Source organism: Schistocerca cancellata, chromosome 2, assembly GCF_023864275.1.
Source record: "Schistocerca cancellata isolate TAMUIC-IGC-003103 chromosome 2, iqSchCanc2.1, whole genome shotgun sequence".
NCBI classification, from domain to species: Eukaryota; Metazoa; Arthropoda; class Insecta; order Orthoptera; family Acrididae; genus Schistocerca; species Schistocerca cancellata.
In genome coordinates, this window is record NC_064627.1 from 180,042,673 (window position 1) to 180,114,761 (window position 72,089).

The window sequence follows — 72,089 nt, forward strand, 5'->3', positions numbered from 1 at the left end:
TATGTGAACTTATCTTCCTGGTTGTAGTGTCAATTAATACTGTATATGAACACATTACATTCCTTAACTCAACTTTCACAATGTCAGCACGGTTATTACATGTCTTAGGAAAAAATTTATATCTCCAAAAGAATTGAAGTTATTGATTTGAAATTTTAGCAATATTGTTGTGTTATCCATAGAATTTGGTACACCAAGTTTGGAAATGATCGATTGATATTTAATAGTACCTCTCAGATTCATGTACAGTATTTGTAAACAGAATGTGTAACGTACTGCACGCAGCGCAAGTCAAGTCCACCGCTCGCCACACCCAGTAGCCAGCCTCAGAAACAAAATCTGCCCTCCTCCCGGCTCCAAGGCTAGCCACGCTTTCAATGCAACATGACAACTCGTAATAGTTTGTTACGTTACAGGCTGAAGGATGTTTTATTAAGCGCGGTAAACACATGCAGCCCTGCCTGTAGTATTTACACTACTGGTCATTAAAATTGCTACACCAAGAAGAAATGCAGATGATAAACGGGTATTCATTGGACAAATATATTATACTAGAACTGCCATCTGATTACATTTTCACGCAGTTTGGGTGCATAGATCCTGAGAAATTAGTACCCAGAACAACCACCTCTGGCTGTAATAACGGCCATGATACGCCTGGGCATTGAGTCAAACAGAGCTTGGATCGCGTGTACAGGTACAAGTGCCCATTCAGCTCCAACGCGATACCTGAGTAGTGACTGGCGTATTGTGACGAGCCAGTTGCCCGGCCACCATTGACCAGACGTTTTCAATTGGTAGGAGATATAGAGAATGTGCTGGCCAGCGCAGCAGTCGAACATTTTCTGTATCCAGAAAGTCCCGTGCAGGACCTGCAACATGCGGTCGTGCATTATCCTGCTGAAATGTAGGGTTTCGCAGGGAAATGTAACGTCCACTGTTCAAAGTGCCGTCAATGCGAACAAGAGGTGACCGAGACGTGTAACCAATGGCACCCCATACCATCACGCCGGGTGATACGCCAGTATGGCGCTGACGAATACACGCTTCCAATGTGCGTTCACCGCGATGTCGCCAAGCACGGATGCTACCATCATGACGCTCTAAACAAAACCTGGATTCATCCAAAAAAATGACGTTTCGCCTTTCGTGCACCCAGTTTCGTCGTTTAGTACACCATCGCAGGCGCTCCTGCCTGTCATGCAGCGTCAAGGCTTACTGCAGCCATGGTCTCCGAGGTGATAGTTCATGCTGCTGCAAACGTCGTCGAACTGTTCGTGCAGATGGTTGTTGTCTTGCTAACGTCCCCATCTGTTGACTCAGGGATCGAGACGTGGCTGCACGATCCGTTACAGCCATGCAGATAAGATGCCTGTCATCTTTACTGCTAGTGATACGAGGCCGTTGGGATCCAGCACGGTGTTCCGTATTACCCTCCTGAACCCACCGATTCCACATTCTGCTAACAGTCATTGGATCTCGACCAACGCGAGGAGCAATGTCGCCATACGATAAACCGCAATCGCGATAGGCTACAATCCGACCTTTATCAAAGTCGGAAGCGTGTTGGTACGCATTTCTCCTCCTTACACGAGTCATCACAACAACGTTTCACCAGGCAACGCCGGTCAACTGCTGTTTGTGTATGAGAAATTGGTTGGAAACTTTCCTCATGTCAGCACGTTGTAGGTGTCGCCACCGCTGCCAACCTTGTGTGAATGCTCTGAAAAGCTAATGATTTGCACATCACAGGATATTCTTCCTGTCGGTTAAACTTCGCGTCTGTAGCACGTCATCTTCGTGGTGTAGCAATTTTAATGCCCAGTAGTGTACTTCTACGTAAGACAGGTGCGAATGAGGGTAGAGACTGGTCCATATCTCAACTGAGCCGTGGTCAGCTCGAATCGATCTTTTAACATCGAAGATATATGCTTAGAGTCTGATACGATGTTCCTCGCTCACCGCGTCAGTGCAGTAAGGTTATCGAAAGAAATTACAGCGCCTGCTGCACTGGCTCAAGGGAGAGTATGCGATCGTCCACCCTTGAGCTCTGAGAGACAGGACGCGAGTCTGTCGACACGACAACGCATGGATGGCCAGCGCTCGCCCAGTGTGGGGCAGTACTTTGGCTGAGAAATTCTGCAAAGAAAATTTTTCTGGTAAATGCCCCGCTGAGGGTCTTAGACTCAATCCTTTCGCTTGTATAAGAGCGCTGCAAATGAGAAGCATGGAACAGCACGACAGCCATTGCTTCTCGTGAGGATTTCTGTTTAAAGCTCATATCGGTGTTGGCCGGTGATTCCTAATTAACTCCTGGTCGTGCTTGCATTATCATGACCTCACTACTGGTATTAGCTTTTGTTGATCTGCTGCGCGTGTCTCTGAGCTGTTCAGATTAGTGGTTAACTTAAAGCAAACTTAAGCTATGTGTGTGGAATTTAAACTCACATTCATACTGAAAAGGGCTGCGATCCGTTGAAGTAAGATTTAATTTTGTCCTAGCCTGACATTTGTGCTTGATTGTTTTTACTGGTTCTAACGTTCAAGTTAAAGTGTCGTCGGAGGTTATCTTGATGTATTCAATTGCTATTTTACAGCGACCTATTCGCTGTGTGTGTATAATCTGAATTTTGGGGAGCTGTAGTTCCAAGAACCGTAGATGTCACTGTTCATCACTATCTAGTTGCTGTTTCCTTTAACTGAGAGTCAGCGGTTGATGCGGTACCGGCGAGAAGCACCTTACATTCTATTCTGGAAAGGCTGATTCTGCCTTCAAGTGTTGGTTTTCCTTTCAAAATTAATAAAGACAACAGAATTTTGGTGTAGTAAAACATGTATCTAACTTTGTCAGATTTTAAATCAGTGGGGGTTAAGTTTGTTCCTTTTTTATACTGGTTGAATTAACCTAGAGATCAAGATTTGTTTTGAAATTTTGCCGTATGTACGCTGTTTAATGGAATTTGCTGCTTCAGAGTTGTTGTAACAAAATTTCACTTAAAATTAAACCCTCACATTGCATCAGGTTATCCTGGATGTGTTTCAATTTTAGTAGTGTTAAAATGGCAAATTTCCTTGTAATACGTCTGTTGGTGAAAATAAACTTTTTGTGACTCTTAAAGATTTTATTCTTGGTGCCCAACCTTATCAGTTCCAAGCAAACTTTCGTTTTGCATTGCGTGCCATAAATAATTAAAAGGGTTCATCAACCTCTATTCGTTTCTGGACGTATCATTACCGGAACTTGCTACTGGTTTTGACCAATAATACCTTCTATTGGAGTAGGTGACACATATTTGGGATGGCCTCTGTTACTGTCGCACGCGTTATGATTACATCCTTCATGCGTTAATAATTACTAGTAACTATTGATTGGCGACTCCATGGAGTGGTGTGTGCACAACGACCATATATGTTAAATTAAAAGGAAGGTCAGTGTTGGTCATAATACTGATGTTTTATTGATAGCAGAATCGATTTTCGATCACACAGTGATCATCTTCAGTGCTGTACACATTAAACAGACACTGGTATCAAGTTATAAATAACCACAACTGAGAAGCGATAACAATAACTCAAATAGTTGATCCAAATCACATTTTGTTATCTAAAATAATTTGTTTACAAATGCTTCATTATGTATCGAAATTTGTACTACAATCTTTTTCAGCGACCTGTAAACTGGAGTAGCAATCTTGATTTTTACAAATCAACACAATAATTGACACATCCACTTCAGTAATGTAACGCTTAATCTTTCGCACCTGATGTGTTTCGAAATCTTCTAATTGAACGCACAGCCTTGCTTTTAATTTACGTGAGAGACGCTTTGTTCTGAAACAGTACCAGCTGTTTATCAACGTACCTATGTGGAGCAGCGTGGCGCTGGTGGGTTGAAAAGCTCCACCTTCAAATTCTTTTAATTGCCTGACCCACTCGCAGCCTCTAAAAATAAAAGATCGTGCGCAGCTCTGTATTTACAGCGGCTATTTTTTCTGCTAATTTTCTTGAGTGCATGCTGTTGCACCCTACTGTTGCTTGCTTCAGCACCTCACCGCAAAATTCTGTTCGCCCTCTAGAAAGATCACGCAACTACTTTTCAAAAAAACTTTACCATTTTTTCCTCTGAGTTCGTGGAAGGCTATGTATCTAAATACATAGAGCATTTCCACTTAAAATGTCTTGTCAAGAAACAATATCCATTGATAAAGGTACTTACGCTGCTGCTAACCCTCAAGTAGCTTAACACTATTATTGCCAAAATTTAGCTTAGAAACCAGAAAGTCCCTGCAACAGCTGTCTTTATACTGTAAAGCAGCACGCGTTTCAGCAATGTATTCTCTTTCTCAAACGCTCTGACATGTTTAAGTGTATAAAAATTGTATTTACATACAGAAAGTTTAACGGCAGCTCGGCATAGGTCTCAACTTTCAGCTTTCTGGTTTCCTTGAGCCAAATACAGACGCGATACTACTCTCTGCATGGTGGGGCGAAAGATATTTATCTGGACACTTTTAGATTGTGCAGAATACTGGTAAACGAATCTCCACTGGCGAGAAAGAGAGTTAGGCCCCAGAGCAATATTCTTGAATGGGATTCTGAAATTTGTTGCCGTTGAACGCACAGGATTTTGAAATACTTGCACATACTGTTGAGGGGCGCATTCCGAAATATGACGAGAATTTTTGACTGCCAATTTATGCTTCCTTTACATTAACAACCGCAGTTCTCACTCTTAATTCACGGTAAATTTTTATAACAGCGGGCAGAGAGTTATTCACCTTCGAAGTATTCTGTTAAAGATGAACTACAACGAAAAGATAATCACCTTATCATATGACGTGAGCCTTGCAATTTGAAATAGTCAAATATTTTTAGTCAGCAGTTGCCCTGCAATCGTTTGAGAACAGTTTAATAGTGAAAATCTATACGAATCCAAAATATTTGGTATTTTATTTTTGTGCTTCAAGTAAAACATTTTCCGAAAGCCTACTTCAGCAACCTTTCTTCGTTTACGTTCAGTACATTCTGTCAGCAACGTAGCAGATGACTCAACTTCCAGCTTGCTGTTTCCATCAATTCTAAGCACCATGTGGATATGATTCTTTGCTTTGCACGGCGAAAAGAGTCTGCCATTAAGATTCTATGACAAATAATTGTAACAATGAGACCGAACAGTGGATCACAGTGCATACTAAGGTTCACAAGAGGTACGCTGTAACATGACGTACACATGTGCATCGTGCGTGGTCTTTTTTTTATGCTACTTCTGCCATCCTCCGACGTGTAATGAATCACACATATACATCCATGATAGACAAACAATATTTACATTGGTTGTAAAGATATTACTTACATACAATGTGCTTCCATCACTGCCATGAGATGTCACTTCCAACGTCAATTCCGTATGGAACACGCAATATTCATGCGTCTACAGAACTTTCCTGCCGTGCTCAGCGTACATCGCGTAAGTTATATCACTGAAAGTGATAATATTCATTTACTTAACGTTGTCATCCAAATTTTATGCGTGCCCCACAAACAAAATGCTCTACCCTAGTCACATCGTCTGCCTATTGATACTTAATGCTATCAGAGCGAATCCGGACCGGGTCACCTGCGTATTATGAATTAAAATCCCACATTACGGTTTCCGTCTGCACGTTTTGTCTAATATAAGTTTTGTTCAGGTTTTGATACGGCTTTCGCTATTGTTGTTGTTGTGGTCTTCAGTCCTGAGACTGGTTTGATGCAGCTTTCCATGCTTCTCTATCCTGTGCAAGCTTCTTCATCTCCCAGTACCTACTGCAACCTACATCCTTCTGAATATGCTCAGTGTATTCACCTCTTGGCCTCCCTATACGATTTTTGCCCTCCACGCTGCCCTCCAATGCTAAATTTGTGATCCCTTGATGCCTCAGAACTTGTTCTACTAACCGTTCCCTCCTTTTTGTCAAGTTGTGCCACAAACCCCTCTTCTCCCCAATTCTATTCATTACTTCCTCATTAGTTATGTGATCTACACATCTAATCTTCAGCATTCTTCTGCAGCACCAAATTCCGAAAGCTTCTATTCTCTTCTTGTCTAAACTATTTATCGTCCATGTTTCACTTCCATACGTGGCTACAATCCATACAAATACTTTCAGAAACGACTTCCTGACACTTAAATCTATACTCGATGCTAATAAATTTCTCTTCTTCAGAAACGCTTTCCTTGCCATTGGCAGTCTACATTTTATATCCTCTCTACTTCGACCGTCATCAGTTATTTTGCTCCCCAAAGAACAAAACTCCTTTACTACTTTCAGTGTCTCATTTCCTAATCTAATTCCCTCAGCATCACCCGACTTAATTCGACTGCATTCCATTATCCTCGTTTTGTTGATGTTCATCTTATATCCTCCTTTCAAGACACTGTCCATTCCGTTCAGCTGCTATTCCAGGTCCTTTGCTGTCTCTGACAGAATTACAATGTCATCGGTGAACCTCAAAGTTTTTATTTCTTCTCCATGGATTTTAATACCTACTCCGAATTTTTCTTTTGTTTCCTTTATTGCTTGCTCAATATACAGATTGAATAACATCGGGGAGAGGCTACAATCCTGTCTCACTCCCTTCCGAACCACTGCTTCGCTCCCTGTATTTTACACCTGCCACCTTCAGAATTTGAAAGAGAGTATTCCAGTCAACATTGTCAAAAGATTTCTCTACATCTACAGATGCTAGAAACGTAGGTTTGCCTTTCCTTAATCTTTCTTCTAAGATAAGTCGTGAGGTCAGTATTGCCTCACATGTTCCAATATTTCTACGGAATCCAAACTGATCTTCCCCGAGGTCGGCTTCTACCAGTTTTTCCATTCGTCTGTAAAGAATTCGTGTTAGTATTTTGCAGCTGTGAGTTATTAAACTAATAGTTCGGTAATTTTCACATCTGTCAATACCTGCTTTCTTTGGGATTGGAATTATTACATTGTTCTTGAAGTCTGAGGGTATTTCGCCTGTCTCATACATCTTGCTCACCAGATGGTAGAGTTTTGTCAGGACCGGCTCTCCCAAGGCCGTCAGTAGTTCTAATTAAATGTTGTCTACTCCCGGGGCCTTGTTTCGACTCAGGTCTTTCAGTACTCTGTCAAACTCTTCACGCAGTATCAAATCTCCCATTTCATCTTCATCTACATCCTCTTCCATTTCCATAAAATTGTCCTCAAGTACATCGGCCTTGGGTAGACCCTCTATATACTCCTTCCACCTTTCTGCTTTCCCTTCCTTGCTTAGAACTGGGTTTCCATCTGAGCTCTTGATATTCATACATGTGGTTCTCTTTTCTCCAAAGGTCTCTTTCATTTTCCTGTAGGCAGTATCTATCTTACCCCTAGTGAGATAAGCCTCTACATCCTTACATTTGTCCTCTAGCCATCCCTGCTTAGCCATTTTGCACTTCATGTCGATCTCATTTTTGAGACGTTTGCATTCCTTTTTGCCTGCTACATTTACTGCATTTTTATATTTTCTCCTTTCATCAATCAAATTCAATATTTCTTCTGTTACCCAAGGATTTCTACTAGCCCTCGTCTTTTTACCTACTTGATCCTCTGCTGGCTTCACTACTTCATCCCTCAGAGCTACCCATTCTTCTTCTACTGTCTTTCTTTCCCCCATTCCTGTCAATTGTTCCCTTATGCTCTCCCTGAAACTCTGTACAACCTCTGGTTTAGTCAGTTTATCCAGGTCCCATCTCCTTAAATTCCCAACTTTTTGCAGTTTCTTCAGTTTTAATCTACATTTCATAACCAATAGATTGTGGTCAGGGTCCACATCCGCCCCTGGAAATGTCTTACAATTTAAAACCTGGTCTCTAAATCTCTGGCTTACCATTATATAATCTATCTGAAACCTGTCAGTATGTCCAGGCTTCTTCCACTTATACAACCTTCTTTTATGATTCTTGAACGAAGTATTAGCTATGATTAAGTTGTTCTCTGCGCGAAATTCTACCAGACGGCTTCCTCTTTCATTTCTTAGCCCCAATCCATATTCACCCACTATGTTTCCTTCTCTCCCTTTTCCTACTCTCCGATTCCAGTCACCCATGACTATTAAATTTTCGTCTCCCTTCACAACCTGAATAATTTCTTTTATCTCATCATACATTTCATCAATTTCTTCATCATCTGCAGAGCTAGTTGGCATATAAACTTGGACTATTGTAGTAGGCGTGGGCTTCGTGTCTATCTTGGCCACAATAATGCGTTCACTATGCTGTTTGTAGTAGCTTACCCGCACTCCTGTTTTTTATTCATTATTAAACCTACTCCTGCAGAGGAGGCTGTACCTGTTGGAAAAATCTGTAATCAACGGCCGCAACTACAGAGAAAAGCGGAGCTTGTTTGGATGTGGACCACGCCTGTTCGTTTAGTAGAAAAACTTGTGCTTAGAAACCGGAAAGTGGCGGGATGTAATACCACTTGAATCACAGATATTTTCAGTTGGCATTTTAACGTAGCATTCAACTCTCAGTGATGTGGTGATTCGCCCGCCAGAAACAACACGTGGTTCAGCTTCCAACTTAACCTATAGAAACCGTTTCCCGAAAGGTTTGTTCTTCGTCTTTGTACACTGTTGTGCAAAACTTAGGGACAAAAGAAACTTTCGCAGGATCTGCCACTACCAAGTAACACAGTTCGATGAAACTTGGACTATGCAAGAACGAACTGTTGCAATATTGCACAAAAGGTAACTGAAAGAGATACGTAATGACACGAGCAAAGATGACACTTTCATTCAAAAGGCAGTAATTGAAATTGGTGTGATTTATGGTGGTCCCCTGGACTTCACAGAAAGTAGGATACGGTTCTTAATAGATCACCACAGACGGCAGCGCATGCCGTGCCACAAGATTGGTAAGAAGTCCTTGTGGTGGTGCGTTCCATTCCTCCACCACCGCGATTTACAACTGCCGGACAGTCGTTGATGGATGTGGACGTGCTTCAATACGTCTTTCCAGCGCATTCCACCCATCCCGATGGGATTTAAGTCGGGGGAACGGGCAGACCACTTCACTCGCCGAATATCCTCTCGTTCCATTCTTGGAACCTGCACTGCTGGATGCAGTCCCGCACTGGCATCCATGAAAATAAACTGAGGACCAGAGGCACCCATGAAACGACGCACATTGGGAAGGAGTAAAGTGTCACAGCAGAGGTTGTCGGTCAGTGTACCGTGTTCAAAGATTTGGAAGTCAGTACGTCCATGCAGCATTATGCCTCCCCACATCAACATACTTGGATTACCAGTATGTTAAGCAATGTTCCTAGGTGGTCTTCGTGTTCCCACCTCTTGCTATATGACAGTGCGTCCATCATCGTAGAACGTGATCGTTTTGACGGTTCAGCTGCTATGGTGTGGGGAGGCATAATGATGCATGGCCGTACTGGGCTACGAGGTATTGTCACCGGTCTCCCTACTCCTCCTACATGTGCGTCTCTTCAGAGGTGCACTAGGCTCTGACTTCATTTTTATGGACGGCAGTGCTCGACCACATCGAACTGCGCAAGTTCAGGAGCTGGGAACGAGTATATATTAGATGAATGGCGGGCCTGCCCATTCTCCCGACATAAACCCAAACCCCATCGTGCATGTGTGCGATGCGTTAGGGTGACGGAAGGCAGCACGTCCACATGCGCCGTTATTTCGGCAGTTGTCAACAATTCTGGTGCATTAATGGAAAGCCCTACCACAAGAACACCTTACCAACCTTATGGCCAGCATGGGAAGACGTTGTAGAACATATATTGCGTCCATGGTGATCGCACATCCTGTTAAGAACCATAGCCCACCTTTAGTAATGTCCATGCGACCATTATGAATCCCGGTGACTTCTGTGCAAGCATCTTTTTGGATAAAAGTGTTATTTCTGTCCGTCCAACTGCGTATTTCCTTCTGCTACCTTCTCTATTGAACTCTAGCAGTTCTTACTATGTATCGTTCAAAGTTCATTTAGCTATATGATTTGGCAGTGGCACATCATGTAATGTTACTTTCGTCTTCAATATTTACACACCACTCTGTATTATAAATTAAAAACCATCACTGCATTGTTCTGTCTGATTTGAAGGTAAATCTAGAGAACTCCTGTAGAGACTTCGGTGTGATGTTCACTAATAGACAGACAGTCACGAAGAACGTTTGTGTATATAATTTATTATCTTTACGACAACAAGTTGGCTGACAAGTCGGCCAAGTGAAGCGGGGGTGGATCGCTAGTTTACTACAAACGAAAACTTTATGTTAAGACATGTTTGTATTTCGGTCCAATAACGTGCTCTATAACGAATTTTGTGCTTGGAAACTCGGTGAAAGTCGGAGAAGTCGTGAGTAACAGCAAACAATAGGATTCTACTTTTTGTCACTAATGAATACTTTGGGAAATGTTATAGAATGCGTCTCGCTGGAAAACATAAATAGAGAATTTGACGCATAGTTTCCTATACACACATATCGTTGCAAAAATTGTTACGACATACTGAGTGCCTTTTTAACTCGGAAATTTCAGATGCATCACTTCCGCATTAAGTGACTGATCATCCTCCGTAAGACAGCAAGTTGAAAGCCTTGTTTTTGTTGATTAATTGGGAAAACCTGACTGAAATGTTTATACATCGCTCTTAGCGGTAAACTGGGCTGAGATAGTATTCACATAAGTTCGCAGACAAGAAGAAGAATGCCGTTAAAAACATTGCTTCAACAGCACTTGTCGATGGTCCATGTATCTTTCATGGTTGCAAAATTAATTTCAGCATAGATAATAATGATACATTTGCACAAGGGAATGGATGGCTTACTGTAGCCATTGTGCGTGGTGGTACTGGTGTTCCAAGTGTTCCTGGTCTCGAAAGTTTCGTCGACAGAGACATCATCGCCTACCGGACTTACCATATTGTAGAATTAGATAATAGAGATTTTGGTAAATCCTCATACATGTCCACCTCTGCCCTATCCTTGTACACACGTAGTAAAAGAAAAATAAATGTAAACGAGTCTGTTTTTGTTTGGATTAAAGGTAAAGGAGTATGTGAATACATTAAATTTGTTGCGATACGGCTATTAACTTTGCCACTTGTCACTTACATGTTTTTTATATTAAACGCAAGACGAGACAGGTAAAAATATCATTTTGGGAATTTTTCTTTTACTTGCTTCTCAGACTAATCACACAATACACACATTTGCTTTTTGAGCTGTCTTAGTAACCAAAAATGAAAAGTTATTCCAAATCTAGGAATACCATCAATCTTTGACATTACATCTGGATATCGAGGGTGCGTAATATTCAACAGTGCAAAGTGACGTGGGTTAAACGTTCTAGTAAACAGGAGCCCGCAGATGACCCATTTGATTGATAGTTTCTAGTGTGTCGCTACGAGCTGTCACTGACTGCCGTATAAAATATTGTCGAACCTAGCACAAATAAATCTGAAATGTAAATTTTTAGATTAAGTCACCAAACATTAGGTTAAAATTACACCTGTGGCCCCTCGGTAGGAGAACGTAGTAAACGCCTGATGGGAGCATACCTTGCTTCAGATGTAAGACGACACCTAAAGCGCCAGTACGGTCCAAGTTGCATAGGTTAAGCAGGACGTAAACCTTGGTCTCCAAAGTCGCCTGATCTCACACTCTTCTGGATATTTCTGACTGCTGTCATCTCAGAAACGGAGTTTACCGTACTCCGGTAGATACGGTTAAAAAACTGGAGAAGCTAAAGGTTCGGGGATGTTTAGAACAATCCGTAACTCATTACAGAGACGATCGCAGCATTGCAAACGGCAATAAGACACGTGGAACGCCTCCTTTAGAAGACTGAGTGTACTTTCAACGGTGACACAGAACAGGCTGAAGCACTTTTGTATTACCTGTTAATGTTGACTGTGGGTAAAAGTAAATCAGCACATTATTGAAAAATTTACTTATGAAACAACTATGTATTAACCAGAACACTACAGCTAGTTCCAAAATGGTCTTTACAATTTTGATAACGTCTCGGGATAGGTAGAGAGGTGCGGTTTGCGGCATGGTATTCACACACACCTAAATTTCGTTGTTTTCTTTTTCTTCTTCTTCTTCTTCTTCTTCTTCTTCTTCTTTTGCTGTTTAGTTATCGACGAAAGTAGGCCAAGAGACTGCTATGCCACCATTATTCGGCCATTAACATTCAGTAACTCTGATATACGATTTAAGCTTAATGAAGTGAGGTATAAATATCTATCGCCCTTGCCCAGTTGTACTCCATGCCCAGTAGGATTAAAACTAGTTGCCGCCAAAAGCGGCAGCTATGTGTACTAAATTTTCCCCCTCTGTACCTCAAAATAACAAACAAATTTAATAGTATTCTTTCTAGCAGAATACACTCACAGCATAAGCATAATTACTTTATTCGCTCTACTGTCCGCAAGCAATTTTAATTTCAAGCGGAGTATATGAGCGGGTAGGTGTTCATCTGAGACATAATATCAGATGATTAGTTTATTATCTGGAACTTCTGAGTTCTTTCAGAAAGACTATATGATTTTAGTGGTATCAGGCTGAAGCAAGAGCCTAGGTGTTCAAAAAATATGAATGAAACAATCTGAACTGTATCTTACACTGAGGTGAGAAAAAGTCGTGGGACAGCGATATGCACCAATGCAGTTGGCAGTAGTATCGCGTACACAAGATATAAATGGACAGTGCACTGGCGGAGCTCTCATTAATACTCGGGTGATTCATGTGAAAAGGTTCCCGACGTTATTTTGGCCGTACGACGGCAATTAACACACTACGAACGCGGAATGGTAGTTGGTACTAGACGCACGGGACATTACAATTCGCCGGCCTTTGGTGGCCGAGCGGTTCTAGGCGCTTCAGTCTGGAACCGCGCGACCGCTACGGTCGCAGGTTCGAATCCTGCCTCGGGCATGGATATGTGTGATGTCCTTAGGTTCGTTAGATTTAAGTAGTTCTAAGTTCTAGGGGACTGATGACCTCAGATGTTAAGTCCCATAGTGCTCAGAGCCATTTGAACCATTACAATTAGGAAATAGTTAGGGAATTCAATATTGCGAGATCCACAGTCTCAAGATTGTGTCGATAATACCAAACTACCACCACAGACATGCAGTGGCGGATGGCTTCCCTTAACGACCGAGAGCAGAGGCGTCAGTGCTAACAGACAAGCAACACTGCGTGAATTAACCCCAGAAATTAATGTGGGACGTACGACGAATGCATCAGTTACGACCGTGCGGCGAAACTTGGCATTAATGGGCTACGGAAGCAGACTCCCGACGTGAGTGGCTTTGCTGTCAGCACGGGATTGCCTGCAGCGCCTCTCCTGGACTCGTGACCATCTAAGTTGTACCCTAGACTTCTAGAAAACCGAGGGCTGGTCAGATGAATCCCGATTTCAGTTGGTAAGGGTTGATAGTAGGGATCGAGTGTGGCGCAGACCCCATGAAGCCATGGACCCAAGTTGTCAATGAGATAGTGGTGGCTCCGTAATGGTCTGGACCGTGTGTATGTGGATTGGACTGGGTGCGCTAGTCCAGCTGAACCGATCTTTGATTTCCACGGTTGTGTTAAGGAGGCTTGGAGACTATTTGCAACCTTTCATGGACTTCATGCATGTTCTCAAACAACGACAGTTTTTTGACGACGCTGCGCCTTGTAACAGAGCCACAGTTTTTCGTGATTGATTTGAAGAGCAATCTGGACCGTTCGAGAGAATGATTTGGTCACCCACATCGCCCGACATGAATTCCATCGAACGTTTAAGGGACTTAATCCAGGGGTCAGCTCGTTCACAAAATCCTGCAGTGGCAACACTTTCGCAATTATGGACGGCTATAGAGGCAGCGTGGCTGAGTTTCTACAGGGACTTCCGACAACTTTTTTAGTCCATGCCATGTCGAGATGCTGCACCATGCAGGGCAAAAATGGGTCCGATACGATATTGGGAGTTATCCCACGACTTTCTTCACACCAGTGTTGTTTTTTGGGCTAAATCTTTATTTTTCAAATGTTTCAATGTGTTACAAACTGACAAGACTATACTTTTGGCAAGGACATGGCACTACATTATGGATTTAAGAATTGTTGCAAAAGCGTGCAGGTACGTTTGCAGAGTGTTTAAAACGACAAAATGCTTCTTTATTTTCGAAATAAATCAAACACTACAACTGATCTCTTTTTATATATATCTATTTTTTTAGAGTGTAGTCACATCAAATCAGAAATTGCCGAGGAAATTAGGCCAGCAAATGAGACACTGCAGGTAGTGTTTTATTATTTGGGTAGCAGAATAATTTACGATGTCTGAAGTAACAGCGATATAAAATGCCGACTGACAATAGAAAAAAAAAAAAATTGAAAAAGGTAAATACTTTGACATCGAATATAAATTTAAATGTTGCGAAGTCTTTTATGCAAGTATTTTTCTGGAGTGTAACGTTGTTCAGAAGTGAAACGACTCATCGTGCGAAGAAACCAAGGTATCGTTTGCTGGACTCAACCTGAGGTGTTCGGAAGTCGTCAGTCTGGTAAACGAGTGAAGTGTGGGGTTCAAGACTTGTAGAGGAAAACCATGGCTTCGCTGCAGTAAGCAGTTTCAAATGGGTGTAGGTCGCAGTAGTTGCGCAGAGATAGGGAGGCCTGTCGAGCCGATCAACTATCGGACCAGATGTGCGACTGGGGTCAAAATTTCCTTGCAGAATTAAAAGTAACACCAGTACTACGGAGCATGGGAGAAGAATATCAGTGCATGACGGTTTCGCAGATCTCTTGTGGGTGAGTTAGTAGGGAGTGAGATCGTCGTACCAAATGCCCCACTCTCAAACCTCGGTGATGACGAATTGTTTTAATTGTGTACGCGTTGAACCTTTATATGGAAGAACAATTGCAGGCCGCTATGGTCGAGCGGCTCTAGGCGCTTCAGTCTGGAACCTCCCGACCGATACGGTCGCAGGTTCGAATCCTGCCTCGGGTATGAATGTGTGTGATGTCCTTAGGTTAGTTAGGTTTAAGTAGTTCTAAGTTCTAGGGGACTGATGACCTCAGATGGTAAGTCCCATAGTGCTCAGAGCCATTTGAACCATTTTTTTATGAAGAACATTTTCCTGACATGTAAAAGGACTTTTCTGCGTTTGTAGCAATGTTCTTTTGGCAGTCTGCAGTCGTTATTTGAAAATAGCGAATAGAGTACATTTGTATAGATAAGTTTGGTGTTCTGTCCGACATTGCGACAGAACAGACAGCACTTGTGATGAAGCAGCTGGTGCATTCGTAGTGGCTAGCACACTGGACTCTCATTCAGGAGGACGACGGTTCAACCCCGTGTCCGGCCATCCTGATTTAGGTTATCCGTGATTTCCCTAAATCGCCCAAGGCACATGTCGGGATGGTTCCTTCGAAAGGGGACGGCCGACTTCCTTTCCTAATCCGATGAGACCGATGACCTCACTGTCTGGTCTCCTCCCCCAAAACAACCCAACCAACCCATTTGTAGTTTCACAGAATAAACATAAACAATCGGAACAGTAGGATAAAGAAAAAATTGCATCACACGTACGGAAGCATTAATAGTCACATACAGCACTTTGACGCATAATGTAGAAAAAACAAATTACCATCGTGGTGGTTTGAATCCAGGACCATTATTACGATGATCTTACACTGTATCAACTTAACCACGAACCTATGCGTATTAGTTATTCACAGTTATCTTTTCCTGTGTTCCATAGTTCTGGTGTTACTTTTAATTGACGTTTACGCCCGTTCTGCTCAAGAACAGTAAGAAATAAATCTAAATTTTTGTTGATACTCTGTCGATATACAACTTTTGGTATTGATCGGACTGTCTGACATCTCGAGGTTTGAGTCTAAGAAGTACGCCTCGAAGACCACCGAAGACTTGGCGAAACTTCGATGGAGTGATGAACACAAGTTTAATATCCTTTCCTCAGTTGGCAGATAGTATGTTCGAGGGCCGAGAAACAAGAGGAATGACAGTACCATGATGTGGGGCTGTTTCTCACGAAGTGTTGCAAGTCCCCTCGTGTAGAATCGTAGAGTAATGGACACTCTGAAGTATGGTGAAATATTAACAAAGCATATGATAGCTCCCGAAAGACGGAATGTACATCGTAATCGACAATTTCAGCACGACAACAATCCGAAGCACACTTATGGCATTTGAACACAGTTCTGAAGCAGCGCAAAGTCAAGGTATTCGAATGGCGAGGCAGAGGCCAGTATTGCATATAAAGTCTTTGGAGCGAGCTGGATACACATGTTCGCCAACAAAACTGCACCAACAGCGACGCTTTCTACAAAGAATTGTGTGAGTCATGGAAGAAGATTCCTCAGGCGCGACTAGCCAAACTCGTGGATTCTGTCCCACGCAGGTGTTCTGTATACACGCAAAGGGCTACGCAGCAAAGTATTACGCCAAGAAAATCTACGTCTACATAAATACTCCGCGAGCCACTGTAAGGTGCGTGGCGGAGGGTATCCTGTAACACTGCTTGTTATTTCCCTTCCTCTTCAGCCGACCGAGGTGGCCGAGTGGTTCTAGGCGCTACAGTCTGGAATTGCGCGACCGCTACGTCGCAGGTTCGAATACTGCCTCGGGCATGGGTGTGTGTGATGTCCTTAGGTTAGTTAGGTTTAAGTAGTTCCAAGTTTAGGGGACTGATGACCTTAGAAGTTAAGTCCCATAGTGCTCAGAGTCATTTTGAACCTTCCTCTTCCACTCGTATAAAGAGCGAGGGAAAAACTACTGTCTGCACGTCTTCGTATGAAACCTAATATGTCGTATCTTATCTCCGTGGTCCTTATGCGTAGTGTATGTTGGCGTCAGTAGAATCATTCGGCAGTCAGCTTCAAATGCCGATATTTAAATTTTCTGAATAATGTTTCCCGAAAGCAATGCCGCCTACCCTCCATGGATTCCCATTTGAGTTCCCGAAGCATCTCCGTAACACTTACATGTCGTTCAAAGCTACCGGTAATAAATCAAGCAGCCCCCCTCTGACATGCTTCGATGTCCTCCTTCAATCCGACATGGTGCGGATCCCAAACACTCGGGCAGTACCCAAGCATAGGTCGCACCAGGGTTCTATATGCGTTCTCATTTACAGGTAAACCACTCTTACCTAAAATTCTCCCAATAAACCGAAGTCAACCATTTGCCTTCTCTTCCACAGTTTTCACATTTTCGTTCCACCTCATATCGCTTTGCAACGTTACGTCCAGATATTTAATAGACTTGGCTGTGTGATGCTGGACACTAGTAATAGTGTATCCGAAAATTACAGGTTTGTTCTTCCTACTCAGGATTAACTAACATTGTTCCACGTTTATGGCTAGCTGCTCTCACTTAGACCAACTGCAAATTTTTTTCTGAGTCGTCTTGTATCTTCCTAGAGTCACTCAACTTCTACACCTTGCCTTACACCACGGCATCATCAGCAAACAACCGCAGACTGCTGCTCACCTGTCTGCCCTATCATTTATGTGTACAGAGAACAACAGCGGTCCTACCACACTTCCCTGTGGCACTCCTGACGATACAAGGGTATCGTCAGAGGCAAGGGTATCGTCAGAGGCAAGGGTATCGTCAGAGGCAAGGGTATCGTCAGAGGCAAGGGTATCGTCAGAGGCAAGGGTATCGTCAGAGGCAAGGGTATCGTCAGAGGCAAGGGTATCGTCAGAGGCAAGGGTATCGTCAGAGGCAAGGGTATCGTCAGAGGCAAGGGTATCGTCAGAGGCAAGGGTATCGTCAGAGGCAAGGGTATCTCTGACGAACATGCACAATGTCGGCACTAGTACAGTGTATATCCACCTTTCGCAGCAATGTAGGCTGCTATTCTCCCATGGAGACGATCGTAGAGATGCTGGATGTAGTCCTGTGGAACGGCTTGCCATGCCATTTCCACCTGGCGCCTCAGTTGGACCAGCGTTCGTGCTGGACGTGCAGACCGCGTGAGACGACGCTTCATCCAGTCCCAAACATGCTCAATGGGGGACAGATCCGGGGATCTTGCTGGCCAGGGTAGTTGACTTACACCTTCTAGAGCACGTTGGGTGGCACGGGATACATGCGGACGTGCATTGTCCTGTTGGAACAGCAAGTTCCCTTGCCGGTCTAGGAATGGTAGAACGATGGGTTCGATGACGGTTTGGATGTACCGTGCACTATTCAGTGTCCCCTCGACGATCACCAGTGGTGTACGGCCAGTGTAGGAGATCGCTCCCCACACCATGATGCCGGGTGTTGGCCCTGTGTGCCTCGGTCGTATGCAGTCCTGATTGTGGCGCTCACCTGCACGGCGCCAAACACGCATACGACCATCATTGGCACCAAGGCAGAAGCGACTCTCATCGCTGAAGACGACACGTCTCCATTCGTCCCTCCATTCACGCCTGTCGCGACACCACTGGAGGCGGGCTGCACGATGTTGGGGCGTGAGCGGAAGACGGCCTAACGGTGTGCGGGACCGTAGCCCAGCTTCATGGAGACGATTGCGAATGGTCCTCGCCGATACCCCAGGAGCAACAGTGTCCCTAATTTGCTGGGAAGTGGCGGAGCGGTTCCCTACGGCACTGCGTAGGATCCTACGGTCTTGGCATGCATCCGTGCGTCGCTGCGGTCTGGTCCCAGGTCGACGGGCACGTGCACCTTCCGCCGACCACTGGCGACAACATCGATGTACTGTGGAGACCTCACGCCCCACGTGTTGAGCAATTCGGCGGTACGTCCACCCGGCCTCCCGCATGCCCACTATACGCCCTCGCTCAAAGTCCGTCAACTGCACATACGGTTCACGTCCACGCTGTCGCGGCATGCTACCAGTGTTAAAGACTGCGATGGAGCTCCGTATGCCACGGCAAACTGGCTGACACTGACGGCGGCGGTGCACAAATGCTGCGCAGCTAGCGCCATTCGACGGCCAACACCGCGGTTCCTGGTGTGTCCGCTGTGCCGTGCGTGTGATCATTGCTTGTACAGCCCTCTCGCAGTGTCCGGAGCAAGTATGGTGGGTCTGACACACCGGTGTCAATGTGTTCTTTTTTCCGTTTCCAGGAGTGTAGTTGTAAATTATGTATGTATGAGTGAAGCACCACTCAATAACATTGTGTAGATTCTGTCGTTTTCCTTTATGAAGCAAAATACTTTTTTTTGTATTTGGCCCTTCCTCCCCCAGGTCCTCGCTCTCTAACCTTCCACAATTTTTTCTTTTAATTGGTAGAATCGTTTTCTTACGAACAATTTCTGTTCACGAATTTAACTTTTCACAATAAAGCATCTCGTTTTTTGTTACACATCTATTTATTTTTATTTCACTTCCAACTTAAATAAGATTAAAATCTATGTTGATGTTCACTGATCCATTAAGTTATTTATTTATTTCTGCTTCGGACGCAGACGGTATACAACATGGATATCTACGTCTAAACTAATTGCAAAATGTAGTGAATTGAAATATGCCACAACTGCTGACCATAATTATGCAATCTGGAAAACAATGGTAGTATTTCGTGAGAAGAAGCTGGTGAGATCTACTCAGCCACTCATTCACAGAACACAGACTCCACAGAAAGACCCCTCCACGGCAGGTTAGTTTTGCTCCATGGGACTCCAGAATTAAATCGGTTGAGTCTTATGTCTGGCGGTGAGGGAGTGCTTCTTCAGATATTATCACGCCACGTTTATAATTCCGTTTACTATGGCAGTGCAGTTACTGCACACAGCTTCTCAAGCAAACTATATCTCTACTCATATCGTCAATGTTGTTTCAAAATCGCAACATTTGCTGTTAGAAAACTGATGTGTAAATCCAGAACGGATTCTGTCACACTCTGATTTATTAATTGTGTTGTTGTTGGATATTTTTACCACCTGAGACCTCGTACTCCCATCGACTATGTGATGGCGAAGAAGAAACATTCGTTGAAATCTGGTATTTATTAGTGACTCGGCAGGCGGAGTGGCCGCGAGGTTTGAGGCGCTATGTCATGGATTACGCGGCCCTTCCCGCCGGAGGCTCGAGTCCTCCCTCGGGCAGGGGAATGTGTGTTGTTCTTAGCATAATTTCGTTTAAGTCAGTTTAAGTAGTGTGTAAGTCTAGAAACCGATGACCTCAGCAGTTTGGTCCCTTAGAAATTCACACATTTAAACATTTTATTAGTGACTCATACTTGTATCACTAAACGACTTAAGTGCTGAACCAGTCACAGTTGCATATCTAAAGGCTTCCAAAGACTGAAAAATTTTAGTTTTAGATTTTCATATAATTACTGACGAAATTTGAAACAGTGTCATTGTCTACTCATTAAGAGGTATGAACGTCATCTTAGGTTAAGGTCTTAAACGTTACGTATTAAAGTTAGAAACTATGTGTATATCTCGAGTCAGCATAACTCATGTCGTGCAAATGACCCAGACTCTACCCGTCCAGTATTTCAGAGTGACAGAACTAACGACTTCTAGCAAACTGTACACATAATTTGGAACCTTTTCTAACCTTTCCTCGCTGGCACACAGCATAAAATAATAAAAGGAAATAGTTTGTCCCTCACTTCATTTTCGCAGTTTAGGCAGTAAAACTTCCGGGTCAGGAATGACGTTTTAATTGATTACTTCTTTACTACTCACTCTATTCGCAACACATTTTGTAGACAGTCTCCACATACAACAATGAATGCATCCGCAAAATTTATCATTCGGGAAATATGACGTAATAAATTTTGAGATGCGTGAAAACCTTGCTTTCCTTCAAGCGGAGTGCCCGTTACTCAGACCACAATTTGTTTTATACATTGGGGATCGATTTCTTAAAAAATCATGAGTAAGGAGACGTTACTGGTTATGTTCTAAACGGGTTGTTCAGTCCAGACAACTCTTGTAACAACGGAGACTCCCATTCGGATCTCCCTCAGATTTATTGGTAAAATGGCCCAATGTATAGCTCGTCGAAAATTGACCATAGATCAAGCATGAAAACGGGAAGTACGGGACTGTTTAAAGATAAGCGTAACAGAAACAGTGAACGCTCCAAGTTCAAGATATGCAACATCGAGAGGACCGCAGGAACCGCTGCGTTGGGGCTGTGCGGTCGCGGGGTTGGACTGTAAAGCGGGAGATGCGTGTTCAAATCTCCCACCTGCCCAATTCCTTTTTTTTTTATTTTTCAAAATGTTATGAACTTTCCGTGCCCTCATTGGCCTGTCCGTTCTCCTTCGGTAATCTTGGCAATTGCCATACTATCCACCTGTTACAGAATATGAGTCACGCAGTGCCGGCCGCGGTGGCCGAGCGGTTCTAGGCGCTCAGTCCGGAACCGCGCAACTGCTACGGTCGCAGGTTCGAATCCTGCCTCGGGCATGGATGTGTGTGATGTCCTTAGGTTAGTTAGGTTTAAGTGGTTCAAATGTTCTAGGGGACTGATGACCAAAGCAGTTAAGTCCCATAGTGCTCAGAGCCATTTGAACCATTTTTTTTGAGTCACGCAGTAAGAATATATTACCGTCACATGTAAATGTGATGAATAGTAAGAGCAGGCGAGATCCCACATAGACCTCTAGCAGAAATGAAAACAAACAAACAAACTTGTGTGAACTAAGTTACAAACAAGGAATTCAAGAGTCAGAACTTCCAGAGTGGTACTTGTGTAGAACAAACAGAAGATATGTACACCTGGAGATCCCTTCCGCGGACCTAATTATTGCAAACAGATTTTACACCGCGACACAGACTTGAATGCTGCGAACAGACACGTCAATGACCGGACAGACAGTTCATAATTTTGTGAAGAAGAAGGGAAAAGATATGCGTCACGCGAGAGATTTTGAACACGAATCTCGCTCTTCGGAGTCCAACACCATGACCACACGACCACGAGCCCACAGCCATCCAAACACGCTCGATGTTACCCATCTTGAGCTGGGAGCGTTCACTCTATTTTGCTTCTTTTTTTCACAGTTGAGTGCACCTCCATCCTGTTTACATGCTTAATCTGTGTTGAGTTTTTGACGGGTTATCCACCGGGTCATCTTACAATTAAATCGGAGGGAGGGGGAGGAGGGGGCGGGTTGCGATAGAGAATTTCCCTTGTAACTATTCATTACTTCTTTCTGAAAGGATCGTCATCTGCCAGCTTTCGTATTGCTTCTCTTTCCTCTCCACTTCTATTCTTCTTCTGAAGTTCTCTCTCGTACTTTATTGTTTCTTCAACATATAAGCTAAACAAGAAATACCTATAAGTAACTGGCTCAAATGGCTTTAAGCACTATGGGACTCAACATCTGAGGACATCAGTCCCTTAGACTTAGAACTATTTAAACCTAACTAGCCTAAAGGCATTACACACATCCATGCCCGAGGCAGGATTCGAACCTGCGAATGTAGCAGCAGCTCGGTTCCGGACTGAAGCAACCAGAACCGCTCCTCCACAGCCGCCGGCTTATATGTAATTCATCAGCATTGTTGCTCAACATATACGCTGAGAACAACACAGTTACCTTTTTGATAAAAAAGATGAATATCAGGAATATAGAGTTTTCTAGAGACAGGAACTCTTCGAGTGTCATGTTTCAATTGGCATGAGACCTCGCCAGAACCACCAACATTCCTACTTCACTCCCCACCTCATACGCAAAATCAACATTTAAGTGACTGTATCTGAGTATTGGAAATTACTATCCCTCGGGATATATTGTGAAAGAAACGATTTGACACAGCTTGAGAGCCGAAAGTTACGTACGAACAAAAACGGCAGTCTGAATCGATTCAATAGACTAAAGTTTCCTTTTGAGTACAATGATATTCAGCTTAAATACTTTACACAACTAGATATTCATGAAGCCTTCATGCCCCAAAAAGTCACTATTTAACCAAAATTAGGTACAAACTCGGATTTTTTTTCCTTCAAGAGCTCATCGCTGTCTGTGTGGCCATTTTCAAGTTGAGTACAATAGAATTTTTTGCTTCATCACATTGCTGCGACGTGGTTCTTTCCGTCCCTTTACGACGAACCTTCACCTACCTGTGAACATTGTCTCAGATCATCAGTAGGGAAGCCGAGCGAAACCTACTGTACTTCGACGTGAACCAGGCTGCAATTGAAGTCACGAAATCTACATTTCGGGAGAAAGTTTTCACACGGAATGAAAGGTTGGAATTTTTTCCTTAATATATTCTGAAACTTAGGTGAACAAGTATCACTGCCAAGCCCGTGCTAGTCTTAATGCAGTCACTCACTATCCCTTTCACTCACGTTAGCAAGTTTATGGTGTTGCATTTCCCGAAAACTTAATAGCTACAAAAATACGGATTGTTTTTGATTGAGAATGCTCGCCAAATATTAAGTCTGTCGGTACCTAATGCAATCACAGTTTTTACCCACCGACCTGCTCAATACGCCACGCGGAATTTGGGTCTTTTCTCGTCACAAAATTCACTTAAAAATTACGAAGTTTCTACACACACATCGAAATAATTATGCCGTCACTTTCCAACACTTTTGATGTATGAAACACTGCTAGATCCGGCAACTTATTTTCATCGGAACTGCTACTACACACGTCCGATCCGTTTCACGGCTAGGCTCCGACCCTTCTCTAGAATACTCCAAGTCTTCTCTACCAGCAGAGAAAGGCGCGCGAAGGATATTGCTTTACCATTCGTCAGTTTACTCAACAACCAATAGCAAAACAACATTCTCCCGCGTCAGTCCGCGCTTTTCATCAATAACCAATCGCAAAATAGTAAACCTAACGACTGCACTTTTTGTCGAGGTTATTATCTAATATACTGAAGTTTTGTTTATGCAAAAAGTTATTTACTATTGTTATTTATATCTGAATTAACTTTCCCTTTACCATAAACTTACTTTACAAATCTGTGCTACAAAATCCCCTTTGTCCACATCCATACTTCGAAATGTTCCCACACTAAATCCCACTACGTAACTCGTTAAACAATTCTGTTCATATTAACCTTAAACCACACTCACGCATCATTCATACTGCTAAAACACATTTATAACATTTTACCTAGACAAAAAGACATAATAATACTTTATTAAAATACTAGAACAGTTTATGAAAAACATTGTTACTTTAGCGCACTCTAGTGGGCACAATCGAGACTAAATCAGTCCCCTGTCCAATATTGTCCTCTATCCGCTGGTACATAAACTTCGTGCGCGTCCGGTCTCGCGTCACCATCTGTCACTATCCAGCTCTGAGACACATCTCCCACTTAACCGCCTCCAAGGCAGGATTGGTATACTGCGCTACGCCTCAGTATGTCAATATTTTAAACGTATATGATAAGTATAGGCCTACATGTCATCATCACATCCATAGGCCGAGTATTTATTGTTGCTGTCATCTTTCGGATAAGTGCATTAAACCACTACGTATGTTCACTGTTTGATGGCAACTGCATGTATGTGGAATTAACTAGATAAGAAATAAAGGGTTTTCAGGAAGGATTAGGGCAGTCGATATACGACATGTATGTACATAACCTGTGACGAATATTCAACACAAGTTAAGAGGTACAGTATCTTTAAACGAAGGTACTAGGTACGGTCTTGCGTAAAATTTCGTGAGAGTGCAGCTCACTATCAGTGCAAAGAAATTTACATTTCAATAAAACCGTGATACTAATAGCGTATTCGATGGTATCAAGCAGTGAAAGTGCGTAGTAGTTTGATATTATTTATGCAAAAGAAGCCACCAGGGTGACATGCTCTGCCTATGAATGTGATGATATACACGGTGGTCATAAATAGTGCGAAAAGCTTAAAAGTGCGTTGCAGGGAAGATTGGGCTGAGAAATAATTGTTAAGAAAAAATTCGATTCGTTGCGCCGTTTCCGAGCTAGCCTATCAGGCCATTAAGTGCGCAAATTAAAATGGCCCACCAGAGACGGTGTTGGCACACACGTTCTTCGTTTGGTTTCCTAAATAAGAGACCGGTGCAAAATTTGGACATGTGACAGTAGTAAGGATGGAACAAGAGCCAAAGGCCGAACAGTCTTGTGCGTTGTCATCTATGACAGGGTTAGTCAACCTTTTCCTCTACTGCCCACTTTTGTACCTGTGTTAAGAGTAAAATGTCCGCAGCTCGTGGTCCCGAGGTCGCTTTCTCGTTTCCCGAGCACGGGTTCCCGGGTTCGATTCCCGGCGGGGTCAGGAATTTTGACCTGCCTCGAGATGACTGGGTGTTTGTGTTATCCGCATCATTTCATCATCATTCATGAATGGCGAGACTGGACTGAGTAAAGGTTGGGAATTTGTACGGGCGCTGATAACCGGGCAGTTGAGCGCCCCACAAACCAAATATCATCATCATCATCAGTAGTAGTAGTAGTAAAATATTTTAACCAGCCATCAGTTCTGCAGTAAATGTGATTTATAAAGTAAGAAAGTAAACTTAAATTTAAAATTCATAAAGCCATTTTGCAGCATGTCAAAGTACATAATAACAGTTACTTATCAAATAATTTATGTCAAAATTTTATGAAAATTTCATGAAAATTGCTTTAACCCCTACGTCCCACCAGGCAATCTGGAACACCCGCTAATGGGTGGTAGGAACACGGTTGATCACTACTGACGTCTGCTATGAGAAAAACTGGATGTAACTGTATGCATTGGGAGGGAGTCGCTTGAATTTTGCGCTCGCAAAGGTATGATTGACTAACGTCAGTGCCTATTAACTCGTAGATGCCGCAACGTATCGAATTTTTTTTCAACAAACTATTTATGAACACAACGTACCGTACTCTGCAACTACCTTACAACCTTTTCAGAATGTTTCTCATCACAGTGTATATAAATTTCAGGTCTTTTCAACATTATGACAAAGAGTGAACCAGATAATTTACCTGTGCTGCAATAGAAAACGTACACATGAGCGAAATTTCAGTATTGGATTTCATGAATACATAGGTTTTTTTATTGGCGGTGATGTTTTGTGTTACTGTGAATCGCAGCCACAAAAATTTAATCAGCGCTTCGTTTTGTTGACAGACTGTTCTCTCTCATGATTTCCGGTTGCTGTTTCTGTTTGAAAAATAGGCCACTTAATTCGACACATTGTTTTAGTCACGCATTCAGAGTAATACTACTGACACATCCTCGTTCACAGACCCGCGGGATAAGGTGCGTAAATGATAATGGCGTATCCGCGTGCGTAGGCGTGTAGCTGCGTGGACGCACCTGGTAATTGCATGGTGCTGGGGGTGGGGGTGAGGTGGGGTGGGGTGGGGGTGGAGGTGGAGGGGAGAGGGGCGCCTCCGTGCTAAACTGCGCTAAGTAAACAGCGGCGACTATTATGGAAATGGCGTAGCTTCCCTTAATTGTGCGCGGCGTTACCGCCTCTCGCCGCTGTTGAACAGCGCCGCAGCAAATATGGCAATAATTTCGTGTTTGAAAGTGGAATGCACCGTTCATTCCCTGCAGGTCGACGCTATTAACACCTTTCTGACACCGCCCCTCCCCCTCCATTTTAACTTACCCTCGTCAATTATATGTGCTACCCAGACTTAATGCTACTCTCTGCGTCGACACTAATCCTTAAAAAAGTGAGCAGTAATAATATCTCGATAGAATTGTTCTGTTTTATGGAGAAACAATGAATAGGGTCTGCATTGCAAATATTTGTACTGATGACTGGGTAAGGAGTATTGAATAACATTACATCAATGTATACGCCATTTACAGACTAATAATTATAGCTCTTACAAAGAGCATGGTTGTAGATTGGTTGGCATCTCCAAGTGCATGTGGTAAGAGCAAGTCAATGCTATTTTCCCCTAGGCAGCAGTTCAGGTATTGAAAAAAAATGGTTCAAATGGCTCTGAGCACTACGGGACTTAACATCTGAGGTCATCAGTCCCCTAGAACTTAGAACTGCTTAAACTTAACTAACCAAAGGACATCACACACATCCGCGCCCGAGGCAAGATTCGAACCTGCGACCGTAGGGGTCGCGCGGTTCCGGACTGTAGCGCCTAGAACCCCTCGGCCACCGCGGCCGGCTCAGGTATTGAGGTATGGGGGCGTGAGAAAACATTAGTCTGTACTAACAGGTGCAGTTTACTTACTGGTGCAGTTATGACCATGCAGAAAGCATCTGGCAGCAAATTATGTGAGATGTTGGCAAGTGGGGTGTTAGACATAGAGAAAAAACAACAAACACAGATGTGTATACATATAAAAGTACCACATATAAAAATATATGCACTTATACCCCGGTACCCTGTGTTTCTTAGTGCGTGACACTCTTCTATACCTAATAAAATCCCTATTTGTTCAACTGAATTGCCATGCTGTAGGTCGTGGTAATCAATAGAATTTTTATTTATTACGTTAAATGCGGTTTCTATACGATATACATCTTGTTGTTCTGTTAAGATATCGTGATATTGGAAAGAGTGATGAAATTAATTGCCGGCCGCTGTGGCCGATCGGTTCTAGGCGCTTCAGTCCGGGACCGCGTTGCTGCTTCGGTCGCAGGTTCGAATCCTGCCTCAGGCATGGATGTGGGTGATGTCCTTAGGTTAGTTAGGTTTATGTAGTTCTATGTCTAGGGGACTGATGACCTCACATGTTAAGTCCCATAGTGCTTAGAGCCATTTGAACCATTTGAAACACAAAATTACATACTGTTAAATTTATTAGATCTGTAGCTCGTATTTTTTCACTAAGCGACAGTGGGGAACTGTATCGTATGCCTTCTGTGAGTCAAGGAACACGACATCAGAGTTTGTGGCATTCAATATAGCTCTTTATCTCATGGACGAACATACTGAGCTGAGTCACACAATATCTCTGTTTGCAGCATCCTTCTTGATTCCTGTGGAGTAAACTTCCTTTCTCCTGAACAGGTAATACGCTAGTGCGCAAAACGTAAGGAGGAAAATAGCTTTCGCATGATGTGTCCCTGCCAAGCAACATAGGTCATTGAAACTTGGACCATACATAAAAGGAACTGCTGGAGTATAATACAGAAGCTAAGTGAAAGAAATACGCAGTGAGAAGAACAGAAATGGCACTTTTATTCGAGGACTGTGTTGCACTGAAGTCATCGCGATTCATGATGATCCCCTGGACATTACAAACGACGGGACATTGTTGTTGTTGTTGTTGTTGAGGTGTGTTGCCAGCATGGACGCCCATTCATGTTCTGCAAAGTGCTCACATGTTCGGAATAAGATTTGTGGTAAAGTGTTCCTTCTCTTGACCAGCGCAGTAGACGACTGCTGTAGTCGTTGGTGGATGCGGACACGCTGCAGTATGTCCCCTCAAAGTTCGATGGGATTATTTCCGAGGGAACGGGTAGGCCAGGCCATTCGCCGAATATACTCTCGCTCCAAGAGCTTCTCCACCTTACTCTTCGATGCGGTCGCGCATAATCAGCCACAAAAATGAAATCAGGGACGAATGCACTCCTCATGGTGCACATCGGAACGGAGTACAGTTGACGAGTGAGTGTACCATGTTCAAACACTTAGAGGTCAGTAAGCACGTGCAACATTACGCTCCCTCACACAATAGCACTGGATCCATCAAAACGGTCACGTTAGACCATGTTCCTGTGTGCATTACGTGCCCTACTCTTACTTCATGAGGCTACATACCAACCTCCAAGTCTTTCAGCCCGGTACTCTCACAGGTCAGTCGTCCCTGATTTCATTTTCATGGATGCCAATGAGCGACTGCATCGAATGGCACAAGTGGACAGGCTCTTGGATCGAGAGGATATTCGCCGAATGGACTGCCCTGCCCGTTCCCACGACTGTTAGATGCGCTGTAGAGAGGTACTGCAGCACATCTACATGCAGAATGACCATGCAGCAGTTGTTAACAGCGCTTTTGGCATGACGCAAGAACACCTTCACAACCTTGTGGCCAGCATGGGAGCTTATTACAGAGCAGAAATTGTCGTCCGTGGTGAGCATACACCTTATAAAGGACATTTCCTGCAGTTTGTAATGTTCAGGGTACCATCATAATTCGGGGGCTACAATGTAATTATTGTCTTCGAATAACTGTCATTTGTGTTGGTTTCCTTGGATATTTCTTTTCATTTATCTTCTGTGCCATACTGCAGCAGTTCTTTCTCTGTGTGGTTCAACTTTCATTTTTGCAATGACACGTCATCTGAAAGTTACTTTCGTCCTTAAGTTTTGGACACCAGTTGTAATTGAGATACCGACAGCTGCTCGACACACGGCTAAAACATCTATACGTGACGTGAAACAGGGGACGGAAGTATCAGATTACTTTTGAGCAAAGCGGTGGGCCCGTTTCCATCCGCATTCGCAATTCCCTTTCGATGAGGAGAACAGAAGAGCCATCGAACACCGACGGGCTGCCCTGCGACCGTACTTGATCGCTCTCCCGCTACAGTTATCGGATAATCGGTGGCTATTGTACTCGCACTGCAGACGACGCACTGCTAATCTGGTTTTGCCTGCACGAGGGAATTACCCCGGTCAATGTTCGCAGCCCCACTCGCCAGAATTGTCTGGTGACCGAACGTTCCACTCATGGTGATGCTTAGTTCTCTTCGTCGTTTCTCTGCAGGGCAGCTTGCAATGAAACAGCGACAGTCTTAATGAAAATGATTCAGTGCCAGTTTGAGTGACGTACGCCGCAAAGTTGCTCTTAGTTCTGCGATCTTTCAGCGTAAAAGAGAAAAGCACATAGGACAAAAAAGAAGTCACCTACGAGAGTCTCAGTCTGTTATCGTGTAACACAGTCTCTAGCCTTGAGAATGGCCTCAATTTGGCGAGGAAGATAGTCCACAAGTTCATATAGATTTGCCAAATCCAGATGAAGCCAGTGACTGATGATTAGATCCCATAGGAGTACCAGTTTAAGGGGGTATTGGATTCTGCATTCCACCTTCTGCTCGAATGAGTCCTAGGCATATTGTATGAGTTACGATCAGGTAATTTAGTGCGACAGCCGAGGTTGCAATATGGTGCTTCAATGGTTGTCAAACCAGGAACATATGCGTGCAGCTCGGTGAAGATGACTATTGTCGTTGGGGAATGCTATAGTATCCTCTGGATAAACATTGTAAAGATGTAGACGAAAGGGCATCACTTGGTCAGCGATAGTATCTCTATATATAAAGCAAAGTGTTCCTGTGTGTCTGGGATCTACACTACTGTACATTAAAATTGCTACACCAAGAAGAAATGCAGATGATAAACGGGTATTTGTTGGACAAATATATTATACTAGAACTGAAATGTGATTAAATTTTCACGCAATTTTGGTGCACAGATCCTGAGAAATCAGTACCCAGAACAACCACCTCTGTCCGTAAGAACGTGTACAGGTTCAGCTGTCCATGCAGCTTGAACAAGATACCATAGTTCCATAGTACATCAAAAGTAGTGAATGGCGTATTGTGACGAGCCAGTTGCTCGGCCACCATTGACCAGACGTTTTCAATTGGTGAGAGATCTGGAGAATGTGCTGGCCAGGGCAGCAGCCGAACATTTTCTGTATCCAGAAAGGCCCGTACAGGTCCTGCAACATACGGTCGTGCATTATCCTGCTGAAATGCGGGGTATCGCACGGATCGAATGAAGGGTAGAGCCACGGGTCGTAACACATCTGAAATGTAACGTCCACTGTTCAAAGTGCCGTCAATGCGAACAAGAGGTGACCGAGAGGTGTAGGCAATGGCACCCCATACCATCACGCCGGGTGATACGCCTCCAATGTGCGTTCACCGCGATGTCGCCAAACACGGATGCGATCATCATGATGCTGTAAACAGAACCTGGATTCATCCGAAAAAATGACGTTTTGCCATTCGTGCACCCAGGTTCGTCGTTGAGTACACCATCGCAGGAGCTCTTGTCTGTGATGCAGAGTCAAGGGTAACCGCAACCATGGTCTCCGAGCTGCTGCAAACGTCGGCGAACTGTTCGTGCAGATGGTTGTTGCCTTGCAAACGCCCCCCATCTGTTGACTCAGGGATCGAGACTTGGCTGCACGATCCGTTACAGCCATGCGGATAAGATGCCTGTCATCTCGACTGTTAGTGATACGAGGCCGCTGGGATCCAGCACGGCCTTCTGTGTTACCCTCCTGAACCCACCGATTCCGAATTCTGCTAACAGTCACTGGATCTCGACCAACGCGAACAGCAATGTCGCGATACGATAAACCGCAATCACAATAGGCTAAAAATTCGACCTTTATCGAGGGTGATGGTACGCATTTCTCCTCCCTACACGAGGCATCACAACAACGCTTCACCAGGCAACGCCAGTCAACTGCTGTTTTTGTATGAGAAATCGGTTGGAAACTTTGCTCATGTCAGCACGTTGTAGGTGTCGCCACCGGCGCCAACCTTGTGTGAATGCTCTGAAAAGCTAATCATTTACATATCACAGAATCTTCATTCTTTCGGTTAAATTTCGCGTCTATAGCACTTCGTCTTCTTGGTGTAGCAATTTTAATGGCCAGTAGTGTACTCATAAACCCCTAGATGGATATCAACCTTCGCACAGAAACACCAGGTCTCACGAGTATCAACACTGTGTGGTTCATAACCTCGTAGCTCCAATAGGAGCGGAGATGCGGACACAAACGTATTTTTTCCATTCCCTGGCAGAAAGGCTGCCCTTCATGTCATGGATGATGCGGAAAACGTATCTGCATGCCTTACAACACTGCTCTACAATGCACACTACATATCAGGAAAAGAGACAGAGAAAAGGAGTAGGAGGGAATAGACAGCGAGTGTGTGGAGATTGACAGAGAGAGGGGGGGGGGGAGGGAGGATGAGATGGATAGTGTGGGGAGGTGGAGACAGAGAGGGGACGAGGAGTGTTGCGTGGTCAGCATCAGCAAGCCTTGCAGAGGTTACACCTGCAGATGGGCATGGCTGAGCAGAGAAATGAGGGATGGGGAGAACTATCTAGACAGAGAAATGGGAGAGGAGTAGATAGACAGAGAGTGGTGGAGGAGATGGACAGTGAGCCGAGCAAGGTGGGAACAGGCAGATCGACAGGAAAGGATGAGATATAAACTGACGGGGCGGAGATGCAGAAGTCAGGTGTAAAGGGTAACCGGCAAGTAGAAAAGGAAGAGGGCAGAGGGATACTGACAGATGGAGGGGGATAAGATGTAGTCAGAGAGAGGATCGGAGGAGATGGACAAAGAAAGGGGAACAGGAAATGGAAAGACAAAGTATGGAGGAGGAGATGGTCGTATAGATTTAGAACGATGATGTGGGTGGTGAGGAAGAAAAGGTGAACACAGAGGGGGAGGAGGAAGAGATGTATGTTATATATGTATCAAACACGTACACAAACAATGCTGCGGGGGAAAGGCTAATGTTGAAACTTCATCTTCACAGTAGGCGTAAGCAGTGTATCCAAGTAATGGCACCAAAGGTAGCCTTAAACTATCAGGGCGCCACCTCCTGCTTGTACTGAATCTTCACGACACTGCGGGTTAAACAAATGTCTCACCGGGCCATCAGTGCATTTGGTGCTTTGTATCGCTTCAAAAGAGGCAAAATCGTGACCCTTCACACCCCATCACACTCATCCTTTATGTACCGCTGTGAGCAATGGCCTTTTGCGAGGTACCCGATTCGATGGCCATTGCAGGCAGTTCCCTTCTCTAAGTTCACTCGCGGACTGGCTGAGATGGACCAAAATTCACTGACACAGGTATTCTTCCCAGGTTTAAAGCCAATTGGTGTTGATACGGCATGACGATCATCTGTGGTCTCTTAGTGATGGGACTAATGACTAGCTTCAACAACCCATTGGCCAGTAGACTTTTTTCATTCAGTCTGTTTTCTTTTTCACTCGAATGAAACAATTCTCTGTTGCTACGTCACTTGTATGAATGCTTTTCACTCATTCTCTGAATTTTAGTGGTTTTACTTATCGTGAGATAACCGACTGTCAGTTATGTTAGCCGACCGCTGTGGCCGAGCGGTTCTAGGCTCTTCAGTCCGGAACCGCGCTGCTGCTACGGTCGCAGGTGCGAATCCTGCCTCGGGCAGGGATGTGTGTGATGACCTCAGATGTAAGTTCCATAGTACTCAGAGCCATTTGAATCAGTTATGTTATTGTGAGATAACCGACTGTTAGTTATGTTATTTATATGAAAGTTTTCACTCAGTCTGCGGGTTTCATTGATAATTTTTCAGCCTTTTCGATCACACATGAAAAATGACTAGGATTGCCGAATTTTTTAGACCAATAACATATCTTATTGCAAGGAGAGATGAATGAAATGTAATTTTCTGCAAATGAATTATTTTCCAAATGTATGTACGTATGTAATTAAACACTAGATTTTCGTGCTTCCGGTATTAAGTAACATTTATGGTTGATGTAAAAAGTTAAAAACAGGAACTACATAACAAACTTATGTTTAAATAACTGAACAATTTTTTATTTAAATTTATTGAAGTTCCCTATGGTTTACACCCATCACTAATAATTCTCTTTCGGTAAATGCTGACATGAACAGAAAGAGGTACAGTTTTTTGTATAGTTTGGTGACTTTACCACTTGCTTTTTAACCGTATTTACTTTATGCCTATCCTTTGAAAATACTGTAATCTAGTCACGTACTTTCTATTTTAAAATTTAGATCAAAGTTAATTTATTGTTTTTCGTGAACACTTCTACCAAATTCGATAAATCTTTTAAATTTTTTAGTTAAATATAACCACAAAAGTTAAATCTTACTATCAGCAGTAGGCGTGACGTTGGTTTTGATAAGAGTGTGCTAAAAGATATTTTCACATTCTGGACCCTACTAACACAATAGTACCTCTTTAAGTTTACGTATGTTACAACAATGATTTTTTTTTTACTTTTTTAAGGTGTGCATAAAGTAGCCCCGCCTCCTTGTCAACACACGTTATAGGAAATGCGCTGCTACTGCTATGGCTAAGCATATACTGTCACTTGTCGGAAGTATTTTCTTCGCGAGAAATATTTGACATCATTTGTTAATTATTTAATTAATATTGGTTCAGAATATGAATTATTATCGCACATTCTGTATATCTCACTGAATTTATCTGGATCACTTTTTATCCTGTCATATGATTTGTTTACACCCACGCAACTCTGCGTTTCGGTATTTTAACCCAGAAGTATTTCACTGCTAAGTAAACGACTCTATATGATGGACAAGAAACTGTACTAGAAGCTGCTCGCTGGTACTCAATAAAAAGCATGTAGCCGATCAGCAGTAACAGTGATGAAAGCAATAACAGAAAGAAATCAATAACAATTATTTAACGATGCCAAAACGATTGAATGCTTCCGCTCAGAGCTGATTGCGTTGAGGATCTGCCACTTCCAGACGTCGCTCATTCTCGACTAGATGGGTGTGAAGGAGCTTACATTGATGACTACAGATAAAACTGTTAAACTGATGTAATAATGCGTTAACACGAATATTACTTCCAGCCGGTGAAATACTATATATTCTACTTCTTACGGACTGTGGAATGTAAACAGGTTTGCGTGCATGGTTAAGATCTGTACCTGCGTAGACAGTGACGCAACTTTCTGCGCAATATGTTTATGTTCCACATAAATAAATGGCTGAATAAGAGTTTAAGAGCTGGATGCAAATTATTTTAACTAACAGACATCATCACAGCTTTTCATTGAAACGGAATGCAAACTGTAGCTAAAATTTGGCAATGCTTCTTTCTTCTCCGAGTACTCTTAAGAGAACTTTTGCGCTCAACATTGCACCTCCAACGATACGTCAGTTCAATTAGTTACGTGTTCATTTTGAAAAATGAAGAAAATCGCAGGACAGCTGCTCAATCCACAACCTTACACTGGGAACACGGCCGGTTTCGGAACGGTTACAGTTCCATCGTCTGTTGTAGACTGCAGTAGTAAAAATATCACGTCACCAGCGAAAGGGAGGAATCCTCATGTTTGAAATATCAAATAAGGAACTATGCAGCTAAAATTTCAAACTTAAATTAAAACAGAGAACCGGGCGTTACTTACAAAATAAAATCTCTTAGCATCTGAGTGTATCCTCACCCCAACGTTGTCTTGGAACCAAAGATTCCGTGTGAAAAGGGTAAAAGGGACCCAAAATAATCCGAAAAACAGACATCACGACCAGACACCGAAAGTTACCAACATATTAAAACATGCAAAATGCAAAAAATTGGGGGGGGGGGAGGGCAGAGAAATCGCATAATGCGTGGAATTACTTACAAGAATTCAGTGTCAACTGTTCCCCTGTGTTGCGCGACCGGGAACACCAACAGGAAAACAGGGTAATAGTAAATACTACTCGTGAGTACTACAGTCATATGCGACACAAGCTCAAGCGCGGTACGAAACAGACAGGAGATTGGTGAATTGTTTATGGTGGAAATGCGGCAGGCAACAGCAGAAAGAAAACGGAAGTATCACATCATTTAAATAAACGAGGAAAAATATTACGTTTCTTGGACACCTTAATCTGTCTGGATAATGTCATAATTAACTAAAATACACTCCTGGAAATTGAAATAAGAACACCGTGAATTCATTGTCCCAGGAAGGGGAAACTTTATTGACACATTCCTGGGGTCAGATACATCACATGATCACACTGACAGAACCACAGGCACATAGACACAGGCAATAGAGCATGCACAATGACGGCACTAGTACAGTGTATATCCACCTTTCACAGCAATGCAGGCTGCTATTCTCCCATGGAGACGATCGTAGAGATGCTGGATGTAGTCCTGTGGAACGGCTTGCCATGCCATTTCCACCTGGCGCCTCAGTTGGACCAGCGTTCGTGCTGGACGTGCAGACCGCGTGAGACGACGCTTCATCCAGTCCCAAACATGCTCAATGGGAGACAGATCCGGAGATCTTGCTGGCCAGGGTAGTTGACTTACACCTTCTAGAGCACGTTGGGTGGCACGGGATACATGCGGACGTGCATTGTCCTGTTGGAACAGTAAGTTCTCTTGCCGGTCTAGGAATGGTAGAACGATGGGTTCGATGACGGTTTGGATGTACCGTGCCCTATTCAGTGTCCCCTCGACGATCACCAGTGGTGTACGGCCAGTGTAGGAGATCGCTCCCCACACCATGATGCCGGGTGTTGGCCCTGTGTGCCTCGGTCGTATGCAGTCCTGATTGTGGCGCTCACCTGCACGGCGCCAAACACGCATACGACCATCATTGGCACCAAGGCAGAAGCGACTCTCATCGCTGAAGACGACACGTCTCCATTCGTCCCTCCATTCACGCCTGTCGCGACACCACTGGAGGCGGGCTGCACGATGTTGGGGCGTGAGCGGAAGACGGCCTAACGGTGTGCGGGACCGTAGCCCAGCTTCATGGAGACGGTTGCGAATGGTCCTCGCCGATACCCTAGGAGCAACAGTGTCCCTAATTTGCGGGGAAGTGGCGGTGCGGTCCCCTACGGCACTGCGTAGGATCCTACGGTCTTGGCGTGCATCCGTGCGTCGCTGCGGTCCGGTCCCAGGTCGACGGGCACGTGCACCTTCCGCCGACCACTGGCGACAACATCGATGTACTGTGGAGACCTCACGCCCCACGTGTTGAGCAATTCGGCGGTACGTCCACCCGGCCTCCCGCATGCCCACTATACGCCCTCGCTCAAGGTCCGTCAACTGCACATACGGTTCACGTCCACGCTATCGCGGCATGCTACCAGTGTTAAAGACTGCGATGGAGCTCCGTATGCCACGGCAAACTGGCTGACACTGACGGCGGCGGTGCACAAATGCTGCGCAGCTAGCGCCATTTAACGGCCAACACCGCGGTTCCTGGTGTGTCCGCTGTGCCGTGCGTGTGATCATTGCTTGTACAGCCCTCTCGCAGTGTCCGGAGCAAGTATGGTGGGTCTGACACACCGGTGTCAATGTGTTCTTTTTTCCATTTCCAGGAGTGTATTTTTGTGATACTGGTCTGTTCGTTCACTAATTGGATCAATATGGCAGGAATAAAGACTTTTTAAGATTTCAATTTCCTCCATAACATTCAGTATCCGACCTTTCTCTGTAGTGTGTGAGACGGTCAAGTTACCGCTAACCTACTGCAGCTGATGCCTGTTGTCAGCCAAACGCATTGTCAGAGCTGACCTGGAATTAGCCAGGTCTTTATGTTCTTTAATACTCGTATAAAAGTACCTGACTGTGTCGCTAATGTATCTGCTCTTAAACAACTAGTTTTTATCGCAGTCAGTACGATACACTTTGGGATAGGAGAGGAGATCCTTATTGAAGATTTCATATCCTCTTAATCTAATGCCCAAATTCTTTGGTACGAGAAACGACGGTGCTATGTTGGCAGACATCACTTTTTTTCACTCCTCTCTGATATGTATCCATAACAAGGAATCTTATAAAACTTCTTCCTTCTCTTTTTCTTCAAAAAATGGTTCAAATGACTCTAAGCATTATGGTACATAACATCTGAGGTCGTCAGTCCCCTAGATTTGGAACTACTTAAACCTAACTAACCTAAGGACATCACACACACCCATGCCCGAGGCAGGATTCGAACCTGCGACCGCAGCAGCCGCGTGGTTCAGCCCTGAAGCGTCTAGAACCGCTCGACCAGCGCGGCCGGCTCTCTTTTGCTCTACAGCCTTCAGAGTTATTCCCTTCCATGCTCAACGCCCCCCCCCCCCCCCCCCCCACACACACACAGCTTAGGAAAAGGGCGTATATGTTAACCTGTGCACGACGTAATTAGACCGACTGTCTTAACATTTATGAAGTGTTAATTGGTCATGATATGAGGAAGAAATGTGCTACCAAGGTATGGCCTATCTAGGACAATTTTTGTGCTTAAGCATGAAGTTTAATCACCTAAGAAGAACTTAGGAGTGGGAGTAATAATATAAAGCCAACATCGTCATTATTACGACTAGGTCTAGAAGTTAAGCACTTGCTTAGCTATGGTTACAAGACAAGAACTTCTTATTGACTTAGCACACAAATGGTCATGATTGAACTTAGGAATAAGTCTATATCTAATCTGTAACATCCGGCAATACAGGCCTTATAAAATAGATGGTCATTATTCAAGATTAGTATATTTGACCTTAAATGGTCTAGAATCAAGTCAAAAACTAATACACGTGCGTGATTGAGCTTCCTGGCGAGTTTATGGTTGAAACATCCTCTTAGATAAATTTATGAATTACTGTGCTGGTAAACCTTTTACATTATTTGATTTTGAAACAGCTGAGCAAAACTGAACGTACTCAGACATTTCTCTCTTTACTTATTCTAATCAACAGTAAACTGACACACAATATTTTTTTTTAGCCCAACGCAATCTGACTTTCAATAATCCCTACAAAAGAATGGCTCTGACTAACAATAACCTACACTTTTCATGTTGGTCAAAAGCAAAAACTGTTCTCATAAAGACCGTCCCGGTCATTCATCACAGTAGTAATTACATTTCACATTTCACAAAATGCAAAAGAAAATGCACACGGAAGTAGTAAATTTCCATGCAGTCTTGAAGAAGTAGTGTTGTCTTTCCAACGGAAAGACAGTGCTGACTCTTGACGTGCAGAAAGATAATAGGCGACAACAGAGCAAACCTACAGCAGAGTCAGTCTAAGTTTTGAAGAATATTGGTAGGTAGGTCATCACAGAGCAGACCCACTGTACTCCTGGTAGAGATTATGGTATTTGTGGGCCACCAGAGGTGCAGACCCACTGCATTGGGCTGGTGTTAAAAGACTGCGGGATTCCAGCCACCAAGCTAAACGGTAATTCACCATACGCTCCAAAACCTTACAGACACTACTCGTGAGAGAAATGGGACGATAGCTAGAGGGGAGATGTTTGTCCTTTCCAGGTTTCGGAACGGGAACGACAATAGCTTCCCGCCACCGTCTGGGAAAGGTACTGTCGGTCCAAATTCGATTATAAGGGCGAAGGAGGTAACGCAGACTATGGGTTGATAAATGCAGCAACATCTGGACATGGATTCCATCCGGTCCTGGGGCGGAGGAGCGAGAAGAAGAGAGGGCATGTTGGAGTTCCCGCATGGAGAAAACAGTATTGTAGCTTTCGTGATTTTGGGAGGAGAAAGCAAGAGGTCGCGCTTCCGCTGCACGTTTCTTCGGGAGAAACACTGGCGGGTAATTTGAAGAGCTCGAAATCTCAGCAAAGTGCTGACCCAACGAGTTAGAAATTGCGACGGGGTCCACTAAGGTATCATGCGCGACAGTGAGCCCAGAAACCGGGGAGAAACTAGGCGCGCCTGAGAACCGTCGAAGCCGACTCCAAACTTCCGAGGAGGGAGTGAAGGTGTTAAATGAGCTAATAAAGAATTTCCAGCTTGCCTTCTTGCTATCGCGGATGACGCGACGGCATCGCGCACGGAGCTGCTTATAGCGGATACAGTTGGCCAAAGTAGGATGGTGACGGAAAATGCGAAGAGCACGTCGCCGCTCACGTATTGCGTCACGGCATGCCTCGTTCCACCAAGGAACTGGGGGGCGCCGGGGCAATTCGGAGGTGCGTGGTATTGAACGTTCCGCAGCTGTAAGGATAACGTCGGTAATGTGTGTGACCTCATCGTCGACGCTGGGAAAGCGACGGTCATCGAATGTCGCGAGAGACGAAAAAAGTGTCCAATCGGCTTGGGCAAACTTCCAGCGTCGCGGGCGCATATATGGCAGTTGAGGCTGCAGTCTGAGGACACATGGAAAGTGGTCACTCGAGTGTGTATCATCAAGGGCGAACCATTCGAAGCGCCGAGCTAGCGGAACAGTACCGACCGCAAGGTCCAAATGAGATAAGGTTGTCGTGGAGGCAGACAAAAATGTGGGGACCCCAGTGTTGAGGCAAACTAGATCCGCTTGGTGGAAGACGTCTAGCAATACGGAGCCACGTGGACAAGGGTGTGGAGATCCCCAAAGCGGGTGGTGGGCATTGAAGTCCCCAACCAGCAAATAGGGGGGTGGAAGCTGACCAAGAAGATGAAGGAGATCAGCTCGTGCCATTGGTGTGGACGATGGAATATATACAGTACAAAGAGAGAACGTGTATCCGGAAAGTGAAAGACGGACGGCGACAGCTTGGAAGGAAGTGTTTAAGGGGATTGGGTGATAATGGAGAGTATCACGGAGAAGAATCATGAGTCCTCCATGGGCTGGAGAGCCTTCAACAGAGGGGAGATCATATCGGACAGACTGAAAATGAGGGAGAACAAAGCGGTCATGGGGACGCAGCTTTGTTTCCTGAAGACAGAAAATGACCGGCGAGTAGGAGCGTAAGAGGACCGACAATTCATCCCGATTGGCTCGAATGCCGCGGATATTCCAGTGGATAATGGACATGGGGTGAAAAGAGAATGGAGGAATGTGACCAAAGTTGCTGTCAACTCAAAGACTGCTCGGAGCTAGCAACCGACAGCATGGAATGGCATTCAGCCGAAGGCAGAAGATCCTGATCCATAAGTTGGTCAGGAGCAGTCCCTGCCACCAGCGATCGGCCGGTTGACCGGCCACCAGCAGTGCGCCTCGGCGACACAGAAGATGGCCGAGGGCGATTTCCGCCAGGTGGTGCTGTAGAGGGGGCACGCCTTGGCGGAGGAGAGGAACTGGGTTTCTTTGTAGCCTTCTTGGAAGAATGTTGTTTAGATGAAGGAGGAACCGATGGTTGTGATGCTGCAGTACGTAAAAACTCTTCACGAGTATGCTCTTTTTTCGAAGACTTGGCGTCCGACTTTTGGGCTCGAGATGTAGCAGAACCCGACGAAGGGTGAGCCATAGAGTGGGCAGGCGAAAGTGGTGAGGTTGAACGAGCGATCTTTGCGCTGGCCGATCTGACGACCGTGGTACTAAAGGTGAGGTCGCAAGTCTGCGTGGCCGCCTCCTTTGTTGGCCGAGGAGAAGCAAGGACAGTGCTGTAGTTTCCTGTCTGAGGCACGGTGGGCTTGCGACTGGCGAATAATTTTCGAGCAGCAAAGGTCGACACCTTTTCCTTCACCCTTATTTCCTGGATGAGCTTCTCATCCTTAAAAACGGGGCAATCTCGAGAGGAAGCAGCGTGGTCACCCATACAGTTGATGCAGCGAGGGGATGGAGGTGGACAAGCACCCTCATGGGCATCCTTGCCACACGTAACACATTTGGCTGGATTGGAACAGGACTGGCTGGTGTGATTGAACCGCTGACATCGATAGCAACGCGTAGGGTTTGGGACGTAAGGGCGAACGGAAATTATCTCATAGCCTGCTTTGATTTTCGATGGGAGTTGAACTGTGTCAAATGTCAAGAAGACAGTGCGGGTTGGAATGATGTTCGTGTCAACCCGTTTCATTACTCTATGAACTGCCGTTACGCCCTGGTCAGACAGATAGTGCTGAATTTCTTCATCAGACAATCCATCGAGGGAGCGTGTATAAACGACTCCACGTGAGGAATTCAAGGTACAGTGCGGTTCCACCCGGACAGGGAAGGTGTGGAGCAGAGAAGTACGCAGCAATTTTTGTGCCTGGAGGGCACTGTGTGTTTCTAACAACAGGGTGCCATTCCGTAATCTGGAACAAGACTTTACAGGACCTGCTATTGCGTCGACTCCTTTCTGAATAATGAAAGGGTTGACCGTGGAGAAGTCGTGACCTTCATCAGACCGAGAAACAACAAGGAACTGTGGCAACGATGGAAGAATCGTCTGTGGCTGAGACTCAGTATACTTACGTTTGTGAGCAGACTTAGTGGAAGGTGAGGAAACCATTGCGGAAGAATCCCCCATGATTACCGGCGTCTCCGATGGCGCGCTCCTCCCTTGTGGGGGCCCTCTCTGAGGGCACTCCCGCCTTAGGTGATTGTTCACACCTCAGGTCACACCTCCCGACAAACGGACGGAGGGACCAATCGGCAGTTTCGGAAGGTATCAGCTCGGGTAATCACCCCTCCCTGGGCCTGGCCGTTACCAGGGGGTACGTACGTGTCCTACCTGTCTACCCGGGGCGGGGAATTACGCGTTACCCCGTCACCGGCTACGCACGAAGGGCGTGGGTCGGCCTTCAGACACGCACAGGGAGGAAGAAAGAGAAAGGGAAAGGAAGGAAGAGAGGTCTCAAACGCCGCAGCGGAGAAAAGAGAAAGAGAAGAGGTAAGGAAAAGAGGACAAATGAAGGAAGAAGACAGAGAAGGACAAAGGAAGGAAGAAGACATAAAAGCAAGGAAGGCAAGGAATGCAGTACATTTACGAGCGTCCGTCTCCGGACGTAGGCACAAACCATACTCCCAGATGGGGAGAAAGAGAAGGAAAGAGCCAGAGGTGAGGGGGGGAGGGGCGAAGATAGGGATGGGGAAGGATGCGGAATGGGAAGGTATGCAGCCCGGAAAGGAAGGAAGGCCACATTAGCTCGGGGTCCCGTGCTCGCTACGCACGTATCCACAAAAGAGTTGTGGACCCCCTGGGGGGGTTTCATCACTGTGATGCTATGTTTTAATTGGTCTTGTGTAGCTTGAGACCAATATGCTGAGAGGAAGGCATGATAAAATTTTCCTTCACTGTGACAATTGTGAATGACCGATCGCACTCTTTCAGCTGGTTCATTCTCTAAGTGGCCACACAGAAATTCTAATCTGTGCTCCAATGACCAGTTGGGAGGAAAACAATGAGAGAATTGATCAAGCCATGCTTGTGGATGAATATCGTTGCCGGAATTCTTAAACGTTTACATGTAGTAATAAACAGCTTATAGTCAAAATCATCGTGTTGGCGAGTCGCATATCGGTTACTGTTACGTCGTTTCGGCGGTGCCATCTCAAAATTCGTTGTACCTTGCCAATTTCTTCATAATTTTCGAAATGCCCTGTGTTGTTATTTTGTGACTGTTCCGTATTTCTGTGTCCCTCTTCCTATGTTGGAGAGCGAGTCTCCTCTGAAATATGTAATTCTTGTATTACCTGTGTCAACTGATCTTGTACTTCCTGGATTTCTCTTTTGTGCTGTGTATTGATTTGATTCTGATTTTGTTGAAAATTCATAATTTGTTCATACTCTTCTGTGTCAGTGAAGGTTACCGGTCTTGTGTCATTCAGATCATCATCTTCCTTCGTAGATATATTATTTAGCTGATCTGAAAGTTCTACTACTTTTTCCGATAATGTGCTGAATTCCTCTATGTGTTTTTCTGAACTAAGTTTTAGAGTATCTATTTGTGTCATAACGTATCTACTGTGTCCTTTAATTTTTCCTGAGTATTTGCAGGTTGCGTAACCGAATCAGTAGATGCAACTGAGTCAATTTTAGCTTGTAAAGTTTTGTGATTTTCATGAAGAATACTTTGCAGTTCTTTTATGGCTGCTTCGTGATTCTGTAATGAATTTTCATGGCGCGAAAAAGTAGGATGTAAATGCTCACAAATTTGTGTTTATGCATCATTACAGACTTTTTGACATTTAGATTGGATGTTATGTAACTCAGTAGTTAAACCTTTGCGTGTTTGTTCAGGCATTGTGTCTAACTCTGGAAGCTTTTGTCCCATTTGTTGCATTAATTGTAATAACAATTCACTGGGAACTGGAACATGTTCCTCAGTGCTATTCGGCAACGAATTTGAACCGACAACATTGGCATTTTGAAAAGCAGAAAACGTATTTTGACTTGAACGAGAAAAGGGTAATGATGCAAAACCTGAATCTACAGTATTCGCCAGATTTTGTCCTGTCATTTCGGATTCCTGAGACCAGATATTGCCGACTGATCGATCGAAGATACTACCCTGTTCACTAGCTGTTTAACTGTCTACACAATTGTTTATTGCCTGATCCATTTCCATATCCAAAATTACCAAATTACTATGTTGAACATCAGTTAATTCACTATGTGGTGGCGCTAACACACTACTCTCGTCTTCACTGTCATTTTTCAGTTTACTTTGGAACCTAGTATTACGTTTTTCACTAACCATAATTATCGCGTATTTCACACGATAACAAGGAAAACACAATTTGAAGAGCAAAACCAAGTAAACACATTAACATTGCACTGAAAATAATATCTAATTAATTGCTAGCACAGCTGACAAATACTCGGTGCAAATCTACATGCATGATACAACTGTTTCACTGTACAACAATAAAAACCTACAACTACAAAGGAACACTAATAATAACAATAAACCATAGCTACACTAATTACACAAACTACAAGAAAAAATCTGAAGAATCCAGTGAGGTATCCTGGCAGGGTCGCCATATAAAACATTCCCCTAGTAAAATTTATGAATTACTGTCCTGGTAAATCTCTGATGTTATTTGATTTTCAAACAGCTGAGCAAAACTGAACATACCCAGACATTTCTTTCTCTACTTATTCCACTCTTTTAGTACAACGCAATTTGACTTTCAATAATCCCAACAAAAGAATGTCACTGACTAGCAATAACCTACTACTGAAGGCACTAACTACTTATAGGCATATTTAGCAAATGAAAGATTTTGATAGAGAACAAGCAATGTATTTACCTTAATAGTGTTCAAAAGTCATTATATATATCTCAATTCATAACATCCAGTCATACAAATTTTGTTTTACTGATGGACACACGTTCAGATCTCTCTTCCCATATCCACCATTGTAGGCGGAACACCTTCAACTGTGCAACGCTACGCGCTGTTCACATCCAACTTCCGAACACTACAATAGCAAATATTCCAACAATGCAAATCAGCCACAGACTGCACCCAGCACAGTCAGTGATTTTCATACAGAGCTCGATGTGGCATTACTAACATAAAAACCTAAACATCCTACTTACATGGTTATGAGTTGCAGAAAACACTAAAGTAGGGGAAATGTGGCGGCAATGGGGTACTCAATTTGCCTCCATGGAGGTGATCCACACACATACTGTAAAAACTGCGTGTGGACCACTGCCATCGTAATTTGGGCCTGGTGACCACCGTCATTGAACATAGGGAATGACAGCGGAAATATGCTTAACGCTAATGTGTGGCTTGGCGAACATCGATCCAGGCAACACACTTAAAAACTATTGATCGACATAGGTCAATTATACAAAAATTGCAAGTGTGACATGGCGAACTTCGTTCCAGTCAACACACGTAAAAATAATTGACTGACATAGGTCAATATGTACTTAAATAACTAATCTAAATTATGGGAGGATGACGGAAAATGGCTAAATTATGTGATTTGGCGAGCAACGCTCCAAGGACACTTTCAAACGTACCGTCTCATGCTAATTATATGGATATGACTGCCATTAATTAAGTTAATAAAAAGTTGTGTTTGACTAGGTGATGGTATCACTGCTGTCGTATACACACAGTATTGACCACAATCTGTCATACTGAAGGATTATGTGATACCACCTATATTCTGTAAAGGGGTAGTGACTTTGAGATCGTTATTGCGGTTACTACACGTACATGCTATTGGCCAATGAAGTTATTATCCACTATTTAAATCAAGTGTTGGAACCGTTGTTAACTCTAGAACGTGTATACTGAATATCGGTTGACCATCTGTGTGCATATTCAAGGTGTTCAATACGCCCAATTATTAACCATTTACCCTGTTACCCTAAATAATAATGAAATATTAATTAGGTAATTGAATATTCCCATATAACTAATAGACAACTTCATGGAGGGGTCCAAAAATTTAGATCGTGTCAAAGTAATATACCAAAGCTCTCCAACCTACGAGAGTATGGACATATGTCGGCAATTGTAAAGCTAACACCGCATTAACATTATAGGAGATGAAATAATGGTTGTAAACCTTCAAAGAGGCTTCTACTTCGCAGCTGCAGCTGGTCGTTAAGAAGGTTGTTTTTGTCATGTAGTAAATGTTTAAAAATTTGCACTTCCTCTAAAATGTCTAACTTTGCACCTTTTACTTCACTATGCAAGAGCTGAGTATTGTAGGTGGGGGTGGGGGGGTTGGGTACATGAGCCCATTGCACTAAATGTTCGGCAAATGTCGAACCACGTGTGCAGTCTCCAGTTTTGGTCGGAATATGCTCCTTGTATCTTGTTAATAAGGCTCTTCCTGTTTGGCCAATATAAATTTCAGACATTCGCCACGTGTGATCTTGTATACTCTGGATAATGACGATTTATCTTTAGGCTTTTTTAGACTATGAATCACATTCTCCTGAAGACTATTATTAGTGGAAAAACTATCCTAAATCCCTGGTTTTTCAAATGACACCCGATTTTATACAAAACTTTGCCTATAAAAGGAATAGGTATTATGGCAGATGGAGCAACATCAGGTGCGGTGCCTAACGTAGAAGCTGTCATCATTCTGTTATTGTTTACTTTCTTGTTATAGAGCCGTCTCACAATTTCGGGCTCATATCCGTAATTTCGGGGTATTGTTTCAACAGTTACCAGTTCGTGTTCCAAGGCTTCCACAGATAAAGGAACTGACATCGCTCCATGTAAGCTATAATGAAAAAATGCCGTATTATACGCTAAGGGTGCGTCGAATCAGCAGGTATATAATATTATCCGAAAACGTACATTTCCTAAAGATGTCATATTCTATGTGATTATCTACTACAGATACCGTCAGATCTACGTAGTTCAATGTCCTATTGAGTGACTCCTTCTGAAGAGTACAATTATCGACCTCTCGAAAAGACATGTATCTGCCTCTCTCGGAAAACTACCGCCCCTCGGATTATATTGGACACTCGGTCTATAACGACCTCCCGGATTATATCTAACTCCCGTATTATATCTAACTCCCGTATTATATCTAACTCCCGTATTATATCTAACTCCCGTATTATATCTAACTCCCGTATTATATCTAACTCCCGTATTATATCTAACTCCCGTATTATATCTAACTCCCGTATTATATCTAACTCCCGTATTATATCTAACTCCCGTATTATATCTAACTCCCGTATTATATCTAACTCCCGTATTATATCTAACTCCCGTATTATATCTAACTCCCGTATTATATCTAACTCCCGTATTATATCTAACTCCCGTATTATATCTAACTCCCGTATTATATCTAACTCCCGTATTATATCTAACTCCCGTATTATATCTAACTCCCGTATTATATCTAACTCCCGTATTATATCTAACTCCCGTATTATATCTAACTCCCGTATTATATCTAACTCCCGTATTATATCTAACTCCCGTATTATATCTAACTCCCGTATTATATCTAACTCCCGTATTATATCTAACTCCCGTATTATATCTAACTCCCGTATTATATCTAACTCCCGTATTATATCTAACTCCCGTATTATATCTAACTCCCGTATTATATCTAACTCCCGTATTATATCTAACTCCCGTATTATATCTAACTCCCGTATTATATCTAACTCCCGTATTATATCTAACTCCCGTATTATATCTAACTCCCGTATTATATCTAACTCCCGTATTATATCTAACTCCCGTATTATATCTAACTCCCGTATTATATCTAACTCCCGTATTATATCTAACTCCCGTATTATATCTAACTCCCGTATTATATCTAACTCCCGTATTATATCTAACTCCCGTATTATATCTAACTCCCGTATTATATCTAACTCCCGTATTATATCTAACTCCCGTATTATATCTAACTCCCGTATTATATCTAACTCCCGTATTATATCTAACTCCCGTATTATATCTAACTCCCGTATTATATCTAACTCCCGTATTATATCTAACTCCCGTATTATATCTAACTCCCGTATTATATCTAACTCCCGTATTATATCTAACTCCCGTATTATATCTAACTCCCGTATTATATCTAACTCTTGGATTATATCGACCTCACAGACTATATCGACCCTTAGGACAACAATGACCTCCCAGAAAATAACTACCTCTCAAAAAATAACTACCTCTCAAAAAATAACTACCTCTCAAAAAATAACTACCTCTCAAAAAATAACTACCTCTCAAAAAATAACTACCTCTCAAAAAATAACTACCTCTCGAAAAATAACTACCTCTCGAAAAATAACTACCTCTCGAAAAATAACTACCTCTCGAAAAATAACTACCTCTCGAAAAATAACTACCTCTCGAAAAATAACTACCTCTCGAAAAATAACTACCTCTCGAAAAATAACTACCTCTCGAAAAATAACTACCTCTCGAAAAATAACTACCTCTCGAAAAATAACTACCTCTCGAAAAATAACTACCTCTCGAAAAATAACTACCTCTCGAAAAATAACTACCTCTCGAAAAATAACTACCTCTCGAAAAATAACTACCTCTCGAAAAATAACTACCTCTCGAAAAATAACTACCTCTCGAAAAATAACTACCTCTCGAAAAATAACTACCTCTCGAAAAATAACTACCTCTCGAAAAATAACTACCTCTCGAAAAATAACTACCTCTCGAAAAATAACTACCTCTCGAAAAATAACTACCTCTCGAAAAATAACTACCTCTCGAAAAATAACTACCTCTCGAAAAATAACTACCTCTCGAAAAATAACTACCTCTCGAAAAATAACTACCTCTCGAAAAATAACTACCTCTCGAAAAATAACTACCTCTCGAAAATTAACTACCTCTCGAAAATTAACTACCTCTCGAAAATTAACTACCTCTCGAAAAATAACTACCTCTCGAAAAATAACTACCTCTCGAAAAATAACTACCTCTCGAAAAATAACTACCTCTCGAAAAATAACTACCTCTCGAAAAATAACTACCTCTCGAAAAATAACTACCTCTCGAAAAATAACTACCTCTCGAAAAATAACTACCTCTCGAAAAATAACTACCTCTCGAAAAATAACTACCTCTCGAAAAATAACTACCTCTCGAAAAATAACTACCTCTCGAAAAATAACTACCTCTCGAAAAATAACTACCTCTCGAAAAATAACTACCTCTCGAAAAATAACTACCTCTCGAAAAATAACTACCTCTCGAAAAATAACTACCTCTCGAAAAATAACTACCTCTCGAAAAATAACTACCTCTCGAAAAATAACTACCTCTCGAAAAATAACTACCTCTCGAAAAATAACTACCTCTCGAAAAATAACTACCTCTCGAAAAATAACTACCTCTCGAAAAATAACTACCTCTCGAAAAATAACTACCTCTCGAAAAATAACTACCTCTCGAAAAATAACTACCTCTCGAAAAATAACTATCACTCGAAAAATAACATCTCGGGAAATAACGACCTTCGAAAAATGCGACTTGTCGATAAATATCGACCTCTCGAAAAATAACTATCTCTTGTGTGTAGTGTACTGAGGTTTCCAGTTTCTCGATTCTGAGAATATGGAAGGTTCTAAGTTAATGCAAACGACAAGCAATCCATATTACAGGTCATGTTATAGCTGTGAGACGTTGAAGTGGATTGCAGTTGACCTAGGACCTCAAGATTTTGCATGAGACAAGGTGTAGCAACCACATTACACGAGAAAACACGAGAAGTAATAATTTGGACTAAAAACGTAAGAAAACGTCAAGTTTTTGACATTGTTTTCGTACCAACGTATTGCCAGAACATCACATTACTAGACTTTATCTGGAGTAAGCTAACGTTTATCAGCTGGTACTAAGATCGTCCTCTCGAAAAATATCAACCTAATGAAAAATATCCACCTCTCGAAAAATATCGACCCTCTGAAATGTATGTACGGCTTGAAAAATGTGCTCCTGAAATATGTCGTCCACACGGAAATATCAATCACACGAAAATATCGATCACTCAAAAAGTGCAGAAGTCCACAACAAAATCGATGTCTCTAAGGGTATCGATCCCTAGAACAACAGTACTCTCACGAGCAATATCGATCTCACGAAACATATACTAGTCTCAAAGAATATCTATCCCTAGAAGAAAAACCGACCCCTCGAAAAAAAAAATCGATCCTGCCAAAAAGAAAATCGAGTACCTCGAAAATAAAAATTGATACCCCGAAAGACGCGACAGATACCGACCCCGCGACAGATACCGACCCCGCGACAGATACCGACCCCGCGACAGATACCGACCCCGCGACAGATACCGACCCCGCGACAGATACCGACCCCGCGACAGATACCGACCCCGCGACAGATACCGACCCCGCGACAGATACCGACCCCGCGACAGATACCGACCCCGCGACAGATACCGACCCCGCGACAGATACCGACCCCGCGACAGATACCGACCCCGCGAAAGATACCGACCCCGCGAAAGATACCGACCCCGCGAAAGATACCGACCCCGCGAAAGATACCGACCCCGCGAAAGATACCGACCCCGCGAAAGATACCGACCCCGCGAAAGATACCGACCCCGCGAAAGATACCGACCCCGCGAAAGATACCGACCCCGCGAAAGATACCGACCCCGCGAAAGATACCGACCCCGCGAAAGATACCGACCCCGCGAAAGATACCGACCCCGCGAAAGATACCGACCCCGCGAAAGATACCGACCCCGCGAAAGATACCGACCCCGCGAAAGATACCGACCCCGCGAAAGATACCGACCCCGCGAAAGATACCGACCCCGCGAAAGATACCGACCCCGCGAAAGATACCGACCCCGCGAAAGATACCGACCCCGCGAAAGATACCGACCCCGCGAAAGATACCGACCCCGCGAAAGATACCGACCCCGCGAAAGATACCGACCCCGCGAAAGATACCGACCCCGCGAAAGATACCGACCCCGCGAAAGATACCGACCCCGCGAAAGATACCGACCCCGCGAAAGATACCGACCCCGCGAAAGATACCGACCCCGCGAAAGATACCGACCCCGCGAAAGATACCGACCCCGCGAAAGATACCGACCCCGCGAAAGATACCGACCCCGCGAAAGATACCGACCCCGCGAAAGATACCGACCCCGCGAAAGATACCGACCCCGCGAAAGATACCGACCCCGCGAAAGATACCGACCCCGCGAAAGATACCGACCCCGCGAAAGATACCGACCCCGCGAAAGATACCGACCCCGCGAAAGATACCGACCCCGCGAAAGATACCGACCCCGCGAAAGATACCGACCCCGCGAAAGATACCGACCCCGCGAAAGATACCGACCCCGCGAAAGATACCGACCCCGCGAAAGATACCGACCCCGCGAAAGATACCGACCCCGCGAAAGATACCGACCCCGCGAAAGATACCGACCCCGCGAAAGATACCGACCCCGCGAAAGATACCGACCCCGCGAAAGATACCGACCCCGCGAAAGATACCGACCCCGCGAAAGATACCGACCCCGCGAAAGATACCGACCCCGCGAAAGATACCGACCCCGCGAAAGATACCGACCCCGCGAAAGATACCGACCCCGCGAAAGATACCGACCCCGCGAAAGATACCGACCCCGCGAAAGATACCGACCCCGCGAAAGATACCGACCCCGCGAAAGATACCGACCCCGCGAAAGATACCGACCCCGCGAAAGATACCGACCCCGCGAAAGATACCGACCCCGCGAAAGATACCGACCCCGCGAAAGATACCGACCCCGCGAAAGATACCGACCCCGCGAAAGATACCGACCCCGCGAAAGATACCGACCCCGCGAAAGATACCGACCCCGCGAAAGATATCGACCTCACGAAAGATATCAATCTCGCGAAAGATATGGATCTCGCGAAAAATATGGACCTCCAAAAAATATGGATCTCCCGAAATATATGGATCAGTGGTGTAAAAACTGTAGAACAATAAATAAAACAGTAAGTAAAACAAAGAAATTCTCCAGTATGTAGAGGGTAAGACATCAGTAATTATACAACTTGAATCTTTACATTATAGTAAATTCATCAGAATAATCCAGCAGCTCGCACATCGTAAACATTGTGCTTGAGATGCCATAGTACACCATAAAGGCACTTCATACAGGGAATTATTTCCTGAAACGCGCCGTGCAAGCAATAAGTAGAGAGAAATCGCGACTGGCAGCAGCAGAGCTTATGATGTAACAAAAAAATCATTGATTCCGTGCTATCAGACCATCAGTATCACTAAACACGGCGTTAAAAAAAAAGGCGGCTGAGTTTCCTATTGGTGTCAAATATGGCAGTGCATTGGTCCATCTTTGTTGATTTTTTAGGCTGTTGGATGAACACGTAAATCGCTGCACGCTAGTCTTCTCTTACATTCCAAGGTAGTGTAGGATATCTGCTTACTACAAGTTTGTGCCGATGCTCCTTGCCAGTCTGGATATTAAAATCTCCATGCAGTATTACTGCATTTGCTAATGGAATTTGGTCTAGTGAACTGCTGATTATTTGCCAAAATTCTTCTCTTTCCTCTTTTTGTGTTCTGTTTTCCTCAGTTGTTGATTCGTGTGTGTTTACTATAGTATACATTTTGTTTGCTGACTTACAGGTTGAAGTTTTGAGCCTTTCATATATGGATTTTGATTCTGCTACTGAGTGCAAAACATTTTTATTTAAAATGAAGCGTTTTACGAATTGTGGAATATTTTTTGTAACTTTCTTTCCTGTTTTTCCTTTAAAAATCCGGAGTCATTCTGAGTTCATCGCTACATTTTGTTTCTTATATAGTAGTTACCATAATATTCTTCTTTTTGAGAAAAATCTGTTGCTGCATGAATATTACCCATTTTTAGAAGGAAGTTCACATTAAATTTGCTTAGGTGATTTATATTCTTATGTTTAATGATACGCCTTGTGGTTTTGGCATGTTTCAGGAAGCTCCGATTCGTCCACTGCACAATGTATTAAGAACTCAAAAAACCGAAAGCTTACTTTTCATTTCCTTGGATATAGGAAATTGGTTACTCTCTATAGTAGAATCTCTTAATAAACTTGTTAATTTCTTTATGAGTTAAAGGAACAGGTCGTCTAAGCTTACACCTTATAAGCAGCATGGATATATTACCTTTTAATCCGATTGTGTGACATTTTACGCACTTATCTGCTCTTGCTATCTTCAGGATTGCGTGGATGATATTTTTTCCAAAAGTCACATCTCTACCTCGAAGGAATTCTTCTATCCCTTCTGCCTTTATTCATGGAAAGTCACCAAAGGTCTGTTTTACTGTAATACTGGAACCCTTATTTCTTTCGTTTTCACACATTTCTTCATCACGTCAGCAGACAAGTCCCCAGTCATAAAAGCGTGCAATGGACGCTATCCACCTCTTGACTCTGCCCTCTGTACTTAACAGTGGAATTCCTATTGCATTCCTAATTGAAGTGGTAAGAATGTGGGGATCCCGGAGTGTTATGCGAATGTGCCCACACGCATCAGAAAATTTTTGGAATTTATTTCGCGCCATCATTGTACATAAGGCACACGCTGGTAACATGAGCACACTTGATTGTTAAGTTAAGCGCTCATAAAACAAGTACTGCATTGTTTAAAAGCGCCTATAAGTAAATCACATACTAATAACACCAAAATATTTTAAGGTCGCCATTACACAAAACAAAAAGTCGTTTAAAAGGGCCAATAAATAAAACAAACACTGTAGACCTCATCACAGTTTTTAAGCACCATTAAATAAAACAGACAATAGAACATTCAAAAGTTTCCTTTGAAGGACTCTCTGCGCCTGACGAAATTCCAGTAATAAGAGTTAAATTAGAACCCACTACTAATTTGCAATTCCAAACAGCAGGACAATAAGCAATGAAGAACGTCAAGGACCCGTCCTGAAAGACATCATTCAGTAGCTGGAATAAGGAAATTTACATTTAGCACCAGTCCCTACCAGGCAGTCCCACCACATATAAACCGGTACAATAAAACAATTTGGTTTTAAAACTCTAAACAAGAAAAAAATATGAACCACATGATGCCATGACATCTTAAAACTATTACATATAATTTAAGAAAAGGTAGCAAAATTTCACCTTTCCCATAGCTCAACAGCATACATCAAATTATCCTACCAGCGGTCCAGTAACTCTGTTAACCGCCCGGCCCCCTTTGGCCCAATCGTAAACATTTGAACCGAGCACGAATTAAAACCTAGACCACGACACCTGGGGGAATTTACAGGGTAAACTAACTGAGAAGATTACATAGATTATTACTAGAACTTCCTTTCGAATTTTGAAATAAAAGGAACACATAAGTATGACGCATTGTACCGCAATGGTTGGCCCCTGTTTTCTAAACATCAGACACGGAACCAACCATCGATGACACGTAAATGATGGAACAGCTGGTCGCGCATGAGCACTGCCAAATTTTCCCCATACAACTAGTAATTTCATTTGGTTAGGTAAATGTATGGACCATTATGATGCAAATTGGCCACCGGAAGCTCAACATTAACTTCCGATAGTCTAACTGTACAGTAGCAGATTTCTTTTCCGATAAATGCGCAGTATGTTACATTTATAATCAACGTATGAGAACCTCCCAGCCGTCAAGCTAATGGGAATGTACTGTCTGAGATTCTAGCCGGGCCGGCTTCTGATCTTGACCTTGCGTTGAAAGAAGCTCCTATTAACGAATGAACACTCACAACGTAGTCGAAGAAGGATACCACACTTCGACAAGTGTGGGTGAAATTAGTCAGGCCTTACTACCTACGATCACAGGCTGATCTAATGTTGAAACGCTATTGTGGTTCAACGTATCGCTTATCGACGTGGTTACTTCTAAATTGGACCAGAAAATGAGTTCCATTCGGTGGTCTTTCCTGCTGCTCTCCACACTAAGGTGCTATTTTTGGTACTTGCGAGACTTTGAGGTAGCCACCTGCCTGACGACCACAGTCCACCGCCATGTCTATTGTCCAGCAATAGATAAGGAGATTGGGACTTTATGCCATCATGTCCGAATTACTCATATTTACAAAATTTTTCACCAGGAGTTTCCTGTGCATTACCTCGACCAACCAGTCTTTGGCTTCCAGATTGATTTCGTGGGCCCATTTTCGAATACGATGTCAATTATACTGGTGCACTCCTTTTCAAAGTTTCCATACGTTAGGCGGATACAGTCTGTGACAGAGTAGATCACAATCAAGACATTAAATCATGTATTTGCCTACAGAGGGCAGAAGTCTTACGGAAAATTGTGCCTAATTCACCCCTCCCCCTCCCCCGCCATTACAGAGTTTGGCAGCGAACACAGCATTCAGAATCTCCTTGTTGTCTCCTCCCACCAACCCAGAGCAGAGGCAGAGTAGATGATCCACACATTTATTGAGAAAATGAATCCAGCTGACTTTCACAGGAGAGGCCCTATCAATAGTGTAAACATTTGTTCAGTTCCAGCATTGCATCAGCATTAAGGACCAGTAACTATATTTTACTATTGATCACTGTAGTCACTACGTCTTCCATGTATCAGCGACCATGTTTGACACTAATAGTCACAACATGGCCGTTAAAAAATGTATCTCCTTTATTGTACACTGACGAGGGTAATCCCAAAAGTAAGGTCTCTTATTTTTTTTTATAAGTACATAGACCTGTTTATTTCTACAATGGTTTACATCACTTTACAGCTTGAACATTTAGCTATTTTTCGATAATGTCACCATTTCTGTCGATTAATTTTTGTAGACGCTGTAGCAGCATTTGTGTGCCCATGTCTTACCAGCTCGCCGCCATGCTGTTCGTCATGAATTTCGGTCCGACCTGCTGCAAACTCTCTACATCACTTACGTACATTTTTGACATCAATGCACGACTCACCATACACTTCCTTCACTTGGCGATGGATTTCAGTCGGCGCAGTGCCCTTTGAGTTCAAAAGCCGAATAACAGCGCGCAATTCGGATTTGGCGGTGTCATCCAACGGGAATTCCAGTCTCAACGGCTGCCAAGGCAAGACTTAGCGCCTCAGCGCGGCGTGCACATGTTCACACACAGCGCGTGAAGCACTTTTTGTAACAGTGTGACCATCTGCCACCCAAACAGAAAAAAATGGTTCAAATGGCTCTGAGCACTATGGGACTCAACTGCTGTGGTCATAAGTCCCCTAGAACTTAGAACTACTTAAACCTAACTAACCTAAGGACAGCACACAACACCCAGCCATCACGAGGCAGAGAAAATCACTGACCCCGCCGGGAATCGAACCCGGGAACCCGGGCGTGGGAAGCGAGAACGCTACCGCACGACCACGAGATGCGGGCCCACCCAAACAGAGTTCTGTACTTATAAAAAAAAGGAGACCTTACTTTCAGGATTACCCTCGTATACTGACGCGTTTTGGTGTCACCCTCATCAGATCTTGCCTCGTTATATGTTCGCCTCGATAACTGAATGGTCATCGCGGCCGAATGCTGTGCAAAGGCCCCCGGGTTCGATTCCTGGCTGGGTCGAAGATTTTCTCAGCTCAGGGACTGGGTGTTGTATTGTCTCCATCACCATATCATCCCCATCAACTCGCGAGTCGCCGAAGTGGCGTCAACTGAAAAGACTTGCACCAGGCGACTGGTCTACCCGGCGGGAGGCTCTAGCCACACGACATTTCATTTCACCTCATTATATAACGAGACATTATATATCGAAGTAACATCTGATGATGATGACACTGAAACGCGTCACGAGAAGTGAAATATAAAGGAAATATATTTTTGACCACCAAGACAAGTGCAATCAATAGTTTTATTACTTATTCTGTTTTCTGTCACAACTGTATACTTATTCTTAATGGTTACAAACTTCTTACAAATTCGCTCATTTCACAGCTACTGACTATGGCAAAAAGTGAGTGAAAAATTTAAATACAGAAGGTTAAAATAAGTAGGATGTGCACGTCCTCCGTGTAACTCTTAACCAGCAACTCCACAGTATTAAATACACTCTAGAAAAAAAGAGACTGAAAGGAAAAGTAATTTCTTACACTTGATAGTAGCAAGGACAATGATTTAAAAGATCTTTCATATTCCCAGAAAACAGGAACACCAGGAGAACCAACGTAATGATAAAACGTTTATTACTCTGAGGTATCATGGACGTATTACAGAAAAGTTAGAGAACGCTTTCTTTAAGTGGTACAAAGTAGCGGTTCAAACAGCAGGCCAACTGACTTCTAAGCTGAAACATAAAACTGTAAAAAAAATAAAAAATAAATGGGAATTATGAAGTATCTGGCGTGTAAATATTACGTGTTTTATTCAGGGTGTCCCAGGAGGAATTGTCAATATTTAGGGATATTAGAGGAATGATCATTCGAAGCACAAAAATCTAGTCAACATGGACTCAGATGCCTACATTAAGAGTTACGAGAATATGTTCAGAGGAAGAGATGTGCTTCAGAGCACCAGTAGCCAAGATGAGAAAGTGCCCATAGTTCTTAAGGTTTTGCCTTTCGAGATCATGTTTACTGGATTTCTTTTTACTCGTTTTGGTCCATATTACCAGCTCTCAAAATAGAACACACAGACGTTATCAAAGCTCTTACGGTATGTATTTTAGAGTCGTTGTTTTTCTTCCTGTGTCATCAGTCTTCTACCTGGTTTGATGCGGCAGTGAGGGATCTACCCCGTTTCGCCTTTGAGGAGTGGGACAATCTGGAGCAAAAACGGTTCAAATGGCTCTCAGCACTATGCGACTTAACTTCTGAGGTCATCAGTCCCCTAGAACTTAGAACTACTTAAACCTAACTAACCTAAGGACATCACACACATCCATGCCCGAGGCAGGATTCGAACCTGCGACCGTAGCGGTCGCACGGTTCCAGACTGTAGCGCCTAGAACCGCTCGGCCACTTCTGTTGCCAGTCTGGAGTAACAGTGCCTTGAGGAACTTGTGGGTCACGACGAATACAGGCATGCATCAATGCAAGAGGGCGTGCTATTTGGTATTAGAGGTACCGATGTGAGCAGCAATCTGGACCAGCACCTCTGAAGGTCTCGCTGTATGGTGGTACAACATGCTATGTGTGGTTTTCATGAGCAATAAAAATGGCGCAAATAATGTTTATGTTGATCTCTATTCCAATTTTCTGTACAGGTTCCGGAACTCTTGGAATGGAGGTGATGCAAACCTTTGTTTGATGTGTGTACTTCAAGGAATGCATAAGAAAGACAGGGAGTTACAGTATGTTGTGCAAATGAAGCAATGCCACACGGTCTGTTTAAAATCAGTCCAGATATGAGTGAACCAAAAGCAGAGGTAATCGAGTGCACAGATTGTGAACAGTCTTTCCCTAATAAAAGAACAGCAAGACGACCCCAGAAGGGCTACAGGTATTTGAGAGTACACTGATGTTGAAGGAGGAATTTATGAAAATCAGCTTCGAACTTAATCATTTGCCTTTGCTCATCATATTTTGTGAGTGTTCACTAGGTTCACATTGTAACATCTGTACTCTTGCGACGGTACCAAATGGTTTTCCACTGCTGAGTTGCTCTTCTAAACAGCATCCCACACGTGAAACCAGTTGTCTCTTTACCTGTGGTTACTCTTACTTCAGATATTTGGGCTATGCACGGCTCAGTTTGAAAACAAGAGCCCAGTATGGGTAGACGGTCGAGCCGCTTTCATGCCCCGCACTTAATTCGCTGCAAATAATAAGCTGTAGTGGTTAAATAACCTGTGCATTGGCTACAATTGCTAGTTAACAAAATACACAGAAATACAAAATGAAAGTTAAGTAAGTACTTTAATAACAAGTGTTCCTTTCTAATGTCTGTAATTGATTTAGAGTGGAGAGAGAATTATGTTAAATAACATTTATTCAAGAAACAACATTTCAGATAAATGGGAAGTGGTCCTATGATATTCAATTCATTCATTTAAAATACAGACAGAAAAGAGCATTATCAAATGCAATAAGGTTACGTTGAGAGAATTACATGAATGGTAGCAAAATCCACAATCACAATACACGAAATATTCTCCAGCTCAAGAGAGGGCAGAGTTCAAAATGGCGATTAACAAATTATCAACTTGATACAAAGAATAGTCACTCGTATTCTGTCTGTCCTCAGTTCCATAATACAAGCGGAAAAACTAAGAGTTGTACTCTGGACCACATTCAGACCTCTCGAAATATAAAGTCCCTTCAGCCAAGTTACGGTATGGCAGCCGTCGTTCACAGCCTAGCCGCGCAGGATTAGCCGAGCGGTCTAAGGCGCTGCAGTCATGGACTGTGCGGAGGTTCGAGTCCTCCCTCGGGCATGGGTGTGTGTGTTTGTCCTTAGGATAACTTACGTTAAGTAGTGTGTAAGCTTAGGGACTGATGACCTGAGCAGTTAAGTCCCATAAGATTTCACACACATTTGAAAATTTGTTCACCGCCCAGAATCAAACACCACCGTGATCGAATACCACACGTTGTCACAGGCTGGTCTGCCTCCTTCCAGATTACGCGTGGAAGTGTCCTGAAGTGCTCCCTTGAGCTCTTCGTTCGAGTCCCAGTGTTCACTAGACTTCGGTAGTATTCCAGTACTGTCGGCTTTTCCGTTGGCTGAAGGCCATCTCCATCAAAAATACATCGTACTTACGTTCTACAGACGTATTTGACACTACTGACCACTTTTCAGACTAAACTAATATATTACAACAATATTTAAATAAACAAATCTTACAAACATCCTTTCACACTCAGACTATTCACAATACATGTAAAGGAAGGTTTGTCTATAAACAAATAAGCCAGTATTCTTTCACAAGTGCAATGGCGTTAAATAACAACGAATTTAGCTAAATATTGTTTAAACAATTAATTTTGCCTTCTTGATAAGTATGTTTTGGTTCTCTTTTCAGTTAAGGTATCTGCTAACACATATGACTGACCACATTTAAATTAGCACATTTTTCATACCATTTGCGATCAAAATTTATATAAAATTACTGGCAAAATAGTAAACTGTTCTTTAAAAAACTACTCAAATATGTCGAGATACGAGGTATTCATGCTGTATTCATATATTGTGTAGGATACGATGCTCTGGCAAACATCAGCATAATAAAAGATATAAAAGACAGCGTAAGTCAGTAAATAAAACATATACAGATACAGAGTGGCTTTATGGGACGAAAGCTTTCGTGAAATGCTATCATCTGAGACATCGTTTGTATAAATCGCACGAAGCGTTTAAAAGTTGTCAATTCAGAGTTCCATTCTAAAAATGGTTGTTGTTGTTGTTTTTGTTGTTGTTGTGGTCTTCAGTCCTGAGACTGGTTTGATGCAGCTCTCCATGCTACTCTACCCTGTGCAAGCTTCATCATCTCCCAGTACCTACTGCAACCTACATCCTTCTGAATCTGCTTAGTGTATTCATCTCTTGGTCTCCCCCTACGATTTTTACCCTCCACGCTGCCCTCCAATACTAAATTGGTGATCCCTTGATGCCTCAGAACATGTCCTACCAACCGATCCCTTCTTCTAGTCAAGTTGTGCCACAAACTTCTCTTCTGCCCAATCCTATTCAATACTTCCTCATTAGTTACGTGAACTACCCATCTAATCTTCAGCATTCTTCTGTAGCACCACATTTCAAAAGCTTCTATTCTCTTCTTGTCCAAACTATTTACCGTCCACGTTTCACTTCCATACATGGCTACACTCCATACAAATACTTTCAGAAATGACTTCCTGACACTTAAATCTATACTCGATGTTAACAAATTTCTCTTCAGAAACGCTTTCCTTGCCATTGCCAGTCTACATTTAATATCCTCTCTACTTCGACCATAATCAGTTATTTTGCTCCCCAAATAGCAAAACTCCTTTACTACTTTAAGTGTCTCATTTTCTAATCTAATTCCCTCAGCATCACCCGACTTAAAGCGACTACATTCCATTATCCTCGTTTTGCTTTTGTTGATGTTCATCTTATATCCTCCCTTCAAGACACCATCCATTCCGTTCAACTGCTCTTCCAAGTCCTTTGCTGTCTCTGACAGAATTACAATGTCATCGGTGAACCTCAAAGTTTTTATTTCTTCTCCATGGATTTTAATACCTACTCCAAATTTTTCTTTTGTTTCCTTTACTGCTTGCTCAATATACAGATTGAATAACATCGGGGAGAGGCTACAACCCTGTCTTACTCCCTTCCCAACCACTGCTTCCCTTTCATGCCCCTCGACTCTTATAACTGCCATCTGGTTTCTGTGCAAATTGTATATAGCCTTTCGCTCCCTGTATTTTACCACTGCCACCTTTAGAATTTGAAAGAGAGTGTTCCAGTCATAATTGTCAAAAGCTTTCTCTAAGTCTACAAATGCTAGAAACGTAGGTTTGCCTTTCCTTAATCTTTCTTCTAAGATAAGTCGTAAGGTCAGTATTGCCTCACGTGTTCCAGTATTTCTACGGAATCCAAACTGATCTTCCCCGAGGTCGGCTTCTACTAGTTTTTCCATTCGTCTGTAAAGAATTCGTGTTGGAACTTTGCAGCTGTGGCTTATTAAGCTGATTGTCCTGTAATTTTCACATCTGTCAACACCTGCTTTCTTTGGGATTGGAATTATTATATTCTTCTTGAAGTCTGAGGGTATTTCGCCTGTTTCATACATCTTGCTCACCAGATGGTAGAGTTTTGTCAGGACTGGCTCTCCCAAGGCCGTCAGTAGTTCCAATGGAATGTTGTCTACTCCGGGGGCCTTGTTTCGACTCAGGTCTTTCAGTGCTCTGTCAAACTCTTCACGCAGTATCGTATCTCCCATTTCATCTTCATCTACATCCTCTTCCAGTTCCATAATATTGTCCTCAAGTGCATCGCCCTTGTATAGACCCTCTATATACTCCTTCCACCTTTCTGCTTTCCCTTCTTTGCTTAGAACTGGGTTATTCGCTGTGAAATATTAAATTCTCTAGTTTTAAAGATATTGAGAATATTGTTGTGTCAGTGGTGTGCATTTTTCTGAGATCGCAGATGTATTCATATTTGCTGTAACACTTGAATACAAATAATGATAGATTCTCAAAGATCTGCAAGAAACGATCCTTCAGCTTGCCTGACAGTCCACCACTTCTGGTGCATCTCCTTCACAAAGGCCATACATGCAACAGCCTCCAAAATCCCGACTTTGGGACTTACCTATTTCCAGTAACGCTGCTCTTCTTTGTAGCTGGACTCGCCATGATTCCTGGACCCACTAACGTTCAGCCGCACAGCACTTTCGCCTCCATTCATACCACCTCCAGGCTCCCAAATCGCTCACCTACATATGCGTAACGTTACCCTCTGTAACCATAAAAAATTGGACATAAGATATATGGAGTATGATTCGCTATTTCTCCTGTAAAACCTTACAGATGAAAATTCCTGGGACAGGAAGACACTTCTTGCTGCATGGGTCGTATACATGTTGTCAACAGATGTCTTTCTACTGCATCAGTGGGTTAAAGGATGCTACATGCTACTGGTCTGTTAAATAAAAGCTGTGTACTAACTAACCATCAGCATAACTTCTGCGTGGACGAGAAAACTTAATTTACTGGGAACAAAAACAGACAGGGAGTGCTTTTATTCATTTCTCTCTGCAACCCACTGTGCACTTTGAGGCGCACGATTCACGGTGCTCCGGCATTATTTTTTCCCCTCCTTACTTCATTTTAACTCTGTTTGCGGAAAGAAAAACTGCTGATATGCCTTCTATAAATTTTCGTATGAACATTGCGCGTCTAATGTTACCGTTGTACTGGTCAATGACGGAAGCTGAGGCGGGAAGAAATGTATCTGAGTAGCGCACCGAAACGAACTCAGAATTTCAACAGTAAAGCTTGCTACGGTGCGTAACGTGTTTTATAACATAACCCACTGAAGTTAGTTAAGCATTTGTATAGAATTGTCGCACTGATTCTACAAACGACTAAAAAATGTATCACACAGAGTTGTGAATTTTTCTGTCTTTCTTGTTAATCCAAACTATTAATAAGATGCACAATTGCTAACAATACTGAAAAAGCAGTAAAATGAAGGCTACTTCCCTTGCTGAATTACACGTCCTTAGGATTCTTCCAGTACACATGTTACATTTTCCATCCCCAAAACTGTATTTATAGACTAACTTAATATTTTATTACTCCAGCAGTGCACTAGAGTATATACTATTTGACGCTTTGAGTGAATCCGGTAATTTACAGCAAACGGTATCAACACACATTATAAAAATGAATGTATGTGTCTATGTTCCACATCCCCTAAAACACTGGGTCGATTTCAACCAAACTTGGTTCACGTATCCCTTAGTGTCAAGCAACGATCGCTGTGGGGGCAAGAACATCCTAGCTATCACAGTTCAGTAGGTATGACGTCATGAACAGCGAGATGTGTAAAAAAAACTTCCGCATCATGCATGACGTTCTGTATAAAAATGATTGTACGTATGTGTGCGTGTATCTTTGTACGTTCCACATCTCCTCCTAAACCACTGGACCGGTTTCAACCTACCTACGTACATCCATCCCTTACTGTCAAGCAATAATTACTGTGGAAGTAAGAACCCCAACCTATGATAATTCAGAAGACATGACGTCATAAACAATGAGATGCCTGAAAAACTGCTGCATCGTGCATGTGTGTTATTACTTCTAGTCACAATAAATTTCGTAGACTGTATCCGCATAAGCCGGCGAGTGTACCTACAAAATTATGTCACTGTATGGTACACAGATGAGGAAATATGACGCCATAAACACTGAGACGCGTGGAAAACTTACGCATCATGCATAAAACTTTTAATACGTTTATTCTTTCACTACTGAGACACTCCTTACTATTGAGACACTGTAACATTCCTACAGTCGAGTCAACCTAAGGAAATCCCTGACATGTGGCTGCGCCTTTGGTAACTTGCAACTGCAAAGTGTGTACGTTTGTAGGTTTTTCCCTAGAGACTTTTACTAAGTCCCTTTGTAGGCGCGCAAAGCAACTATACATATATAGAAGAGAGTCTGATAAAACAGAGTGCTCTGATGGAACAGGGTACGGTACTTTTCTCGTCTGTTACGTGCTGCCATCTCCCAGTAAACATAGTAACCTCTTTCCTACTCGATGACCTTCATTCTTAGAGTAGCTACAGTCCGTTGAAACCAACCGTGAGTTCTCTCGATGGAGAAATATATTTTTACAGTGTTGTGTTGTAATATTCGACCGTGAATTGTGCGTTCATATTTGCAAGACACTGTTTTGTAGACTGTAAAGTAAGTATGATATATGTTAAACGTTGTCTGCACTACAGATCGTTGAGTGTTTCAAAATGCTTGTCCCGTTCAAGGGCTGTTGAACTCAACTTGTTCTTAACATGGTGTTCTCGGATAAAACAGGGTGCCACTAAGTTTCATAAAACATGGTATTACCCAGTTTTATCGAACTGATTTAGAAATAGCCGTTTGCGATTTTCAAATTGTTTATTTAGTTTGTTCAATTAGAAAATTTATTATTATTATTGTTATTATTCACAGGATCTAACTTAAATTATGCCATAATTATAGCGCTTTATAATAGGAAATCTGACAGACAGTCATGGAGTCAAGAGAGTATGTAAGAAGTTGTAGCGGCAGTTTTGGCCCAAACAATGGGCTATTTGAAAGCATCGAAGTCCTTCAGGGTTCCTCAGAGTACTCTGGAAGCACGTGCAAAAAAGGCCCGGAGTTGAGTGTATTTAGAGGATGCTACAAAGAAAGGTAGGCCTATTTACTATTTTAAAAGAAATTAATTAAACTGTTGCGGTTATTATTATTACTGCTGTTTTTGTTTTACGTCTGGGCTGCTACAAACCTGTATTTAGTCAGGAGCAGGAAAATGAACTGGCTGAATATATCCTGTTAATGGAACGCAGATTGTTTGGATTGACCATCGATGAGGTGCGCAGTCTTGCTTTCGAACTGGCAGAGAAAAATAACTTGCCGCATAACTTCAGCAAGACTAAGAAGATGGCAGATGAATGGTGGTTCTATTCGTTTTTGAAGAGGAATCCGGAAATAAGCCTGCATTCTGGCGAGCCAACGTCTCTTGCCAGAGAATGGGCTTTAACCGTGCAGTTGTGAAGCACTTCTTTGGTTTGCTGCTAGAACTTTATAATACGTACAGCTTCACAGCCGATAGTCTGTGATGTGGCAGGAATAACAACAGTCCCTAATAAGCAATCAAAGGTGCTTCCCTTGAGGGGAAAACGTCAAGTTGGCGGTTTGGTTTCTGCGGAGAGAGGCATCTTAGTGGCTGCTGTTGCCTGTATGAGCACTTCTGGAATTTATATTGCCAAAATGTTCGTGTTTCCTAGACAAAGAGCCAAGCCTGAGGTGCTGGATAATGCTCCGCCAGGATCTACTGTGGAGTATCACCCAGGCGGATGGATGAAGAAAGAAATTTTCCTGAAGTAGTTTCAACGATTTGTTGAATTTTTTAAACCAACTGCAGAGAAACCTGTTCTTCTGTTCTTGGATGGTCACTCAACACACACAAAGACTACTGAACTTATTGATACGGCTAGAGAAAACCATGTTAACCTCTTATGTTTCCCACCACATTGCATCCACCGAATGCTGCCCATGATTGTTGCACTCATGGCCCCACTGAGTAATTATTACTCTCAAGAGATTCGAAAGTGGCTTCAGTGTCATCCTGGACGGGCGATAACCATCAATCAAGTTGCAGGGCTGTATGGGACAACATTCCTGAAAGTTGCTTCTATTGATACTGCTGTAAATGCATTCCTCTAATCTTCCCACTGGATGCAGATATTTTCCCTGATTGGATGTATCAGCCTGCTGAAACAACAGACAGTGACCCACCGTTGTAGAAAGGTGATGTTCCGCCGTCGAAACCTAGTTCAGAGTCATTAAACAGAGAAACATATTTTCCAACCACACCAGGGTCTTCCCCGTCGGATAGGCCTAAGCCTTCAACTTCAGCTTTCCACGTCTTCCCGAAAGACATAAAAGCTGTGCCGATAACTGAAAGAAAGGAACAAAAATCTGAAAGAAGAAGAGGAAAGACAGCTGTTCTTACAATTTCACCTTATACGGAAGAGTTGAAGTCTTCTATGTAAAAGGGGAAGCCTTACAAAAGGAAACTTCAAATGGGGCCACATTCTAACAGTTCTAGGCCTACTGGAGTCAGAAATGTTAGACAGAAGAAATCAAAGAAAAATGGAAAAGTAAGGGAGTATAGCACATCGTCAGAAGAGGAAGGAGAAGATAATAGTACAGCACGCATTTATTGTAATGAAATTTTCTCCAATTCTAAGTTTGAAGAAGACTGGGTGAAGTGTTATAAATGTAGAGAATGGGCTCGTGAACAGTGCGCCGGCATTAATGATGATGATAATGAACCATATAAATGTGAATTTTGTACATTTAGTTATTGTCAGGGCTTATAAATGGAGTTTTTTTTAATTTTCATTATAATGTAGTACCCTGTTTTATCAAACTAGTCTGATAAAACAGGGTAGTTGACACAAGTGTAAAAAATTCTTTTCTGTGATGAGGCATTTTTTTAAATGTGTTTTTTATGACCAATTGTAAGTAGACATTAGACAATGAATCATTAAAAAATCAACAGATTCGTACACATAGTTCATTACATATGCCACATCGTTTATTAAGTACCCTGTTTTAACCTCCTCTCCCCCAATCTTTGTACGAATGTTTCGTAATTTCAAAGGTATTTTCACTAACACATGGGAATGCAATTTTTTTCGAGACTAGACTACAAACACAGTTCAATAATTGTTGTTTCTGTAGTAGAAAATTGGCAAAATGGATACCCAGGCAATGCTGAGTTTGTCAGCTAGTATTGAAATAAAACTTTTTTTCCTCTTACCTGCACACACTACACCAGTTTTGCTTATGTTAAAGGTCAGATGCAAGGTTGTAAAACCTCAGGTTGCTCTTTTGTAAGTTTTTCCTGATTTGTTCGAATGTTGAATCAGAAGTGAACGTTATTAATTTTTCTCGTGTTTTTTTTCTCTCTTTAAGAAATTAAGTGAAAGTAGCTTTATTACCTGCTGCTCCCAGATTATAATACAAAGATATCAAAAATAGGACGGAATCTAAACAAGTTACCTCTAATTTATTTGTCATCAGTGACGCAAATGGGAAGTCTCGTCGGCGATAAACCACGTGTTTATAAACCCAGTACATTCAGCTGATGGTTGGGTGACGCAAAATCTCTGACACATGGGTCTGTGAGGTCGCTGACGTCATCCTTTCGTGTTTACTGTTTCCACTGAGATAATACGACACACCAGCACACAGTAATATAAAATATATCGGGTAGACGTTATCGGCTTCGGGCCAGCGGGCATTTATCGTATATTTGGAAGGGCGCGTTATTGAAAAAGTGATATAATACTCCATAACAGAGATATTTGTTCCGTTCATGGCGCAGTATTGCAGTCAAAGTATCCCAAATACGCTTGTTATGACAGAGGTCAGCCAACCACACGCTTGACAGTTTAATATTGTGATCGGATAGAAAACAGAATACATCTCTTAACTTCGGAAAAATGTTGTAAATGCAGTAAATTATGGTGGAAAGTATGCCGAGTTCGCCAGTGGACTAATTATGACTTCACGTTATTTTCGAGAAACACAAAAAAAATAGACTGAAATTAAAATCTTATGAAGAAAACTGTTTGGATAATTATCTTATATATTTTTTATTTATTTATATCAGTACCAATTTTTTAAAAAAAGAACGTGTTATAGACTGTTTTGTTCAGAAGATTATAATACGAGATACTTGCGAAATAGTGCTAAGGGCGATGTACTTGAGGACAATATTATGGAAATGGAAGAGGATGTAGATGAAGATGAAATGGGAGATATGATTCTGCGTGAAGAGTTTGACAGAGCACTGAAAGGCCTGAGTCGAAACAAGGCCCCCCGAAGTAGACAACATTCCATTAGAACTACTGACAGCCTTGAGAGAGCCAGTCCTGACAAAACTCTGCCATCTGGTGAGTAAGATGTATGAGACAGGCGAAATCCCCTCAGACTTCAAGAAGAATATAATAATTCCCATCCCAAAGAAAGCAGGTGTCGACAGGTGTGAAAATTACCGAACTACCAGTTTAATAAGTCACAGCTGCAAAATACTAACGCGAATTCTTTACAGACGAATGGAAAAATTGACAGAAGCCGACCTCGGCGAAGATCAGTTTGGATTCCGTAGAAATATTGGAACACGTGAGGCAATATTGACGCTACGCCTCATCTTAGAAGCTAGATTAAGGAAAGGCCAACCTAGGTTTCTAGCATTTGTAGACTTAGAGAAAGTTTTTGACAATGTTGATTGGAATACTCTTTCAAATTCTGAAGGTGGAAGGGGTAAAATACAGGGAGCGAAAGGCTATTTACAATTTGTAAATGGGAGTAAATGACAGTTATAAGAGTCGAGGGTTATGAAAGGGAAGCAGTGGTTGGGAAGGGAGTGAGACAGGGTTGTAGTCTCTCGCCGATGTTATTCAATCTGTATATTGAGCAAGCAATAAAGGAAGCGAAAGAAAAGTTCGGAGTAGGTATTAAAATCCATGAAGAAGAAATAAAAACTTTGAGGTTCGCCGATGACATTGTAATTCTGTCAGAGACAGCAAAGGACTTGAAAGAGCGGTTGAATGGAATGGACAGTGTCTTGAAAGGAGGGTATAAGATGAACATCAACAAAAGCAAAACGAGGATAATGGAATGTAGTCCAATTAAGTCGGGTGATGCTGAGGGAATTAGATTAGGAAATGAGACGCTTAAAGTAGTAAACGAGTTTTGCTATTTGGGGAGCAAAATAACTGATGATGGTCGAAGTAGAGAGGATATCATATGCAGACTGGCAATGGCAAGGAAAGCGTTTCTGAAGAAGAGAAATTTGTTAACATCGAGGATAGATTTAAGTGTCAGGAAGTCGTTTCTGAAAGTATTTGTATGGAGTGTAGCCTGTAACACAATAGCTCTTACGCTGTACGGATTTATTTTGCTTTTGTTTCATTTAATGTTACATCATTGAGTTTCTGTAAATGAGTTTGGCCGGCCGAAGTAGCCGTGCGGTTAAAGGCGCTGCAGTCTGGAACCGCAAGACCGCTACGGTCGCAGGTTCGAATCCTGCCTCGGGCATGGATGTTTGTGATGTCCTTAGGTTAGTTAGGTTTAACTAGTTCTAAGTTCTAGGGGACTAATGACCTCAGCAGTTGAGTCCCATAGTGCTCAGAGCCATCTGAGCCATCTGTAAATGAGTTTGATTGAATAGATAACACAGAATTGTATACTCCTTTCTTTGTACAAACTTTGATGTCATGGTTTGGTTCAATGCAAAGTAGTGCATCTGTCATTTAAATGCTTTGTCCCATTTGGAGGGAACAAAACTTACAATATATAATTGTAATTTCTGGGTGAATAATTTTTTGTAGAAATGTCAATATGTGCAAATGTTCTGTCTTATTTAATGTATTTGGTTGCTGTTATGTAAACTGCTGATCCTCACTTAGGAATCTTAGTAATTTTGTGTATAAGAGGTAGTGTGGTTCCCCTCGGGAACGGAACTGTGTAGCGCGCGCAAATTATGGTTGGCCTAGGTAGGAAAGGTGGAACTGATAGTCAGTCGGAGACGAGCCACAAGTCGGGGACAAGCTACAAGACGGGGACAAGCTACAAGACGGGGACAAGCTACAAGACGGGGACAAGCTACAAGACGGGGACAAGCTACAAGACGGGGACAAGCTACAAGACGGGGACAAGCTACAAGACGGGGACAAGCTACAAGACGGGGACAAGCTACAAGACGGGGACAAGCTACAAGACGGGGACAAGCTACAAGACGGGGACAAGCTACAAGACGGGGACAAGCTACAAGACGGGGACAAGCTACAAGACGGGGACAAGCTACAAGTTGGGGACAAGCTACAAGTTGGGGACAAGCTACCAGTCGGGGACAAACTACCAGTCGGGGACAAACTACCAGTCGGGGACAAACTACGAGTCTGTGCACTGCCTTGTAAATGTTGCATATTGTGCTGGTTCCGAGAGAGGCTTTTCCTGCCGCTTTCCAATGCCTCGGAAGAATGGATAAATAGCTGGAAATATTCTAGGACTGGTATCAATCATCGCCACCAAGAAATGACAGAGTCCAGCAATTCTACCTGCAATTCCACCTAACAACATGCAGTTGCCACCACATTGCGCAATCATTACATCGGAATACTACAATGATGTACAGTGAAGGATCAGCTTAATGGATGTGTTAGTGTGCTCAACTATAAGGTAATTTATATCCGAATTTATGTACCTACCCTGATTTTTCTCCTCATCATAACACCTCTCAGGTTCCTCTCCGTTTGAGCTAAAGTGATATCCGAGTGTCCTTACTAAAAGAACATTAAAGCCCAATATTTTGCTCATTAATGCCTCTTCAACATAGTAAAAATAAAGTTAAAGTTAAGGTGGCAAGAGAGTGAGTTAAAGTAAATGTTGTTTGCTGAAAATATTCCTATTAAAACTGCTTATTAAAGTGCTGTTGCTAACTTCAGAATTAAAAGTTCTTAAGACTGAGGCTTATAAAGTAAATGATCACATTGTTGTCTGTAGTAAATTCTAAAAGGTGAGTCAGTTTCTTGCAATTTTGTCAACATTGTGTTTCGCTGTAGTAAAAGTGAGAAAGCTGCAGTTGTGAAACGTTATATACTCATGTTTGTTTGCTAGGTGTTTGTCTCTCTTGTGTATTAGAAGTGCATATTAATAGTAATGTTATAAAGACCATTCACTTTGTGTAAGCCCTGAAAGTAATAGTGTGTTTCGGTATCTGTTATAATTTTGCAAACTGTTTCTGCTGCTCGGTTAGTTTCAATCTTACCGTAAACATATGTATGTGTCAGAGTTCACTGCACTCGCGTGTGACAAAGTATAGGTTGTGTTGATACGTTATAGTTACTTATACCTACTTTCTTAAACGAGAACGTTAATCTTTCTCTTGCCTAATTAGGCTGGCGACCGTTTTCCTTATTCTATAAACAGTATAGCTAGGCAAAATTTTGTTTGTTACTGTTCAAATACTTACGTAGGTACAACACGGTCAACATAACAAAATTCCTCTCAGAGGGTAACACTGATCTGTTGCTTTATACCATTATTACTCTAAAAAAATAATTCTGTTTTGCAAATTGCCTCCAGTTTCGAGGTTATGGTATAGCAGTAGCAGACAGGAGTGTTATAAGCCATGTATGGAAGTCGAACATGGACGATAAATAGTTTAGACAAGAAGAGAATAGAAGCTTTCGAAATGTGGTGCTACAGAAGAATGCTGAAGATTAGATGGGTAGATCACATAACTAATGAGGAGGTATTGAATAGAATTGGGGAGAAGAGGAGCTTGTGGCACAACTTGACTAGAAGAAGGAATCGGTTGGTAGGACATGTTCCGAGACATCGAGGGATCACCAATTTAGTATTGGAGGGCAGCGTGGAGGATAAAAATCGTAGAGGGAGAGCAAGGGATGAATACACTAAGCAGATTCAGAAGGATGTAGGCTGCAGTAGGTACTGGAAGATGAAGAAGCTTGCATAGGATAGAGTAGCATGGAGAGCTGCATTAAACCAGTCTCAGGACTGAAGACCACAACAACAACAACAGGTCCCAATCAGGACCATGACGTCTATTTTAGTTTTCATTTTCAACTTTAAATAGTATATACTATAAATAGCACACTCCTCCTCTGTTTTCATCATATTCACAACCATAAACAGTGACGCTTTACAGATGTGAACATACATTCTGAAGTCTTTCAAATGCGAAGGTGCTGAAACCATGTGTGAATGCATAAAGTTGCACATTTTGTTCCTTCAAGATTATATGTTTGTCTACCATCTGAAAGGGCTGACGATATAAAGACCTACTGTCAAATAACGTCCGTAACTGCACTGTTGATAATTATTATCAACGTTTGAAACTGATCGCACTACGCAACGTTTAAGAAACGACATTCCAAAATTTCCTTTTAGCCTTTCTTTCATTCTCTCAGAACGAACTTTTTTCCTATTCTCAGACATAGTGTTTCCTGTCTTTTTCGGATTTTCTGTCTGGCCATCAGTCCAGTCGTCCATCTTGTATTTCCTGTTACGTTATCCCTCGTTATTTCAAGTCATTTCTTAGTGCAGAAACCTATT

General features: G+C 42.9%; 1 protein-coding gene across 1 annotated transcript; it reads left to right on the forward strand.

The window, feature by feature from the left end:
• Positions 1-19,562: 19,562 nt before the first annotated feature.
• LOC126152281 (clumping factor A-like) lies at positions 19,563-51,773 on the forward strand. Its single transcript, XM_049915997.1, has 2 exons — positions 19,563-19,653; positions 50,020-51,773. Exons 1-2 carry the CDS (start codon positions 19,563-19,565, stop codon positions 51,771-51,773), a joined length of 1,845 nt encoding a protein of 614 aa, XP_049771954.1.
• The last annotated feature ends 20,316 nt before the right edge of the window (positions 51,774-72,089 follow it).

Excerpts from the sequence above, each read along its gene's own strand:
- LOC126152281 (XM_049915997.1), top strand. The coding sequence starts at position 19,563 with ATGGTAGTATTTCGTGAGAAGAAGCTGGTGAGATCTACTCAGCCACTC. Across the intron at positions 19,654-50,019 it reads GAAAGACCCCTCCACGGCAG|ACGCGACAGATACCGACCCC; the intron begins GTTAGTTTTGCT and ends ATACCCCGAAAG.